This window comes from Ipomoea triloba, chromosome 13 (assembly GCF_003576645.1).
Source record: "Ipomoea triloba cultivar NCNSP0323 chromosome 13, ASM357664v1".
Lineage (NCBI taxonomy): Eukaryota > Viridiplantae > Streptophyta > Magnoliopsida > Solanales > Convolvulaceae > Ipomoea > Ipomoea triloba.
In genome coordinates, this window is record NC_044928.1 from 6414026 (window position 1) to 6486114 (window position 72089).

The window sequence follows — 72089 nt, forward strand, 5'->3', positions numbered from 1 at the left end:
TAGTTACTGTGTGCATTGGTCTATGTAACTGTGTGCAGTGCTAGGTTTTTTTTTTGTGGGTTTTTTTTTCTTAAAATTTCGGTTTATGTATTTATTTATTGTTGTGATTTGTCTATTTGTTTGTGTGGATGGTGGGCTCTTGATTTTTAGTGTTTTCTGTGTTTTAAGATATTTTTATTCTTTTAGGTGATTCACACGCATACAGGTTATTTTGTTGTGTGCATTTGTCACTACCAATGTGTGCATAAACCTGATATTTGTGTGAGTTTGGCTTATTTGTATTTGTGGGTGACTCATATTTTCTTGCGTGTTGTTTGTTTGTATCTTTGTACTAGTGTATATTTGCTTCAGATGGGTTTGTCATAAGTGGTTTTTGTCATTGTTGGTACATTAGTTTATTACTTCCGGTTTTTTGTGTTGTAGGTTTGATAGTTTCCATGGTATTAGCATTTTGCAAAAATGGGTTTTTTGTGCTGTGTGTGTTAAATATTTTTGCTCATCCTTGGACTTTAGTAGTTTCTGTGTGCATTGTTGGGTAGCAGTGTGTGCAGTCCAATTGGTGCAATTTGCAGTTCATTTTTTGGGTTATTTTTGTTAGAGTTATATATGTGATCTCGTGCTGGGTATGGTAATGTGTTGTGCATAACTGTGTGCACTTTGGTCTGTAATGTTCAATATTGGTTTACCTTTTATTATTGGTTGTTTTCTGTGTTTTCTTGGGTTTGAATTGTCTGTGTGCATGGTGGGATTTGTGTGTGTGCACTCTTTCTAAATGCTGACGTGCACACACCACTATATGCTTTGTTGTTTTCCTATTTTGTTGTTGGTTAGTACATGGCTTTATGTTCTATTTGGGCAGACATATTTATGTGTTTTTTTACGATTTTGTTTTGCAGCTTTTCTTCCCATTTATTCGTCATGAGCACTGTACTATTTTCTACTTTGTGTGGATTTCCTCCATTGTCGTTATTAGAGTATAGACAACACCTCTGCTCCAACGACCAAGAAGTTGAAGTATGGGGAAACACTGGAGGGTTTGGTATTTTTTTAGCCATATGTCGCTTCTGTTATGTTCAGTTATGCCCTCTCCCTTCTTTTATTTTATTTTTTGGTTTTTTAATTCCCATTACTTTTGTGTGTGTAGAATGACATGCTTGCTGAATTTTTTAGACTTATTAGTCTTGCAAAGTCAGTATTTTCTGCTGCTTTGGATGCTAAACGAATGCAAATATCTTGGTGGGATTCGAAGAATAAGACTGATTGTGGGGTGTTTCTTATGCGTCACATGGAGACGTATGTTGGCCAAAAAGGTGTTTCAAAGTGGGGCTGTGGCCTTGTCAAAGGAGACACTAGTAAGCTGAACAAACTTAGGCTTCAGTACATGAAAGATCCAACGGTCTTTAAATTCAATGTGCATAGATAGAGGAATCTATGCCAGGCGTACCAGTCTATTCGTACTCCACTCTCTTTTATGTAATGTCTCAATTTCCACTATGTTCTTCTGGAGGTCCTCACGTCTAGTTGACTTAATTTTTGGTGTTAGCAATAATTGCCCATGTACATTTTGTTTTTGGTGTTTGGCAGCGATATTTATTTCGTAATGCTATTATATTTATTTCTGTATAGTAATATAATCTGCTTCATAACATTTCTTTGGTCTCCAGTATTCGTGTAACAATGTGCACAAATGTATGGTTCAACTATTTCATTTATTAGGTTTGCACCAGCTGTTACTCAGTCGTGCACACTAGCTTTAATTGTGTCTACCCGTGTGCACATCAGCACACAGTTGTATGCATTGTTTTCTTTACCCTTTTTGTCCAACTGCTTAGATTTCAAGGCTTGCACACATGTGTGTAGGTGTGTGCTTCCCCTCCGGCTATCCACACATTTCTAAATTTATCATGTCAAGAACAATGTTACTACTATTTGCTTCTATATCTTTAGCACAACTTTACAAATAATGTTTCGTTTGTAATGAGTTTTAATATAAACTTGTGGACTTATTACCATTGTAATCATGTGTGCACCTACTGTAATATTCAAATTAATCAATTAACAAATTAAATACCAAAGACTAGCTTGTATATGCAAAGTAATCAGTGTTGATTAATTACTGCACACACATAGGCATTAGCATGCACACACTCCTATTTGGCAGTACCTATCACACAACATTTTAAAATCCATTATCCTATTACAGACCATATTGGCAAGCTGTGTGCACATGCGGCTAGAGTTGTGTGCACAAGCCATGTAAGTGGGATTTCAAACTACCATGTGTGTGCTCTCGGGTGTGTGCATCCATACACCATATTCATACACATATTCATCTAGTTTTGACACTGTCTGCATGTCTTAACCAACAAAAGTAACAAATTAACAAATCAACCACAACTTGCGTATATGTTTATTAAACTTTGCATAATTGTTTTCTTTATATATTGTAAATACTATGGCGTTTTAATATGACAAGACAGTTTTTTTGTCTAGACAATTTCGGCTGTCATGCCCCGCGCCGCCGCATGTAGCGCACGCCCTTCCGTTCTTTCTCTTTCTCGTCGATGCTTTTTCTTTGTTGCTCTTGAGTCTCTTCCCTCGACCTTTGTTGTTTGCAACTTGGGTGCTTTAATGCTCGGTAGAATTCGACTCTTTCTTCTACTATAGCGAATTTTTTGCCAACATATGGTGTTTTATCATCAATGGCAGTAGACAACCATTGTTTAGTCTCGTCTTGTAATATTTCAATCTCACATTCGGCTTCTTCATCTCCAGATTGCACGGTCCCTAACAAATAACAATCACCATATTGTTATTGCAATAATATTACATGCAATGGATCATAATGGTTTCAATCAGTTTGGATTTTCCTACGTTAAAATAAACCCAAGCAACCAGGTTTACACATTATATGTTTGTGTCATGCACTACCGCATACTGTGCACGCTCAGACATGACTGTGTGCAAGGGCATTGCAATGCAACTTCTCCCCTGCTCAGGTCGTCCGATTGTTTACAACTTAGTTTCTCATTCTGTTCTAATCGATTTCATTCAATCCCGCTACCAGTACAAACATCATCGAGTGTTTATGTTAATTATACAACTTAAGTAGTAAGCACGGTTCATCAAAATTTGTATAACGAACTATTCATGGAAATTTGTATGCTGTTCATGTTATGGACGAATTACTAACCTGAGTTTGTCACCTCCATACTACTTGCAGTTTCATCCATGGTTTCTCGGCATGATGGTGTGTGCGGCTTCCCCGGTCTGCGTTGGCTTTGCATTCACAAGAATGAAGACTAATCCTACCATACTTACACTACCATAATTCTAGCGTGAATATTATTCCAAATATAATTTGATTTTAATTTGGGATTGGTTTCCCATAATTGCCCTTCTAGCTTATAATTCAAAATCCTTAATTAATGTAGTCAGCTTCATCTAATCCGTCCGTCTGCGCACATCCAATGGCCAAATCTTATCCACATGTTTGAATTTTAAGTGTGTTTGCACTTGAATGCAACCTTATATATATATATATATATATATATATATATATATATATATATATATATATCATAAAAAAGTCATCTTGTGTACATTAATCTATTATATAGATCATAAAAAAGTCACTAAATAAGCTACAAGATTAAAACCACGGCTCAACTATCTTGTCTAGCTTGCTCTTTGTTTATTACATCTGTTTTCATATATTTATATCGAAAACATGTATATTCATACATATATACATACAAGGCTATATATTGGGTGGGGGTGGGGTGAGTGGGGGCAGGTGCCCCCACTGCCCCCAGGGTGGTTCCGTCTCTGGTCGTGCCTAAAGGGTCAATACAAGATATTGTTTCTGCAACAATAAACTCTTCGTACTTGTGGGAATCATGTAAAATCCTGAGGTTAACAAAGAATCTTCGTCTTAATACAAGCAAAGAAGGAGCTGACATGCAAGATATTCAACAATTTGCTTCCTGGTTGGCTGAGATCGGAGATGGCATTTTGGGAGGCCCTAATGATGGTTATGCAAAAGTTAAAATTCCTACTGAAATGTTGTTGCCATCTACTAGGGACCACATAGCAACAATTGTTGATAGTATTTTCCCAATGTTCAAGGAGGGTGGTTGTCAACAAGAGTACATGGAAAGTCGGGCAATTTTGGCTCTAGCGCTAGATGTGGTCAATGCAGTCAATGAATATATGACAGATTTGCATGTTGCTGATAGCAGGACGTACCTAAGTTGCGACATGGTATGTAAGGCTGATTCAAATAATGGTATCCTCTATGATATGCACAATCCAGAATTCCTTAATGGCTTGAAAGCATCTGGCACACCTAACCATGCTTTAACTTTAAAGGTGGGATCTCCAGTCATGTTGGTGAGAAACATAGATCACTCAATGGGACTATGCAATGGCACAAGACTTATCATTACTAGGTTATCAGATCATGTTGTTGAAGTTAAAATTGTGACCGGTAACAATACTGGACAAATTGTCTTGATACCAAGGATGTCAATGACCCCCACTAATACAAGATTGCCGTTTAAAATTCTAGTGCTGGCATATGCAATGACCATTAACAAAAGTTAGGGCCAAATGTTAAAGCATGTTGGATTACTCCTAAGGAAACCACTCTTTGTTCATGGCCAACTATATGTTGTTGCTTCAAGGATTAGCAACCCTAAAGGGTTAATAATAAAGTTAGGGTCAAACGTTAAAGCATGTTGGATTACTCCTAAGGAAATCACTCTTTGTTCATGGCCAACTATATGTTGTTGCTTCAAGGATTAGCAACCCTAAAGGGTTAATAATTTTCTTTTAACGAGGTTTTCTCCTCGCCATGTGACCCTAGCCGGCAAAGAACCACAAGGAGGTAAATCAGCTTAGGTTACCCATAGCTGACCGGCTCAAACCCAAGGGTTTGAGGATCGAACCTCCAACCTCTCGGTTGTAGTTAGAGCACTCTTACCACTTGGGCTGTCCTTACGGACAAAGGGTTAATAATTTTAATACCCCATGATGGTGGAGAGAGTAGTAATTATACTACGAATGTTGTGTACATGAAGTTTTTAATAATTTGTAAATGTGTAAACTTAAAGAATACATTTTTTTAATAAGCTTTTTGCATCATTTATTCCATTGCAATTGATTTAAAAAAAAAAAAAACTATTACATAATAACATTAAATACAGTCGTGCATCGCACGGGTACAATACTAGTATATACTATAATATTATAATTTGGGATTGGGGCGGGGAATGCCGCCTCGGTTCCAGTCTTAGGCGGTGATTGGAAAACTCTCCCTAGGTTGCCCCTATTTTTTAAAAAATTTCTTACCGATCCAAGTTCAATTGTCATCCCTATGTATAAATTGTGTGTAAAATAACTATGGGCCCCACAAAATTTTTAATTTGTAAACTTAATATTAAATTACTCAAATCTACTATCTATCTAATTTAATAATAAGAGCCAATAAAGTTAGGTCTATAATGTATAGAAAAAAATATTCCTCAAATGATTAAATGAAATGAATGATTCAGATTGTTCAGGTCTTAATTTTTACTTGAGATTTTTAAATTTACCGTTAATTATATGATTAACTTCCCTTAAATACCCACACACTATTAATTTTTCCATTAAAAATTATATTCTCCGTTATTAGATTTATAATTCTCCGTTAATTCTCTGTTAAATGAACAAAATTTCAAACTCCCATTACAACTCAATTGTCTGGCTAAATTATTAAGATTTAAATAAAAAATCCTTTAAAACATGCTTAATTCCCTTGTATATTCCGAAAATCACATAAAAGAAACCTAATTCCATACACACTGATAAACCCAGTTAAAATCAAACTCAATCTCCCAACTTCATGTTGTACTCAAACACTCTTAAATCACCTATATATACAGCCAAAAATCCAACACTCCATTACAAGGCTGAAATAGAAGACCGAGGAAGAGCAATTTGGAGCTTGGCTTTTCAATCAGGTAAAATTTATATTCTCACGTTTTTCTTTATAAGAAAAATAAGAAAAAGACTTATAGCTGCAATGAATAAGGAACCTGGGAACAACACGAAAGGAAAATTGCTCGGTTCATTAGAGTGGTATTTTTATCGTCCGATGGAAATCAACCATTCCTAAAGATTAACGCTCCATTCAGGAACCATACTGGTGGTAGCTTTATATCGTCAATTGTTGCCGGAGATTGTCCATCACTTCACCATTTCTCACTGTATTTTCATAAATTGAAAGAGAAAGGCAAAAATGAATGTTCAGAACAATTGATTCAATTGATTAAATCTTTGCTTCATGGAGTGTATGGTTGCATGTCCACCACGTGGTTAATTGTGCACTACCCACAACAAACATATACATACCTATTTATATATATATTCAACCCATTGTGGGGAGTGAACAATTTGACAACATATATAATAATATGCACATATGTTGTGAACGTCACTTCAACATGCATGTATACGTACATATCAGGATATATATGTATATATAGAGGGGGCGTTCAAGTGATAACCAACTATTCAGGAGAGAACTGAGAATTAATCACAATGGCATTTTTATAAGTAATTGAGCTTTGAAGTGCAAATAAATTGTGATAAAAATGCAAGTAACAACAGTTTCATATAGTGCACTTAAGTGCAAGTAAAATATATTGAAAGTGCAAGCAAAATGTATTAAAAGTGTAACAAATAATGTACATTGTACATCAATATTAAGTGCAACCACCGTCATCATTAGTTACACCAAACATTATCATTAAGTGCACCAATGTGTAAGACATTATCATTAGGTGCACCAATGTTAAAAAGGTAAATTACTTGCACTATTAAGTGAAAATGATTGCACTTTTAATTGATTTTACTTGCATACTTGCACCAGTTATTTGCACTTTTAACACATGTTACTTGCATCAAAGTTCGAGTTATTTATGAAAATACCACCGCGCCTTCTTTTAATCCATTAAATCTGGATACGTGGACGACTACGATTACTTCTCAGTTTTTCTTTGCGCATTGGTTCTCACCTGAGCGCACCCATATATATATATATATATATATATATATATATATATATATATATGATGTATATATATATATATATGATGACATTCATGTGCGTACAGGCCGTCCAGGAGAAAACTGTGGACGAATCCCAACACGCCACGTGTCCAGGATGTAGTTGCACCTAACGTTATAACTAGGTGCACCCAAGTGCATGAATATTAACAAGGTAAATTACTTGCATTTGTATGTGAAAATATTTGCGAAAATAGGTGCATGAATATTAACAAGGTAAATTATTTGCACTTGTAAGTGAAAATAGGTGCGAAAATATGTGCACTTATATCACAATTACTTGCACCAAAGTTCCAGTTATTTACGAAAATGCCACCGCGTCGTTTTTTTAAAATTGCATCTGATTCGTTGATCTGGACATGTGGACGGTTTTGATGCGTTCTCATTTCTTTTTTGGGCGAAAATTCGCACCGGAGTGTATATATATATGGGTGTGTGTGTGTGTGTGCGCGCGCGCACGCATGCATGTACAGAACGTAGAGAACTTGTGCACATACCTACAGTAGTGTGCACGTAAAGTGCAAATAATGTGCCATTTTATGTGACAGTGTGAGCACTCATTAATAATAATTTATGCTTTGAATTTTAAAAATGTGATTTTATTTTAGTAATGATTATTACGATTCTAATTCTTGAATTTGATGTAGATTATATCGTTGACGCTTTCTGCCCCTCTGATTCATTTGTTGATCCTGATTGATCTCATTGGTGGCGGCGCCGGTCGTAACCCTCGTCACAGGCATTACAAGATTTATTATCTCTAATGGCTGACTTCTACCACCCAAAGTGTTGGTTTACTATAAAAAATGAAAACGTTCATTAAATAATCCCCTAAACTCCTAGTAGGAAAAGTAGTATATAGTGAGATGTTTGGGAGAAGGATATAGTAAGATGTGCTTAAATAGTTGAATTTGACCTAGGAATTGTTACGGGATGGAGAATATGTGGGGTATATTCTCCATCCACGCTCCCGAATACCTTTTTTATTCCATATCCCTAAAGAGAAAATAATTTCCCTCCTCATCGATCCTTGTCCCCACTAGGAACAGTCGGAGCCGATTATAGAAAAGTTTTAAAAATTAATTAAAATTAAGGTATTTTACAAAAATAAAAAAACATGGATTACCCTTCTTTTATGAATACCAACTTAAGAGACTAAAATAATAATGTTTTATATATATAGGGGTGAGGCGGGCCCATCTCATTAGAGAACTTGTGCACATACCTACAGTAGTGTGCACGTAGAGTGCAAATCATGTGCCATTGTATGTGATAGTGTGAGCACTCATTAACGAAAAAAACATGCTTACTGCATTCATTTTGTTTATGCACTGAAACAGACGAACATGTCCATTGCACAGCAGAATGCGAGCTTGAAACATCTTTGGGAAAAATATATGACTTTAATCCGGAATGTGACGAAACAATAAAGCCCCTACCGTGGCCAACATTTTGAAACAATAGACCACATAGTTGAGTTTTACAAACGGTATGCAACCCTTGTGGGTTTCGATGTTAAATGTAGCACAATGAGAAATAATAGAGATGGAGACGTTGGCTTGAAGTATTTGTAACGTTCCAAAGAAGGGTGCACAACGACCACACATGAAGGGTCAAGAGCACAAGCGATGAAAAAAATACTATATGATTTTTAAATCCAATTACATCTCGCCATGAATAAACAATTGCATGTTACTGGTTTCACGTATTCATATATGCTGAAAACAGAAATCATATATGGAAAAAAAGTCAAATGCAACAACGGCTAACAAAAAGATTACTCGTGCACACATTGACCAGTAAAAGGCACACAACATACACAAGAGTGCACACAACCCAGACACGGGCACAAAACAGACACAAGCGTGCACACAAGCTGGACCATACGTGAACACAACTAAAGGATAATGACACATAAGATATAAAGGAATGTATGTTAATGCACACTACATAAACACAAAAAGTGCACGAAAAAGGAACATCACCAAGTGCACACAACTTATAACACACTTGCACCTAAAATATATAACATGTGCACACGAAATACTGGTTAATGGCACACAACATCTCTATACATACATACATGCATGCATGCATACATACATACATACATATATATATAAACAAGTGTCATTTTCCCGCTAGTTTTAGACAAAAAAAAAATTATTTTGAAATTTGAAATCAATCAACATAAGATTACAATACTTAACAAATAAAGTCATTACTTAGAAAATTATATATTATACATGTTGTCATAAAAGAAATTAGAACTTTGTTTTTCCAAAAAAAAATATGTTTAATTTTTCAAGCTAATTTTCATTAAGTTATAGAAAGTTTGTTATGACTAAAGTTTATTTGCAATGAAAAAATGTAAACTAAAAAATGAAGTTCTAAAATAACTATAATGAACTAATTGTGGTATTATATTAGTTTCTTAAATAAACGCTCTTTGATTGTTAATTTAAAATAGTAAACATGTCACCCGAGTTGGAATAGTTTTTGTAATCCAAAATAAATTGTAATGGTATTATTAATAAATATTAATATCACAAAACAAATTGTAATAATCTTATTAATAAATATTAATATCAATATTAAATGTGAATGAATATTTGGCACACTAAATTTTATTCAACAATGTTGGTTAAGATATCTTATTTAACTATTTCAAATTAAATGTTACTTTTTTTTATTGTTTTTTTAAATATCTATAATAATGCTAATTTTGTGTACAATTATTAATCAACTGAAGATTTTTTAGTAAAGACTGAAATTAACATATTTACATCATTTGTTAAATATTATATACTTTGAAATCATTCATTAACTTTAAAGGTTGGGTCATCTGCGTTGTTAATGAGAAATATTGACCACACTCTTGGCATTTGTAATGGTACTCCGTTGGTTGAAACAAAATTAGCTGATCATGTTATAGAAATACGCATATTGGCAAGGAAAAATGCTGACACCAATGTACTAATAGCTAGAATGATTATCACTCCATCAAACCTAAGACTGTCGTTCAAGCTTAACAGAAGACAATATATTTCCATTGATGTTTTCCTATGAGATAACCATCAATAAATATCAAGGTTAAACACTATCGATTGTTGGCTTGCTATTATAGAAAGTAGCTTTTGTTCATTGCCAATTATATGTGGGTATGTGGTTGCATCAAGAGTGAATAATTTAGACGAGCTCAAAATCTTAATTTGAGGTGAACCCGAAAGATTTTGTATTTCTACTACTAATTTAGTTTACACAGAGATTTTTAATCATTTATAATTTATATTTTCAATAATAACATAGAACCAAACATTAAGTTTTGTTAGTAATTACACATGTTTTCATAAACTATATTATATTATTATTCTTTTTCTTTTTTATTTTTTTGAAATGAAAAAAGGGGAAAGCCTCAACCACGACAAAGCCTAGCTTAATTAACAAGAAAGAACACACCAGCAGCGCCTCTATCATTCACAAGATCCCCTAGAATATGAACTTAAGACCGTACAAACTCAATTCAGTCATAACTGTGGTTGATCACTACTGTTGCTAAAGCATTAGTTGCCACATTATCCTCCCTTGGGCAGTAAGAGATACGCACCATCCAATTCTCTTTCTTTTATTATAAATGTTATAATAATACTTTAGAGTTAATTTCATTTTTGGTCCTAGATTTATATGTGGTAGTCCAGTTTTAGTCCCTTTTTATTAAAATATCCATATTTGGTCGTAGTATTATTGTGACATGACCATTTTTGGTCCTCTATCAACAAAACAGTTGTAATGGCGTTAAATACAAAGGCATTTCGGTCTTTAATTAAAGATTTTTTCAAAAAAATAAACATAAAAATATAGCGGGATCAACTTAATTTGTATAAAAATGATCAAAAAATCATTGTATTTAACGACATTTCAACAATTTTGTTGATGGAGGACAAAAAATGGTCATGCTACAATAATACTATGACCAAATGTGAATGTTTTTATAAAAAAGGATTAAAAGTGGAATGCCACCTATAAATCTAGGACCAAAAATGGAATTAACTCTAATACTTTATATTTAATTATATAAGTTTAGACTGTGCATCGCAAGGGACAATATCTAGTAAGAATAAAGCAAGCTGCAATACAAGTGGTACACAAAGGAATCGAAAGAAAATATATGGTGGATGCATGTGCATAGTAACAATAGTGGAAAAGATAACGGAAGTTATAACGGTAGGGGTATATTTGTCCAAAATATTATATAGTACAACTTTTATAGCATAATGTACAAAAAAACTTAACGAAAAAAAACAGACATAAATGAAGGGTAAAACCTTCATTCACATTTATTATGTTTTTAGATATATATATATATATATATATATATATATATATATATATATATATATATATATATATATATATATCCTACAATTCAATCCATCAAACAAACTAAAAAAAAATAATCAATTTATAACATTTATAAAATGATAAAATGACATCCAAAAATCATAATTAAAGAAATCCATACTAGTTTTAAAATAAAATTGAACACAATAAAAATTCAAATTTTAGATTGTTGAACATTAGTAATTGGTGTAAGATCTTGGTCTAATGTAGTAAATTCATCCTTAGTCATGTTTATGATATCTTTTGTAATCTCATTCATGACAATGGTTCTTACCTAAATGACAATGATTCTTAGCGGGTTATAAATAGGTTTGTGTAAACAGGTTCGTGTAAACAGATTAACACGATAATATTAACGGGTTCTTAATAGGTTTAACGGGTTGACCAGTTAAGACACGAAACATAACGGGTCAACCTTTTGACAATCCGGGACACATTAAGACTAAACACTAACCCGTTATTTTCGTGTTCGGGTTCATGTGGTGTCCATAATTGCCAGATCTAATCATTAGCGTTGATTGGTAGCCTTCTCCAGCGAAGGAGAAGGCAACCAAACAAGTTGCCTTCTCTAGTCGTCAGAAAAGGCAACCGTTTCGCCGGTATTTTTTGCTGGAAAATCACCGGAGGTTCGTTGAAATCTTAGTTACTTGTAATTACAAGTCACCAACCGATTTTTGGGTATATCTGCTTTAAAGTAATATGTTTAAGGGCTTAATTGTAATTTTTGCAAGTTTAAGTGCCTAATTAACTTTTTGAGTAATGTTCAAATGTTTATTTGATATTTTTATATTTTTAAAAGATAAATTATGAACATTTAATATTTAAATTATGAATATTCAAATTCGGGTCCACTTCCACCTTACAAGATGGACCTGATCCATGGAATAATTTGCCCTGCATGGCTCCATATTAGCTAAAAAACCTTCAAATATCCAAAAATAATCCCCAACAGAGTAAAACAGCCTCGAGCTCATCACCATCCATATGAAAATCACATAATCTAACGGTGCAAATTGAATGTTCGTGCCCCACCTTACATGTACGGCTCCTACAGTCCTACTCTCCAAAACCTAGTTGAACACAAAATTCCTCTCAACCTTCTTCCTCCGAGCAAGGCAGAAGAGCCCTAATTTCAAAATCAAAACTTTTCCAAAGCACTGTAATTCTCCTCCTGTCCTCTCCTCCCAATCGCCACCTGAACGATCAATTCTCTTAACCATGAGAGGAACGAAACGTCTCGCGGCATCCGATACGAACCTGTTCTCCAGCGATTCGGTGAGTTTGGGTTGTCAATTACTCTTTGTTTTTGTTTCTGCATCTGTCGTGTTCTGTATGGATAGTTATGTGCTCTTTTTGAGTTATTAATTCTGTGGTGTTTATGTGTGTGTGTGTTTCTATATACGGGGGAGAGGGAGAGGCTCGAGAGAGACTGTTTGAAATGCAATGTGATGTGCATCTACTATACAAAGAGCTTGAAACGGAACATACTTTGGTGGCTTAGGAGCTAGAGTGAAGCTTCTAATATCGAATCATAGTAGCTGTTTCATAATGCATATGTAATCATTATATTAGAAATTTATAGATTAAAAATCTACTTCTTAATTGTTTGGAAAGGATTACGGCTCTGCAATTTGAATGATTTTAGCTAGAATCGAGCTTTTAATAGGAAAATTTGAGTTTTTGAATGAATGTTTAATGACTACGATTTATTATTGTAACAATGGTTGTTTATGTGTGTCTTGGATGATCTCAGTTCTCATCATTTAAGATGTTTTAAGTAGAGCACAATTCTCAATTTCAATGTTTTAGTGTTTGAAGTGTGTGCATAATGAATAATTGCAATTCCATAAAACCATCGTATTATGCAACGGTTGAGTTTTATGTATAAATTTCGTGGGTGATAACCCAATTTGGAGGGTTTTAGCTATAACAGAGTTCATGGTCCTGGCAGTCTAGTTTTAATTTTGTATGTATTGATGAATAGACTTGTGTAAAATGAATTATGTGTGCCTATTTATCAATATTTTTTTTTCTCCATTTTTTATAACTGATCTTATTTGTAGTTATGCATGCCTGTTGTTTTATTTTTCTTATTATCAATTATTGTGCAGAATCAAATTAAGAGAGTTGTGGGAGGGTCACCTTTTGAAGCTCGACAAGCAGAAACATCTGATCAACTGTCAGTGACAGCTCCACAGTTGGATATGCAACGGGCTGGATCATCTAGACAGCATGTGAGAGCTCTCAATACCCAGTTTGCAAGGTCTATTAAAATTCTATTACAACTATGTCATCTGGTTACATCAATTACTTATTTTCTAGAGCAGTATTTTCTAATTTAATTTATCTGATAGGATGTGTTATTTTTGAGTCAGCAGGAACATAAGTGGGGAAGCAATTAGTATAATTTCCCCTTACATGGGCATACTTCATTCTACTGGGAAAACAATCTTCCTCCATCTCATTTTTTTTCCTCAAAATAGCTTCTCTTATATTTTCTATAATTAGTCTAAGAAATCTGGAGTTCAGAATCAAATTTCATAGCTGCAGTGAAGCTAGATATTCTTTCCCTTGAGTAACCAGTCCACAATGATATTTATCACTGATAACTCATTTTGTTGATTATGTGCAGTTGGGTGCAAACACAATTGCAGAACCACCCTGATGAACTTTGGGAGGATGGAGTCCAAGACTATTTAAGCCATGCTTCATCCATCATGGTAATTTTGTGCATGCTTTATATTGTTTTCGTGTATTACTGTTAGTATGGAGTTGTGCTTCACATTTAGTATGGAGTTTATTACCGAAATGGTGGGGGTGGGGGTGGGGGTTGCATTTGATGATATTAATTCTTTTGATACCTTGGTTGGGTGGGGGTTGCATTTGATGATTTCCTAGGGTATTTCATCTCTTCTCTTTTCCTAATCCTGTATGTTGACTAAATGCAGTAGGTTTCTATAATTTGAATCATCTAGTTTTTGTGGATCATTATTATTAGTCTATCATTATTTTATAATGTTAGAAATCCCATAGCTATAAAGTATGCCTTCTCAATGTGACATATAAATGTTATTGGAGTGTTTCTTAATGCACAAGCATTGATTTTCAGCCAAGATCTTCTAATTGCAGGAGAAATTTAGTGACGTTGTGAACTGGTTAAAAGCAAATGCTACCAAAGGACAGGGTATAACTTCACTAGAATTTCAGACTACTCAAAAGACAGTTGGATCTGAAAATAAAGAAAACAATGTCAAATTATCTATGGAGAAATCTGTTTTTCCTATGGCTAGTTCTTCTTCAAGCTTTGTGTCTTCCTGGAATTCTGGTCCACTCTTTAATAACAAAGCTCCATTCTCATTTGGTGGGTATTTTTCTTGAACCTTGATTATTGTTCCAGAGTATGAAAAATTTGAAGGCTTACTTGTTAAGTTTGAATATCTTAACATAAAATGTAAAATTTTCATTTTCAGAGTGTTACTTCACTATTCTAATACAGACATATACATTTTAGTGGTATAAGAAATCTGTACTAGTTATGTTCCTGTCGCTTCATGCATCTGTTGCAATTTTAACAATCCCTAGCCATACTTGTCCTTTAATGCTGTTTTATCCCTTGTTTTGGTAAACTTACTGAAATATAATAAAAAAATTGATGCAGCTTTGGAAGAGTTTAGAAGAAAAATTCATACATATTTGCCATATTGATGTTTGGTTTGATATGGAGGAGTTGAGTACATAACAAATGACTAGATAGTTGAAAAATAAGACCCAACATTCATTTCTTAAACTCCTGGTTATGTTTTGCATTGGCACATTGCTCCCTCGTTTTTCTTAAAAAAAAAAGAGGCACGATTGCTGAAGTGCTTTGTGTAGTACCACTTAAAATGCATGCATGTGTGTGTATCACCGTGAATTTTACTCTTCTTTTGTCTGACTGCATAAGCTGAATCAGTTATGTTACATCTATTTTGCACACAGCTTCTGGTATAAGAGTTGTTTACAAATAACAAGAACTGCTTTGTTTACTCATCTGCAGCTTATAGACTGGAAATAGGATTAGGGGTATAATATATGATTGCCATCAGAATAAATATCAGTTGTGATTGTTTTATACTTATTATGCCCTTCTCTTCCAGGACTTCAGACTTCCATTCCTCAAATTCAAACTACACTTCCTATGAACAATGACACTTCAAATGATGCTGATGCTGGTAAGAGATGGAAGTTGTTTTTAGTTTCTATCAAAGTTCACTGTCATTTCATTTGAGCTGTCTTTGATTACATATTTGCATGTTATACTTTTCATGTGAAACCATCATAGGTGCTCATTGTTCTGCATTAACGTGTTTGGCTTGAATGCCATGTTTTGTTCCTTCTTGCCTGGTGGGGATTAATTTTGTTTCTATTGTAGAAGATGATGAGAAGCAGCCTAGCAGTCCATCTGTGAAAAAGACTGAAGAAAAGGGAATTTCTGTAGTCCATGAAGTGAAATGCAAACTATATGTCAAGGTAATCTTTGTGCAAACATTTATATGATTCTTTTTTGTTGGAGAAAATTGCTCATGATGCATTTATAGATATAGATATGGACATCACTGTTTTTTAGTCACACAACATACATGGACGCAATAGAAAGTGATATGACAAGAAGTCAAGAATATATTGTCTTGCATGCGTTGTTGTTAAGGCGTTGCCTAGGCGTCCGGTCGGTGGAGACCGGTCACCTAACGAGCTCACCTTGCCTTACAAAAAAAACCCCTACTAACACGTAGCTGAGAGCCTGAGACGCTGGCTCCCCTCCTCCCAACCTCGCCTTAGTGGTCGTTTACATTGTTTTATGACAGGTTATGGCTGAGAATGAACATAACCCCAATTATGATCCATCAACGGATCCTAAAAGGAAGGCTAAATCTAAAGACCCATGCTGGAAATGCTAAATTATGAATTGATTATATATATATATATATCCTCATTGCCTAGGCGGTTGGTGGCACCTTGCCTTGAAAGTCCGCCTTAACAATATTGCTTGCATGCATTAAGTTTTTAGAAGACTATATTTTATATGTTTAAGTCATCAACAATGAACTTGTGGGATTGAAACACTTTAAAATATGAAGCATGCTGTTATGTTCTCCAGTCACGGGCAAAAATACACAAAGGAAAAGAACAAAGAATAGAAAAGGAAAAGAAAACATCAGGTTTGCTTGAGACCCAGAACTCCCCTAGTCCCTTCTTTGGGATTAAATTTCTGATTGTCCATTCGTCCAAATAAGACTCCCTTTTATAAAGCTGATTACAAGGATTCCTAAACTAAGAAATTTTTTTTATTTGGTAGTTTACAAATAGCAAAATTGGCTAAACTAATTTTAAGACTAAGATTGATAAACTAAATAATTATTTAGTAGCTTCTATTTTTTTTTTTTTTTTGAAAATAATTATTTATTTAGTAGCTTCTAAATAACTAGATTAAGTAATAAGCTAAAAATAACTATTTAGTACTTTCTTAATATCTAAACTATGTAGTGTAATTTTAATAAAATAAGACTTCTTTGATCATAACAACTTCCTAAATAATTATGGCCCCAACATATATCATGTGCTGCATATCTTGATTCTATGGCTGACCCTTGTCAAGTTTTTACATTTTGTATTGTCTAATTTATACACATGGGATGGATAGATATTTTAATTCATTGGCTCTGCCAGATTGACCATTGCCACTAAACGGGCTTTCTTCTATTTGCTCTCTATTTTTTTGTCCAGTCTACTGATCCAACAGAGAAAGATGCATGGAAGGATAGAGGCACAGGTCAGCTCTCTATTAAGTGCAAAGAAGGTGTTAGCAAGGGTACCCGAGAATCCAAACCAACCATTCTCATACGCAATGATGTATGCCTCTGTTCATGTATTTAAGCCTTCAGTTAAATAGTGTTTGTTGTAGCATTATTGCAATTTTTGAGCAGTTATGTGACGTTGTGAACATTTTGCAATGTTCATCAGTTCATTTTGAGCAGTCTATCTTTGGTTTTTCTTTTTCTTGCAGGTTGGTAAAGTGCTACTCAATGCACTACTATATCCAGGCATTAAAACAAATATGCAGAAGAATTCCATTGTCACAATATTCCATATAGCGGTAATACATCTCTAATCTAGACAAAAAGATAGACCTCTTTCTTTATGTCAAATATTTGTCAGCGGTTGTCAGTACCACAACAACTATTCTGTGCTTGGGATTCTATGTTAGTTTCAGTAATTTGCTGCATGATATTTTGCGGTCCACTTATTTCTAAGGTAGGAAGGATTGCAGAACAGAAGAGTTGGGGTTGCCTGTTTGATAAAAACTGAAAACAAATTTTGAACACTAGATGTTTTCCGTCTTTTATTACTATGGCCACAAAAGTTGCTAAAGTTAGAATTCTATCACTTGAATTCAATAACTGATATTAATCACTTCATTAAATATGCATATTAACTATGTGCATATAATTAATGTTGCCATTATGAACATTTTGCAATGTTCATCAGTTCATGACAAAGTCTGTATAACGTAAACTTTTATCCTAGGTGCATTTATGACTTGCATATTCTTGATTCTTTTTTCCTGTGCACTTATATTATTGGTGACACGATATGATGTGTAGGATGGAGAGAATAATGATAACGTGGTTGCACGGACCTGCTTGATAAGATTGAAATCCATGGAGGATCGAGATAAACTTGCGGAAGTCATTGAGGAGCATGCTCCCACTGCCTGAAAATCCAAATTCTGGTAGTATCGATTTTGTTGTATTACTACACTTATAACTCCAGGAGAAAAGCTGAGTGGAAAAAAACAATCATGCTTCCAAATGAAAATTTCCTGTGGATTCATAGTTATTGTGTCAGTTCAAAATCTGTTGCTAATTCATTTAGGATCTGTTGCAGTTGTATCAATAGGCTTACAGTGTATTATTATATTGGAGAAATAGTGTTCTCTAAATGGGAAAGTGCTTTATTGTTGTTTTATTTGCCGCATTTAGGGTGTGTTTGGAAAGTAGGAAAATGACTTCTGGAAAATGTTTTTTGGAAAATGAGTTCATTTCCAGTGTTTAGTTGCATTTGGAAAATTGTCTTTGTGTGTTTGGTTCATTTTTCGGAAAATGAGTAGAAATATATAATTATATATTTTATTTAAAATATAAAAATATAAACTAACACTATTTTTAATTTATATAAAACAAAAAAAAAATACCCCCCCCCCCCTTTCCCGCGGAACTTTGGTTTTCGTCGGAAACGATGCGGAAACCAGAGCAGGCGAGAAACCAGAGGCATTGTGGTTTCCGGAGGAAACCATGTTATGGTTTCCGTCGGAATTCCTTGGGCGGTGAAGGCGGAAAATGACTTCCGCCCAAATTTGGCGGAAGTCATTTTCCGCCATTTGGGCCTTGTTTTCCCCAGTCAATGGAAATCATTTTCCGTTGACTGGGTTTTTCGACTATAGCCAAACACTCAAAGCCTGGAAAATGATTTCCAGAAATCATTTTTTGGGCTTCCAAACACACCCTTACTTCAGTTCTTTTGTTTTGTATTTCTTTAGTTTTTCATTTTATTATAGAGAATGTGAGAAAGGTAAATTGCGGGATGTGATCTAGGGTAGGAGTGTTTTATTTATTTATTTTTAAATTCTAAGGCTGAGATCTTTTCCGTTGAGGATTTGAATCAGAGTATCTGTTGAGTCAGTACACTTACACTCAACTTTTTGACGACTTAGCTATGCATTGGGGATGTTTTTTTTTCGTTTATCTAGTTAGTACACACTATAATCATCTCTCGAGCTGGTAATCAGCTTTAGATAGTTTACTTTTAAGTTAGGTGGTATAGGCAAAATGTCTCAAGTATAAGGTATGCAGAAGGGCATATTTGTTATTTAGTTTCGAAGTTAGATTGACTTAATTTACCTCCCTATAGCCTCATAGTGCGTTCATAAGATCTAAAATATAGTTTGGCAAAATTGGAAAACTTGAGTTATAAAAAAAAAGCCAATACATAGAAACACACAATGTATCTATATAAAAGCCTAAACAAGTTTTTGGTCATGACAATCTATAAGGTATGAACATTCAATTCATGTAAGAGAGCTTAGAAACTCGAAAAATAATTTTCGGAAATCATTTTTTGAGTTTTCTGTGTTTGGAAACGCTTGGAAAATGCAGTGAACGAAAAACAATTTCCGTTAACCATGGAAAATCAAGCCATTTTTCTAAAAAATGACTTCCGCCAAATTTTGGTGGAAGTCATTTTTCGAAATTGATCAAATTGATGTTTCGGCCAAAATGGCCAAAGTTATTGTTTCCGACGGACTGGTTTCTACTTGAAACCATGTTTTTTTTTTTTAAATAAATAACATTATTATAAATATTTTATATTTAAATAAAATAATTAAAATATAAAGTTATATAATTTTACACATTTTTTATAAAATGAACCAAACACATCAAAACAGTTTTCCAGAATGCAAAACACTAGAAAAGAAAATGTTTTTTGAAAAATGACTCATTTTTCAAAAAAGTATTTTTCAGAAGTCATTTTCCTACTTTCCAAACACACCCTAAAGGAAGTTCAAGCTAATGTCTAGTAACAACACTTTGTTTTACTAAATTTCAAGAAGGTCCCAAAATGGCTTATGTAGTACAGTCAGTTGTTTCAGTTTCTCACTGAATCAAGAGCACAAGTACAATACCTATAGTCCCAGGTACTTGTTAAGGGAAACAAGTTTAGCATCTTCCTTCCCTATGTAACTGCTATACACTGCTGTCTTTTCCAAACCCTCAAGACTTTATATTCTTCACATTTTGCAGCTGCCCACTAACTTGTAGAGGTTCTAACATGGATAAGAACCAATCGTATTAGACAGTTGTCGTCTATCAAAGGGCAACTAAGATAAGCCTCATCGGTGTATATACTCTCTGCAGAAGTTGGAATCTCAGGCGATGAGATAAGCCTCATCCGTGTCTGGTAAGACAATATCAAGCCTCATCATTGGCAAGTATTTATTCGGTATTTTAGCACCGGCTTGCATGCAGAGTTCAACCACGGCTGGAGCTTTCCCATAGAACCTCTTGAGTGTGCTCTTGAGCGGATGCCCTTTGGGGTCCCTAACATGCCACACGTAATTCGGGGGGAAAACTTCATCCACCGTTGCATCTTGCCATCCATGTTTCCCGTCCCTCCATTGGTGCTTAAACGCACCACACAGCTTAACGTTGTGACCCCAGGGGCCGACATGAATCTCTGAACAATACCCACAAGCCTTCACAGTATACATCTTCATCAACTTGGTCACGCCCTTTTTCACTTTCTCGTATGCTTCCATGGTCTTCTGTGCAATCACGGGCACCTCAGATTCTTCAGGAGGACCGAACCTTTCAAAAGCACGATGAGTGTCAATGTCCACGATTGACGACCCTATTTCCACAGACTGACGTGGTCCAGGCTCCTCAACATATCCACCTATGTCAATTATTTTCTTACCAATCATACGGATGGGTTTAGTCCTCCTACGCGAAGGATACTCTGGTAATTCAACACCAGCCTGTATGCAAAGTTCTACAATAGCCGGAATTCTATCAAAATCAAACCGAGTCTCATGCTTAATGCGCTTACCAAAAGGATCATACATATGGTACGATTCAATAGGGATGAGTATGTCATTAATAGAACCTTTCACCCACGAGTGGCAGCCTTTGCGACTGGGACCGCTCGTCCCACGACAATCTTGAATCTCATGAGCCCTCTCAGCAATATGAACTTCTGAGCATTCACTGCAGGTGCATAACAAGAAACCGAGCTGTCAGTCAACAAAACCATAACTATAAACTATGCAACATCAAGCAGAAGAACGCCACAGTAAAACCACACTTTCTTAGCTTTCTTCCCGTTATAATCTAAGATAACCACACTAAAAGACTAAATCCACCTTTTATTTTTCCTGATATCATGTTATAATTTAAGATTGGACCAACAGTTTCACACAGCTGTGTGGACCATGGTCTAGAGTATAACAATTGAATGCATATAGGCCAAACCACACTAAAAGATTGAATCTTATCAATTAGCTAGTCTAATACATGACCTGATAAACCCATATGTTCTCTATGGGGACTCTAACACTTCCAAAGCTTACCAACAAGCATGAACCGGAACTACGTGCAGAAGCTGGGCCACTCCATTAATCAAAATCTTCCAAGCATCTAACACTTGATAAGCAACCGGAACTAATTCAGGCACCAAAACCCCATTCTTGGGAGGCTGAAGAGGCTTCTCCATTCCCATCTGTGCAAGCTTTTTATCAGCCCTTGCAGCCTGCAAAATTTTCTTGAGAGGTATGGGATATGGCTTCTTCTTGTTCTTTGGCTGAATTGGCGGAAAATCCACGTTTTGAGGAACTCCTTTTTTCTTAGTCTTACCATCTCGGGGACTGGGAGGTGTCCTATCAAGACTAAGGAAAACCCCAGCTCTTCTTGCCCCAATTGCAGCATAATACTTAGAAGAACCAATCTGCAAACAAACAAACAAAGACACAAACTTTACCCATCAAATAAACTATTGTTAAGGATTATCCATGAAAGAGAGAGATGTTGATGGAACCTGAGGCTTCAGATATTCGAATTTGTCAGAGCAAGAACCTGAGAATATCGAAACTGAATATAATTAACCCAAAAAAAAAAAGGAAAAGATAGTTTAATTAAATGATAAAACCCAAGAAATATCTCGAAACCAAAATGAAATTTAAAGGGTGAAATGAAGTAAGAACCGGGTAGAGTTTGGGTCCAGGGAGCGAAAGTGAGAGCTGGAAACCGATGGAGCATTTGCCGCTATTGTGCGCGTCCGTCCTCGATGAATTCGGTGCTTCCAAGATAAGTGGCTGAATCGATGAAGACAGGAATCCAATTCAAATAAATACAAACAAACACCCACGGCGGCGATGAAGGAGGTGGAGCGCGGACTGAATTGCTCAAGAGTGAGGGTGTAGTCACTTCACGGCGGCAACGTTAGATTTTATTTATTTATTATATGTTTCTTTATTTCCTCCCTTTTTTCTCTCCATAAAAAAACCCCTATTTTCATATGTATATACAAATTTATGAAAAAATTAATAATGTCAACTATATACCAAAGAATTTGTGGTCGAACAGTATGACTCTGACTCCCCTAAATAGGAGGTCATAAATATTGTATGAATAGATAGTACATTGTAATAGAGTCATTATTAGGGTGTGTTTAGATACCCGGAAAACGAATTCTGGAAATCATTTTCCGAGTTTCCAGTGTTTGGGAAGTAGGAAAATAGTAAAGTCAATGGAAAATAGAATCCGGTCAATGGAAAATACATGCATTTTAGGGTGTGTTTGGTAACCCGTAAAATGACTTCCGTAATATGTTTTCCGAGTTTTTTGTGTTTGGCAACTTCCGGAAAATGTGGTCAACGGAAAATGTTTTCCGTTGACCAAGGAAAATCAATTCATTTTTCCGGAAAATGACTTACGGAATTTTTTTCCGTAAGTCATTTTACGGAATCGCAAGAATAGTTGTTTCGCATGTTTTTGACCAAAACCAAGTCATATCACCCATGACTATGGACCAAGGAGGTGGGGAAACCACCGGAAACCTTTGCTACATTTTTTTAAAATTTTTTTATTTATTTTTATTTTTTTAATAAATTATATTCTTTTTATTAAATACCATTATTTCAATAACTATTATAATTTTTTATATTTTAAATAAAACAATTACAATGTGTAATTATACAATTCTATTCATTTTCCAGAAAATGAACCAAACACACAAAGACAGTTTTCCATAATACATCCAAACATTGGAAATGAAACTGTTTTCCGAAAAATGAGTCATTTTTCGGAAAACATTTTTCAGAAGTCATTTTCCTGCTTTCCAAACGGACCCTTAACGGAAAATGACTTCCCCTTTTTTTTGGGGAAGTCATTTTTCGCCTCTTCTTCTTCATCCCATACAGTGCTTCTTCTTCACTTCTTTGCAACTTCAACACCACAGGACATTGTTTCCGACCACCGAAAATTGTTTCCGGCTGTGGGTACAAAAACCCACAGACCTGGTTTTCCAAGTCGGAAACCAACGGGTTTCCAACTTGGAAAACCAGATTCTAGGTTCCAAAGCCACCGGTGATTGGTTTCCTTGTCGGAAACCAAACCAGTGCTCTGGTCTGGTTTCGGGCATGGGAAATCTTTTTTATTTTTAAATAAATTTATTGTTTTACTCATTTTCCTGCTTATTTCTGAAAAATGATCCAAACACAATTTGACAATTTTCTGTTGTGTAGCCAAACACGGGAAAGGAAAATGTTTTCTGAAAAATGACTCATTTTTCAGAAAACATTTTCTGGAAGTGATTTTCCTACCTTCCAAACACACCCTTAACGTAAGTATATATTGTAGTAGGGGCATCCATAATTGTTCTTTTCTTTTTTTTTAATTTTATTTTGTGGGTCCAACTCTTATTTCCCTCCTTTTAATCTCCTCTTTTATTTTCTTTTCCATCATTCTCTTCTTTTTTTTTTTTGTTCTTTTTTCTTTTTTCTTTTTTCTTTTTTAAGATCATACTCTTTCTTACTCCTACACATCAAATATTATTTTATTCACTTTTCTATAATTAATGATTTCAACTCTATAATTATGATTTCAATAAATAAAAATAAATTTAAATAACAAAATAAAAGTTTCAAAAATAAGTAATAAAGTATTAGTGATCGGGCTCGGGAACCTCTAACCCACTGTTATATTGACCGGCTACCTGTTAACATCATAAGTAATAAAGTATTTTTGACCGTACATTGACTACTACAGTCCGCATTTACTTCATCATGCATGATACCTAAAAATGAATTTATAATTTATTAAAAATTGAATGTGTACCACTGATATATCTTTTAAAGTGAATCATGGTTCACAGGATAATTTGCCCAAGTCTAAGGGCAAATTATCTCATGAAATATGGTCTACTTTATATCGTGGACTCGTAGTTTAAAAATAACCTTCAGATTTTGTATTTGCAGTTGACATATTTTGTATCTGTTAGAGAAATAGGGTGTTAGTTGAGAGAATGACTCTTAGCTCTAGGTTTTGGTGTTAGAAATATGTGGCTAGGGTTATTTCGTTTCTTGTATAAATAGCTCCACACTCTGTACATATGAGGAGAACACACAGAGAATATATACAAAATATTAGTTGAGTTTTCTAGTTAATAACATGGTATCAGAGTCTAATGGGTATTGATCTGCGAAGGAGGCGACACCGCCGGAGGAAGCAGAGCAGCCAACAGAGCCGCCACGTCTCGCTGCTGATCGGAGCTCCAGCGACCACGCGCCGGTGCGTGAAGGTGCGTGAGGCCTTTTCCGGCGACTTTTCAGCGAAAAATTGTTTCGTTCGACTCATTTTGTTCGTTTGGGTTGTGCAGAGGTCAAATATTGCTTCGAAAAATTGTTTCGTTCGACTCATTTTGTTCGTTTGGGTTGTGCAGAGGTCAAATATTGCTTCAAATGGGCTGTGCCACACTTGTTCGGAGGAGTTGGTTTGCCTTGGTGTTGACGAGGCCTGTGTAGCTTTGGAAGTGGTGCAAGGAGTGGACCTAAGGCAATAGGTTGTAGATGGTTATGGATGAAGCTAATAAGGGAATAATTGATCAGTAGATTAAGGGTGGTTTGTGGGTGGTTTGTAGCTTTGTGGAAGCTTTGTTTGTGCATTGAGGGGGGTGTTTTTTTTTTTATTTTTATTTTTTTTGAATACTATTAAAGTACAACGAGCCAATGCCCTCAACGGGGATTGAACCTGTGACCTCTCACTTGGGAGGGCCACAGCTATGCCGCTTGACTACAAGGCCTTTGGCACTTGAGGGGGGTGTTAGAGAAATATGGTGTTAGTTGAGAGAATGACTCTTAGCCCTAGGTTTTGGTGTTAGGAATTTGTGGCTAGGGTTAGTTCCTTTCTTGTATAAATAGCTCTACACTCTGTACATATGAGGAGAACACACAGAGAATATATACAAAATACTAGTTGAGTTTTTTAGTTAGTTTATTGTTTAACAATATCCAATCATTATTGCATGGACCATGGTCCACACAACTGTGTAGACTACAATCCAAAAACACATAAAATACATTATTCTAACACAAACAATATTATTCTAACTCATAAAATATATTATCTTAATCCAGAAATTTCATTATCTATCATATATAAAGTACATTATTCTAATATATAAATATTCTAACTCATAAAATACATTATCTTACCCCAAAATGTTCATTATTATAACATGCATGCGGAGCAAGAAAATTTTTCTTTTTAACATCAAAACAACGTCCCACAATCCACACAATAATTTGTCTTTTGTACCTGTAGTTAACCGATTCTGTACATGTAAACAAAAACACATGACATGGTAATTACATACACATGAACTGTCAACTGCAAGTATAGAATATGTTGCAAACACATAACATGTTAACTAATATCTTATGTGTATTCAATTAACAATTTATGTGTCTGTAATTATCATGTAAACAAGTACACAATTTGTTAATTGCATATACAAAATGTGTTAACTGCTGACACATAATTTTTTGATTAGATCATAATGCAATATGAACCCTGGTCATAGCGGTTGTTATACTGTGGACCATGGTCCACAGAGCTTTGTGGACGATGGTCCAAAAACGGTGCTATTCCTTAAGTAAAGAAACGGTTGCTACTACATTTTAACATATCTCGTATTTTGTGTGTGTTCATAACAAAATGAAACTATAGTGAATCTAAAATGGAACTGTCTCACATATTGTGTTTATATTATCAAATGAAACTGTAATTGAAATGATACTTTAGTTATGTTGAAATGAAATTGAATAATATATTTCACATATTGAGTGTATATTGTCCAATGAAACTGTAGTTATATCGAAATGATACTGTAGTTGTGTTGTAATGAAATTACAATGTATATAAAATGAAACTGAATAACAGTTTCACATATTTGAGTGTATATATTATCTAATGAAACTGTAGTTATATCGAAATTATACTGTAGTTGTGTTGTAATGAAAATACAACGCATATAAAATAAAACTGAATAACAATTTAACATATTTAAGTGTATATTGTCCACAATGAAACTATAGTTATATCAAAATGATACTGTGGTTGTGTTGTAATAAAACTACAGTGTATATAAAATAAACTGAAAAATAGTTTCACATATTTGGGTATATATTGTCTAATGAAATTGTAATTGAATTAGAATTACAATTTATTGGTGTTGTAATCATACTATAATGTGTATAAAATAAAATCTAATAGCATGTCTCACTATAATAAGACTATTGTATATATAATGTCGAATCAAAGGAATAAAATGAAATTATAATTGTGTAGAAATGAACTACAATGTATATGAAATGGAACTGAATATGTTATAAAAGTAGAGTTATTTACGGAAAACGGCACGGAACGAGTACCGTTTCTTTTAATGCCGTTTTTGTTGGGCCTGGTCATGGTGTAATGATTGAAGCCTAAGCATTTGGGCTTTTGTTAGGCTTCCGGTGATTAGGCCTGTAAATAAATTGAGTTATGACTGAATTGATGCCGCGACGAGCTCCGACGTTTCACTCGTCGGCGGCAACTACCTCGTTGGAACTCCGGCGATTCTCAAGCTGAAGCACTATTTACCCTTCTTCTCTTTTTTCATAGTTTTTCGGCCTGAAGTTAACAAAAAAGAGGAAAGAACATGAGCCAACGCGAAGCTTCTGCTCTCCTCTCCAAACTGCTGAAACTACCACCGCTCAAAGCTCTCTCACTCTTCGAATCATCTATCCAACAAGGACTCCAACACACTCACCAATCTGTATCTGCACTCGTTTCCCATCTTCTTTCCTTCGACAGCCTCGCCCAGACTCAATCTCTCATCCAACAATTGCTCGCCGGCAAAATTACCTCCCCACATTTCACAGTTTCTTCTCTTCTTCACTATTTGATCGCCCAAACTCGCTTCCATTCTGATGCTCTGTGCGAGACAATCATCAATGCTCATGTGCGGGCTCAGTTACCGGATCAAGCCATTTTCTTTTTCAACCATATGAAGGTACCCAATTCAAGCACTCTGAATAGTCTTCTTGATTTTCTTGTAAAGAATGGCAATTTTGCGAAAGCTTTGAGGGTTTTTGAGGAGTCAAAGAGAAAAGGCTTGGGCTTGGATGTGTATAGTTTTGGGATAGTGATTAAGGGTTGCTGTGAGAATGGAGACTTGAAGAGGGGTTTTGAGTTTTTGGGACAGTTGGAAGATATGGGTTGGTGTCCAAATGTTGTTATATATACCACTTTGATAGATGGGTGTTGTAAGAATGGTGATATTCAAAAGGCAAAGGAGTTGTTTCATAGAATGTCAGAGTTGGGGCTTGTTCCTAATCAGTTCACTTACACAGTTTTGATCAATGGGTTTTTTAAGAATGGGCTTGAAAGAGATGGTTTTGAGCTTTATGAGAGGATGAAAATTGATGGTGCATACCCTGATACACATACTTACAGCTCTATGATCAATGTGCATTGCAGTGAGTGTCAAATAGACACCGCTTTTCGATTGTTTGACGAAATGCGTGATAGAGGGGTTGTATGCAATGTTGTGACTTATAACACTTTAATTAGAGGGTTATGTCGGCAGACAAGAATGTCGGATGCAGAGAAATTGGTTGGTCGGATGAAGAGTGATGGGCTTACTCCTAATCTGATTACTTATAACATTCTGATCGATGGGTATAGCAAAGCTGGGAAAATCGAGAAAGCATTTAGCTTGTTCAATCAGTTGAAGTCTTGCGGTTTAACTCCATCGTTAATTACTTACAATGCTCTAATCGCAGGTTTCTCTAAAGCTGAAAATCCACTGAGAGTTCTTGATTTAGTTCGTGAGATGGAGGAGAGAGGCATTTCTCCTTCGAAAGTGACATACACAATTCTGATTCATGCTTTTGCTCGATCTAATAACATGGAGAAAGCACTCGAAGTGCTCTCTTGCATGGATAAAGCGGGTTTAGTGGCAGATATGCACACGTATGGTGTATTGATACACGGTTGGTGCAGTCAAGGCAATATGAAGGAAGCCTCAAAGCTATTTAGATCACTACAGCTGGAAGCCAATAGTGTTATATACAATACGATGATCTATGGGTACTGCAAAGAGGGTAGCTCCTACCGAGCTTTGAGGTTGCTCAAAGAGATGGTTGAGAATGGAATGGTTCCAAACGTTGCTAGCTATCATTTGACAATAGAGGTGCTCTGCAATGATGGGAAGTGGAATGATGCTGAAGTTGTTACAAATAGCATGATAAAGTCTGGTTTAAAGCCCACCACTTCTCTAAATGAAATGATTATTAAGGCCAGAAGCATTAATATGGAAGAATGCTTTTGAAGGAATTTATGTAATACGAGCGAGGCATGGGGCTATGTCAAGGAACTTGAGTTGAAAAGTGGAAACTCATTTGCTGGCACATCATTCACAACTGCCTTAAAAGGGAGTGGTTAGTTTTACTTTCCTATCCCAACATATTTAAATTTAAAAGGGTTTCCTTCACTAGGCTCAGTAGTTATTTAATCTCTCAGATATTATTTCTATCCTTTCACTCCTTACTATTGTCTATTCCAGAGTTTAGATTGCCATAGTGTATTGCCTCTCCTGTCACGGACTTGGGGTTTAAAACGGTGCTGTTTTAAAACGGATCTAGGGCAATATATGCACCGTTTTGAAAATTGAGGGGCAACACTTACACCACTAATAATTCAGGAGTCACATTGATAATTGGCATATTATGGAGGGGCATAAATTACAATTTTCCCAAAATTAAAATAATGTGTATCCTCAATCCTCATTAACAACTTTAATTAACCACATGGCATGAGAGGCAAAAGATGAATGATTTGACATTTGAATCTTCATTCTAATTGAATTTTTTTGATGAATTGAATGCTTTTAAGAGTTATTATTGTTTCTAGATATTTCATTTGCAATGTAAATTATTGTTCTTTTTTGAGTTTCGTGTTTTTTAGAGTTATAGTGACTTCTGATCTGATGAATAAGGAGAACCATATACAAAGCATTTCCTAATTTCATTCTGTTGGTGCATATAGTTTACAGTAGCAATATGTATATGTATGGCTTACAAAGTTACTTTTGGGGTTCCTTTCTTTGACTAAACTATTAATCTTTTGAAACATGAGAAAACATGGTAAGGTTCTGAAGTTTTCTCATCCACAAGTATAGTCAGATGTTGGGGTATTTTGATTTTTCATTCATTAGCAGATGCAAAGGTATTTATGTTGTTGTTTGCTTGAATATTCTGATCTGCAACACCTACAAAAGTTGCAAAGTTAGAGGAGCCAGGGATACCCCCAGCTCCAGTAAGTTTGGACTCCACATGGGTGGTTTCTCCAGGCTTTGGGCATGAAATTTCATTGTCTTTATATATATATATATATATATATATATATATATATATATATACATATATATATATATAGAGAGAGAGTGAGAGGAAACGGATCAAATGAGAACCCGTGCCCAGGAGAGAAATAGGAACCCATCGCATCTGTCCATCTGGATAGATCTAACAAATCTGAAACACTTTTAAAAATGCGGTCGTATTTTTGTAAATAATTCGAACTTTGAAGTGCAAGTAAATTGTGTTAAAAGTGCAAATAACAGTTTCATAGAATGCACCTAAGTGCAAGTAAAATACTAAAATGTACTAAAAGTGCAAGTAAAATGTATTAAAAGTGCAACAATATAATGTATACCGAGCAACAATATTAAGTGCATTTAATGTTATCATTAGTTGCACCAAACGTTATTATTAAGTGCATCAATGTGAAAAACATTATCATTAAGTGCACCAATGTGAAAAGGTAAATTACTTACACTATTAAGTGTAAATGGTTGCACTTTTAAGTGATTTTACTTGCACACTTGCATATGTTACTTTCACTTTTAACACATTTTGCTTGCACTGAAAGTTTGAGTTATTTACAAAGATGCCACCGCATTTTTAAAAAAAAATTATATCTGATCCGTTTATCTTTTCAAATGTTCAACTCAGATTAGTTTTTATTTCTCTCTTGGGCATCCCTTCTCACTAGAGTGCTTCCCAAACTATTCGATCAGACACTAGATCTGGGGAAATGCACTTGCAGCATTTTTTTCCTCCCAAACTTCTTGGAAGTAGAACAATTTATTATAGTGCTAGATTTATAAAATGAAGGATACTAAGCCCCTATTCCTAGTATGGCTGACTTGTGTAGACGATATGTATTGTTTCAGGTTGCAACGCCAGTGGTTCCTGCAATTCGAGCGCTGGTTACTTTCACAAAGTTTGAAGAATGGCAGCTATTGGATGAGTTTTCAACTCCTCCATCATGCCCTACTTCTGCTGGCATGGAAAGTCCAATGCTGCTGGCATGGAAAGTCCTTGTTCGTCTACCGGGAGTTCGAGCTGCAAGATAGAAAATAATCAAGTTCTCTTTGCAATCCCTTCAAATTACACAGGATCACAGCAGAAGCAAAGAAAAAGAAGCTGTAGGAGGAAAAGTTGAAGAAAGGGAAGAACAGGGAGAGAAGGTTGGTTCTCCTCCCTACCATGTTCTTTAGTCAAATTGCTGCATCTTTTCTTAGCAACATAACTATGGTAAATTATTGGGTGTATAATTCATCCAAATGTTTGAAGTTAATACTTTTTGTTAGATCACGAGGTGTTTTGAGTAGGTCTGAACTATAGAAGGTACCTTTAAGCTTGTACCATATTCAGACTAATCCATGTTCTCACCAAGCCGGCCCAATTAAGAGACAAAGTGCTGGCCATATTGGTTTTCCATACGAGAGGGGTTTTGAACTCCCGACTTCTTTAAGGGATGAGGGGGTTTTGAAATTTGATATTTAACGGCTATTCTTTAAGGGATGAGGGGGTTTTGAAATTTGATATTTAACGGCTATTCGACCATTATGTTGTAATTCATCATGTGTGCTTTTCTTTGAGATCAGTTGTATGACAGAGTAGCAGGTTTGTTGATGGATCACAGATGCAATGATGCAATCTTTTTAATTTAAATTTTAAATTTTAAATTTTACCACCATCATTTATAGCATATATAGCATATATAATGGGATTTTATGCAGTTGGAAAGTGATTTTTGTACAGCTAGGTTTGGAGATGATGGTTTTGAATTTTGATTGAACCCCCTGAGAGTACTATTGTTCAAGTTATGAGATTCTTAATTTAGTGGGAAGTTCACACTATGCAAGAATTTGGAAGGAATGAAATTCTTATATAACAAAAATAAACTTTACAACTATTTGGGTTAATATTTCTGAATTCTGACCTATCGAAACTGAATTAGCTTAGAGGTCCAAACAAATTTACTAGTCCAAGAAGGTTGGGCCAAAACGTTTGATTTTTTTTTTTGAAACCAAAAGATTCATTTAATTCTTTTTTGAAAACCAACAAAGCAAATATATATTTAATTGTTTAAGGTGTCTCAGTGTTGAAACTTAAGGTGGGTGGACATAAAGCTTAAAGTGCGTTGTTTTCCTTCTTACGGTGCGTGATTCATATGCTTAAGGTGCGTGAGTTGTTGAAACTTAAGATGCGTCATTTTAAAATCTTAGGTGCATGGTTTGTGTATAAGGTGCGTCTGCTTAAAGCTTTAGGGGCGCGTTGTTTGTGTTTTTTAATGTGCTTTGTTTGTGTGCTTTAGGTGTGTGGTTTATGTACATAAGGTGAGCCATTGTAATATTTAAGGTAGGTAACCGCACAACCGCACGAGAACCCTTTCCCACACCTGAACCCTTCCTTATATATATATATATATATATATATATATATATATATATATATAGAGTTAATACCTCCAATGGTCCTCCGAGTATTAGCGATATACTAGCGGTGGTCCTTCGTCTTTAAAACAACCAGGAGTAGTCCTCTATCTTTTTCAAAATAACCACCCATGGTCCTCCGTTAGGTTGAGTGTCAATTGAACGTTAATTGTTGAGGGCAAAATCGTCATTACAATTGTTTCATCCTTAAGCTATACTACGTTGATGAATTTCTCCCAAATTCATTGTTCCCATGGCGACAAGTAATGTAGATAAGGAGTATATATTAAGCAGCAACAACCTATCACCAATATAAACAACTTAACATTTATAGAGAGGGAATTGTGTATCAATTTTCATGGAGAAATATAAAAGAAACCAAACTTTTTTTTTTGAGCATAAGAAACCAAACTTGAAGAATCAAGAAAGCATGAAAAAGAAATACCTGTAAACCCAAAGACTTCATATGGTGCTCATTTTGAAGCTCCCGCAAACGCCCACTTACGGCTAGAAGAGCTTTAGAAGGAACACAACCCCTATTCACACAAGTTCCTCCAACTATATCACCTTCAACAATAGCAATTTTTAAGCCCTGTAAATGTACATGATAAACACTACATTTGATCATTTCATTAAAATTACTAAAAATCAAAGCATATTATATAGCTCATTACCCGGGGAAGACTAGCAAGCATATAAACAGAATAAAAACTGTTATCAAAAAGAAAAAACAGAATAAAAACATTAAACTCGAGTAACAAGTTCATTTTTACTTTTTTCTTATTGAGTGTTCAGAAATTAGAAGAAAGCTTAACCTTCTCAACAGATCGTAATCAAAACCGCCCTGAGACGGAGCTCCATTTCCCGCCAAGGCTGAAGTGATCCTTTTTTACTGCGAAAGCTTCTGCAAAGTAAATCGAGTCAAACACACTGAAGAATTCAACGATTTGGCTCCGAGTGCCTCTCTCCTGAGCCCGCAGAACCGCAACTATAGGAGCCAGGGCGCCGGAAGAATGGACGGCAGCGGGGGAGTCCCATCTGGCAACCGTCGTGGCCGAAGAAGAGTTGGAGAGAGAAATTAAAGATTGCATTTTCAGGGAGGAGGAGATAATGCGGGAAAAATGAAGGTAAGAGGCGGAGAGGGAGGGAGGAGAGAGTTTAGAGTATATGAAGGTGAGGAGCGCTTTGGTGTTGAGCTTTGAGAAGTCCGTCCGAATTCGGAAATGGCGAAAATAACCGGAAAACTTGAGCTTAGGGCTAAGAATTGGGCCAAAAACAACAGCCTTATACATGAAATGACAAGTTTGCCCTCATTTTTAACGTCAATTTGACACCGTTTCTACGAGAGGACCACGGGTGGTTATTTTGAAAAAGATAGAGGACGACTTCTGGTCGTTTTAAAAACGAGGGACCACCACTGGTATATCGCTAATACTCGGAGGACCAATGGAGGTATTAACTCTATATATATATATATATATATATGTATAACATAATTATATTGAATTAAGAAATGAGGAAAGCTCTCTAACACTTTCCAATACCGACATTACTTCCCTCTCTTTTTACAAGAGAGTATGGGGTGCATTTCTCGACCCATTACTTGCTCTCTGAATTCGTGCATGCTCGCTTCTTGTACATTATAACACTACATGGAGTGATGGAGATATTTTGTTAGTATGCAGACCATCAACACAAGAGTATTACTTTGTCCATCAAAATTCTTGTTCTTTCTATAGGGTTTGTTCTCTCTGTCTCTTTGAATGACTGCAATAAATTTTTACTGTTACGGAGTATATATTAAGCTTTTATCTTCTCTTCTCTTATAGGAGTATATATTAAGCTTTTATCGATGACCTGTTCAGCTTAGTATTTTTTGGGTCACACTTGTGTGAGACCGTCTCACGGATCCTTATTCATGAGACGGGTCGGATCGGGTCGAAGCACTATGCAAATGTCACACTTATATGTGCAAATGTCATACTTATATGCTCAAATATAACACTAATCAGGAATACAATTTTTGTTACTTATAAGAGAAAAAGTATTACATTTACCCGTATAAGTAACAAAATTTTTATTCCTGATTAGTATTACATTTGAGCATATAAGTATGACATTTGTGCGTATAAGTGTTACAATTACATCTTGACCCGACCCGACCCGTCGCACGGTGAGACGGTCTCACACAAGTTTTTGCCGTATTTTTTTGGTTTGATTTTTTTTTTTCCCCAAAAGATGACACTTCACTTTTGAGTTAATATCCAGTTTAAATCCTGGACGATAGCTATTTTTCTCGATTTAGCTAGTTATAAATTATTTTTTGTGCTTAATTAGGTGCTCAACTTTGATGGTTTTGCCCAATTGATTCTTTGGCAGTTAGAATCAATGATTAAATCGAGAAAAAATCACTATAGTCGATGATTAAATTGGATAAAATCACTATAGTCGAAGATTAACTTGGATAACACTATTATAGTCAAGGACTAAATTGAGTATTAATAGAGGTGAAATTACCAAGTTATCTTAACAGATGACTCAATTCGATAAAATGATCAAAGTTGAGGACCTAATTGAACACAAAAATTCATTTAGAACTAAATAAAAAAAAAAAAACTAGAGTCATTTCCATTTTTTGTCCTACTGTTATTGAGACATTGTCAATTTTAGTCAACTTTATTAATTTTTGCCACATTGCAGCCAGTCTTATTTAGTCCTTGTCACTTTTAGTATACCGTTATAATTTTCGTCAAATGACCGTCCAAAACATGGGTATTTTGGTCTTTTCATGCTTTGGTCATCTCCTTTACCCTATGTAGTAGTTTTCCTTACACATTTTCAACCGAATCAACAAATTAAACAAACACAAAATCCAAAAATGAATGAATTATGAGAAAATTAATATATGTCGTCAAATGGCCGGACCTCTTCATTGGATGAAAATGTGTAAGGAAAACCACTACGAAGGATAAAGGGAATGACCAAAGCATGAAAAGACCAAAATACCCCTGTTTTGAGACGGTCATTTGACAAAAATTTAACGGTGGACTAAAAAAGTCGCCAGAACTAAATAAAACTGGCCGCAATGTGACAAAAATTAATGAATTGGACTAAAATTGACAATGCCCCAATAACAGTAGAACCATAAAGGAAATGACTCAAAAAACTAGTATAGTCCAGAGCTAAATTGTGTATTAACTCCTCACTTTTCCTTTCCAAAAGATGATACCTTCACTTTTCTCAATTTATGGTTGCTCTCTCTCATTGTCAATATACGAGACTACCTCTCACGCCCTTGGTTTTCTCATTATCTACTGTTATATGTTATTATGTTAAGTTTTCATCGATGACCTATTTAGCTTGAGTTTTTTTTTTTTTTTTTTTTTAATTGTATTGTTCAATGAATTTGAATGCTTAGGGTTATTACCAATATCGTGGATTAGGATCCACTATGAATATTGTGAATCTTGGTTCAAATTATGTACATACATAATAACTGAATATATATAATCGATTAATTATATGTATATAATCTGGATCAGATTCACGATACGCATGATGAACATTGGTCTACAATACAATTTGCGGGGTCATTACAATTTTTTTCGAAAAGTAAATCAATTTTGTTGGTCAATCATACAATATTTTCATTTAGTATGATTTCCTATCCAAAAGATAACACCTTCATTGTCTAAATATACAGTTCAATTGGTTACCAGGTGGGTAAATTGTGGACAATAACATAGGAATGAGTCAAGACAATCATAGTGCGGAAGTTACACTCAAGCACTGGTCCTCCCACCTAAGAGGATGTTGAGTCACCGTAATTTACCATTCTATCATCTTGTAATGTCCCGTTGTTATACCATCGACTTCCTTCAATGCATTATTGACTCATTGAGTGACATTGCCTACACACTTCATTGTCACTTCTAAGATTAATTGCATTAATTTTTTATTTTTACATTTTTAAAACCTCTATACAGATTAATATAGAGTCATACATAACTAAACATCAATATTCATAATAATTCTATTTCTGCCTTACTATCAAACATACAAAATACTTTCACGAAAACTCATTCCAATTACTAAGTATTTTAATTTATATTCTGATTCCGATTTCCATGTTCGAACCAAACACACCAATTTCTAATACAATCTTACCCTTTAAGTTATTGTCTCAGCGTTAATCAACAAATGCAAGATGTTACTCTATATTATTGATACTAATACAAACCCCTTCATGCATATATGTAGAGAAGGAATACAAATAGGTTGAACACCTATGCTAGACTAGCAATTGCAACACACTTTGAGACTAATCATGTAACCTCAAGTTGTATTCCTGCTTAAACCCGATATCTGATCTCATGTTAAATTGGAAGAAATACTAAAGTATTTAGGGTGTGTTTGGTTGGGGGTTTAGGCATAGGGAATGTGTGTGAAAGTGATTGCTAGTGTTTGGTTGATAGGTTTTGAGAATGTTACTATGAGTTTGAAATACTCCATGAGAAAACACATACCCTTATTAAATAAGGGTTTCATTTCACTTCCTCATTTCTTCCCCAACTATAAATAATCATTCTCATTCCACCAAACTACCAAACATGCTAAATACTTTCATCAAAACCCATTACCCTTACCAAGTATTTGATATCCATTCCGATTCCGATTCCCATGTGCAAACCAAACACACTCTTAGTTTCTCATCTCATCTCATTGTATGCATTTGCCTTAGTTTCTCCTCATCTCATTGTATGCATTTGCCTTAGTTAATGCTCAAGAATTCAATTTGGGCCTTCATGCTCTGATGAAGATCAATTTCTCATGTCCAAATAACTTTTTGTTGACGTACGTTCTTGGACAGTTTTAAAACTCGTTCACAGCTCATTATTCACTTTTTCTGAGTGAGAATCCTCCATTTTTAGCGTCTGCAAAGCAAGGGCAATAGTAAAGCTGCAGCCACACTTTTATAGGAAATTCTCTCATTATATGCATGGCCTATTAATACAGGCATACCACACCCTAACTATCGATAATTTTGGCTAAAATAGCAATTTTGAGTTAGTTGCTATTTTGTGGTACAAACATACATGCCGGTTTTTAGATTTTGATGGCCCCGTTCTTGTAAATAAATATGGAAGGCAAGATTTGAACATGTGATCTCCAATATGAAATACTATAGGCACACATTTATACTATTTCTCCACTAGAGTCTTTTAAATTTAATTGTAAATTTTTTGTATTTTAATTTTTCTTAACTAGCTAGGTAAAAATTATAATTTCTTTTAATTTCTTTTAAAATTATATTTTCAAAAAAAAAAAAAAAAGCTAGGTAAAAATTAAATATTGGACCCTCTAAAATTTGAGGCCATGTGCTGTTGGGCAGCTTGCATATCCCAAAATCCAGCCCTGCAAATATATGTGGGGTCCACTTCTGATTTGGGTCACTTCAAAGTGGATTTAGATTCTTTGTAGTGAGACGAAGAAATTATATATTGCATGTTCAAAACGAATAATGGATAAATGACAAATTAATTCTCAAAGTACCAATTTAAGTTAGAAAATGGAGATGGAAAAGCTTAGAAGTAGCCTTTGTCTCACATTGAATTGTATAGCATTAAGACATGAGTGAGAATGAGCTTTTATATTATACAATTCATACTCTGCCACCTCTTCATGAGAAACCCTTACTCCATTTTTTGCTATTACTTGCACAATGTTTCAATTTTGATATCATGTATTGTTTACTTTGTTACCATATCAATATTCTGTTTCTTCCACTTTAATTATATCTTTGATTTGATGAGAAAAAGTAAATTAAACTTATTTTCATAAAAATGGTTATAGAGGCCCTCGAATTATATACGAAAAAAGTTATTAGCCTTCTAATGTTCGACATGTTGGAGGACGCTAAACAAAGCTGACAATAGTACCAAGGGTAGCTATGTACTTTTACCATTATAGAAGTTTGTTATACCTGCCACTTTCTCTTTATATTGTAATATCTTTCTTCCTTTGGCGGTAAGAATAATCAGAATCAATTTCGTCAGATCTTTTCTCTCTACTATCTTCGCCTCTATATGTAACTACTTCCATCATGTTATCAGAGCCCTCACGGCGGAGCACCTATGCCGCCACCGTCTCCGGAGAAGTGAATCAAGAAGCTCACACAACTTCTCCAGTCACGTGATCTCCTATCCACGCAGCATCTACATCAATTATGCGGAGGAATTCGAATCTACAGCAGTAGAGAAGACATAGCATGGAAGATGTGGAGAATCCACTCTTTCTCAGCTCGAATGAGAATCTTCCTCTAACAGGTAGCTCAAACTACTCTTCCTGGTGCATCTCAATTAGAATTGCTTTAGAAGTCAAGAATAAATGGGGCTTAGTCGATGGCACTATCACGGCTCCGAACAGGGATCATCCTTAGTTTGAGGCGTGGAGACGATGCAATTTAATTGTATGTTCCTAGTATAGTATTTCAAATCTGTACACTCTTCTATTGCTTAAAGTGTTATGCATCCAGATAGAGCAAATGACGTCTGGGAGGATTTGAGGTGAATGTTTTCGCAGCATGACGCACAGAGAGTCTCAACCCTACAAAATGAGATATACAGTTTGAGATAGAACAATCTATCGATGAGTGAGTACTACACCAAGTGAGTGACCCTGTGGGAAGAAATGAATACATTGAGACCTCTTCCTCAATGCAAATGTGATCCACGATGCTCGTGTGATCTCATTGATGAGATCAGAAAAGAACGAGATACATATCATGTTATACGATTTCTTCAAGGACTAAATGATGATTACAACAACTTGAAGTATAATATTCTTGTTCTTGATCCACAACCAAAAGTATACAAAGTCTTTGGAACGGCCAAGAAATTTGGAAAGACAAATCACACTAGCTAACTTGAACTTAGACAATCAGAAAATTTGTCAAGCCAATGCAGTTCAACACGACCTAGATTCTTCTAATGAGATTGTGCAGCCTTGACAATGGAAGGCGAAATGGCAGTATCAAAGGAGCTAAATGCACTTATTGTGGGATGAATGAGCACACAGTGGAAAAGTGCTACAAGAAGCACGACTACCCTCTGGGATGGATTCCGAGCTTCAAATCAAAGGGGAAACAACAACAACAACAAATAGTAGCCGTGACAGACAACTCGGGGGTTCTTGGAAACACATCCGAGCAGCTACAAAAACTCATATCACTTCTCCAAGTTCAAGTTGGACAATCATCAAACACAAGCACCACAACTGCAGTGTCTCTGGTTCCAAAGTTCAATTAAAATAAGCTCTGTAAGTGAAGGCAAGTTTCCTATTATGCACATTAATTCAATATCTTTGTCTGCTTCTAATTGTATATTAGATTCTGGGGCTACAGATCATATTGCTTGTTCTCTTAATCTCTTTGATAACTATCATGTTATACACGGAGCTGAAGTTAACACCACTGGAAAATGCATCACTATGAAACATAAAGAAAACATCAAGATCAATAATGGATTGTGGCTAAAGGATGTTCTCCATATCCCATCCTTTAAGTTCAACATTATATCTGTATATAAGCTTCTACAAGATACTTGCTGCAAACTAACATTCATGTCTGGGCAGTATCTTATCCAGGATGCTCATGGGAAGACGATTGGTTTAGCTAAACAAGAAAGTGGCTTATACCTACTATCGGAACCACAAACACCAAGTACATTCCATAGAAGTTTCGCTTTTCAATGTAATAATGGTGAGGTTTGGCACTAAAGATTGGGGCACTTTCCCATCAATAAACTTCATCTCTTGAGTGATATTAAGATTTATGTTGCCAAAGATATAGCTTGTGATGTTTGCCACATAGCTAAACATAAAGGATCTCCCTTCCCTTTGAGCACCACTTCTTCAACATCTTGCTTTGAATTAATTCACATGGACATATGGGGGCCCTTTCCGGTTTATTCATTACAAGGGGAATGATATTTTTAACCATTGGTGATGACTACTCTAGATTTACCTAGATACACCTATTAAAAAATAAGTCATAGACTAAGCAGATCATAAAACAGTTTCATACCATGGTTTTCACACAGTTTGGAACCTTGATCAAGACCATACGCACTAATAATGGTCTAGAGTTTAACATGGGTGAGTTCTTTACAGAAAAAAGGGAATTATCCACCAGAAGTCATGTGCGTACACACCGCAACAAAATGCAGTGGTTGAACGTAAACATCAACATGTACTTAATGTGGCCAGAGCACTTTGCTTCTAAGCCAGTCTTTCTCTTGAATTTTGGGGGCACTGCGTGATGCACGTCATGTTTATCATCAACAGATTGCTTTCCCCAATCATTGAATCGGCAAGTTCTCATTATAGATTATATGGGAAGGCCCCGGCAAGTTCTCATTATAGATTATATGGGAAGGCCCCTGATCTCACACATCTCCGTGTCTTTGGATGCCTCTGCTACGCATCCAATCTGTCTCCCGACGGGCACAAAATGGGTCCACGAAGCATGAAGTGCGTTCTTGTTGGTATACCGGCTCACACAAAAGGGTATTTACTATACAACTTACGTGATAAATCTATTTTCATATCACGAGATGTCGTTTTCTATGAGTCGCAGTTCCCTTTCTCAGAAGCATAGATGATGGACAATTTTAATAAGTCCTCGCAAGTGCAGGAATCACTGTAGTGATAGTGTGCTTTAGCAAGGGTCGATCCCACAGGGAATTTAAAACAGTGCAATAAAGATAACTTGCAAATAATTAAACCGAATGCAATAAAGCAAAGCCGAAACTGATAAAATAAGCTGGAGGAATAATTAAAACCAGAAAGAACGAGAAAGAAAGAAATTCAGTAATTAACTAACAGGAAAAACAAAGCTCTAGGAAATCATGTTTAAGAAATAACCTACCATTAACATGTGCTTAATTAAAGCTTCGGCACAATATTTCTATTTGAATTGAAACTGCAGAAGTAAAGTCCTAATTAACTTCCACTTTAAGTCAAACTCAAACTAATTAAAATATAAAAACCAAATACATTGATAAATTATGAAAAGGAAGCTTATCAAAGTGCTGCGAATGAAATTTGCCGCCGACTAGAGCTTGCTCACTGCCGTCCACCAAGGAGGAATTTTCGCCGTGTCAAGAATACGTCCGCCGTAGAGAAGCCTAGAATCGCTGTACCTGCGATTCTGACCTGCTCCCTCGGAGATTCTTCAGTCGCCCCTGGAAATAGTCCGGAGAAAAATTGATGATGATGAATGACGAACCTTGGCCTTCTTTTTATACTGTCCAGTCCGCTCAGAAATCTCTCACTCTTGGCACCGGCTTCCAAATGAGCGTGAACTAGGGACATCCATTGAAGACTCTTTCATTCTGACAAAACTTCCGCTATTCAATTGCCCTCCAAGAAGACCAAAGTCGTTAAAGATCCATGCTGTCCGGAGTTTCCTTAGTTGACGGAAAAAAAACTACGCCTATGATCACTCTCGTTTATTGGCTGCGATTGCCGAGCAGTAAATAATAATAATAATCTTATTAAATTAGGGTTAAGAACTTATTGTTATTGGGCTGACAAAATTTTAATAACAAACTTAATTTAATAACAAAAATAACCCAAAAATTAACAATATTATTAAAACTACTTATAATAATAAATAAATAAAAATAGATAAACATTAGTCAATTATTGCAAATTAAACATAAAAAGATTATTTAAAATAACAATAAAAATAATGTTTATCAATAGATTGATGTCGAAGTAGAAGAATCACAAACTATTAGGCCTCCCCTTCAAATCATTCCCATTACAACACCCATGCACTATGAGATAACTACTCATGACCGGGATGGCACTCCATCAGATGATGCATCGCCACAAGAAGTGCACTCAGACAAAGCTAACAACACTAGTGATGGCACTTAATTCTCAGGAAGCTGAACAACATAACTATGTCACACAAAATTCTAGTGACAAACCCTGCCAGTGCCGGGCAACCCAGGTGGTTTGATAAACAGCAAAGCGCCCCAAGCAAATACCAAGACTACTACTATGATACCATCATGGACAAAGGGTCATCGCCTCATTCCTTATCCAAGGTCATATCTCTTGACAGTCTTACTCCATCCCACAAAGCATTTCCCTTGGTAGTCACCGTGGTTGATGAACCAAAGACGTACAACAAAGTGATTCACCATGATTGCTGGAAATAAGCGATGAGCGCAGAAATTAAAGCGTTACAAGAAAATAACACACTGACTTGGCCACTGGTAAATCGCCCATAAGTTGCAAATGGGTGTACAAGACTAAACTCAAAGTGGTGGTTCCATGGAAAGATACAAAGCAATGCTTGTAGCCAAATGCTACACTCAACAATTAGGGATCGATTACATTGAAACATTTTTGTCGGTTGCAAGGATAAATACAATTTGAACCTTTTTTGTCGTTGCTTCATCTCGTGCTTGGCATATCGATCAGTTGGATATAAACAATGCCTTTCTCCATAGTGATTTGACATAAGAGGTTTACATGGCACTGCCACCTGGGTTCCAAAGTGAGAAACCAAAGCAAGTCTACAAGTTGCTTCATTCGTTATATGGCCTCAAGCAAGTGAGCCAATAACGGAATGTGAAGCTAAGCACCGCCCTATCACACATGGGTTTTTCGCAGTCCAAATTAGATTTGTCACTATTTACAAAAGGGTGTGATGTTGAATTCATAGTTTACGTCGATGACATACTAGTTGCCAGCTCGAACATGCAGCTAATTCAAGAACTAAAGGTTTTCCTTGATGGTGCCTTTAAAATCAAAGACCTGGGGGAGCTAGGGTATTTTTTTGGTGATCGAAGCAAAAATAACTGAAGCAAGTATGCTCTAGATATACTGGCAAGGTTCATCGAGTGCAAGGCAGTAAGCACCCCATGGTGCCCAACCAACATTTAATCCATGGTGATGGTGTTACCCTTGATGACACATGTAGCTACAGAAGGTTTGTTGGGCGTCTACTTAATCTCACGGCGACTAGACCTGAAATTGCATATGTTGTCTAGCAGCTAAGCCAGTTCATTGATGCCCCTAAACAAGCATATGAGCACTGCTCATCGAGTACTATGCTATATTAAGAAAGCTCCCGACAAAAGACTGTTTTATCCCAGGTACATTGATCTCCAACTCAATGTGTTCTCGAATTCTGACTGGGCATCTTGCTCAAAAACGCCAAGGTCTATCATGGGTTATTGTGTCTTTCTTGGCCCTATCTTGATTTCATGGAAATCAAAGAAACAAGCAACCATTTCCAGATCATCCTCTGAAGCCGAGTACCGTGCTCTTGCTGCCACAGTGTGTGAGGTGCAATGGATCACCTTCTTACTTGCTGATTTGCAGGTTCAAATGATGAAGCCAACAGTGGTGTTTTGCGACAACAAATCCGTCGTTGCCATTGTCAAGAATCATGTATTCCACGAGCGTGCTAAACATATAGAAATAAATTGCCCCCTTGTTCAAGAAAAGGTTTCTCAAGGATCCATAAAATTGCTGTCGATATCTTCATTGAACCAAATTGCTGACGGTTTTACCAAACCCCTTCCTGCTGCTATATTCTAGACCTTCATTTCTAAGCTGGGCATACAAGATTTGCATGTGCTAGCTTACGCGGGGGGTGTTTGAGGATGCCAAGAAAAGCTGACAGTAGTACCAAGGGTAGCTATGTACTTTCACCATATAGAAGTATGTTATACCTAGGGATGTCAATCGGGCCAACCCTATCTGTTTCGGGCTAGCCCTGTCGGGTTGTCGAGCTTATCGGATTCGGGTTGTCGGTTAATTATTATTTTAATCTCGGATTTGGGTTAGCCCTAACCCTAACCTTCGGGTTGTCGGGCTTATCGGGCCGGTTAGAGTGTTAGACTATTTGAACTAAAATCGAAAATGAATACTTACATTCGATAAAAACGGGTCAAGTCGTCAACCGGATCCGGATTCGTTAGAACGGGTCAACCGGATGAGCATTGAGCACATTAAAATTAAACAAATGCAATTGCAACGGTTCGATTTCGGTTCGAATTTTATTCGGTTCCATTTAAGACCCCCAAATTTTAACATTTCCTAGACGACAAGACGTTCAAGGGGTGTCACGACTTAACGGGGCATCGTAATAAACTAATAACTATGCATGAAACATCACATAACTCAAATCCAAAATCTAATATCTAAATATTAAATACCAACATAACAAATTAACAATTTATAGGTAAGTTCATCTTTAGTATTTTTTTTTTTTATCACTAGGTACATCTTTAAATAAAATTTTAATAAATATATAAATATAAATATATATTATATATAATAAATAAATAAATAAATAAATAAATAAATAAATAAATAAATATATATATATATATATATATATTATATATATATAAATCCTTGGAAATTCATTCCAGTGAACTCACTGGAATGAATTTCCAAGTTTGGATTTATATATATATATATATATATATATATATATATATATATATATATTTATTAATTATATGTAATATATATTTATATTTATATACTCCGTATTTATTAAAATTTTATTTAAAAATGTACCTAGTGATAAAAAAAATACTAAAGATGAACTCACCTATAAATCTCAAGTATGTTATGTTTTACATCACTTTTATAATAAAAAATATTTTTTAATTGTTCGGGCTATCGGGCTAGCCCTATCGGGCCATCGGGCTAATCGGTTTCGGGCTCGTCGGGCTAATTTTTTTATCGGGCTAACCCGTTCGGGCTATAGCCCTGTCGGTTTTGAGTTTTTTCAGGCTAGCCCATTGGGTTCGGGCCAGATTGACATCCCTAGTTATACCGGCCACTTTCTCTCTCTTTATATTGTAATATGTTTCCTCCTTTGGCTATAAGAATAATCAGAATCAATTCCATCATATCTTTTCTCTCAGCTCTCTTCGCCTCTGCATGTAACTGCTTCCATCACAACAAAGGCTAAAATTTCCAACACCAACTACCACCCTGTCCCCTTCATGGAAAATCCTAACTCAATTATTTGCTATTACTTGTACAGTTATACAATATTTCAATATTGATATCATGTATTGTTTACTTTGGTACCATATCAATATTATGTTTCTTCCATTCTATTTATATGTTTGATTTGATGAGCAAAAGTATATTAAATATGATGAAGATTCATTTTTAATATTAAGTACTTTTAGTTAATAAATCATGTATCTTTTTTTTTTTAGTACTAATGACTCTATTACAATTAATTAATAAATCATGTATCTATTACAATTAATCTATTATTTATTTTTAGTTTATCTACATATACATAATTTTTTTTTGGGTTCAAATATACATAATATGTTAATTGGAGATACATAATATGAATGTCTTTTTTGAACTAGGGTCTACAATACAAGGTGGACCCTGGTCCATGATATAATTTGCTCAATCATTATACCATGGAGTCATGGACCATTGTCTACCTTAAGAGGGTGGACTCAAACCGTAAGACGGACAGAAATATACGCGGAACACCTCATGGTTTCCACACAAAAAATGTCCACCTTAGAAGATTGATCATTGACATAATGTTCATTATTAATATGTTAAAAGTTCGTTTTTAATTCTCTGAATGTTCATTTTTTGTGTACTGAAGGTTCATTTTTAAGTATACTACCAATAATAAAGTTTCAGTACATTAAAAATGAATATTTAATATATTAAAAATGAATATTTAATATATTAAAAATGAACGTTCAGTGTACGAAGTACAAATAAATTTTCATTTTTAATATATTAAACTCAGTGTACTAAAATTAAAATTAAAAAAATAAATATTTAATACTCTAAAAATAAATTTTATGTCAATGATTTACCTTAGGTGAATGATGGATGGTATATCAAATTATGATTGCAATTAAGTATTGGGGGTTGCGCAACGCAGAAAATGCAGGCATGCAACAATGTTGATTCGCTTACTTGGGCTATCAAAATTAAATGTGGTACTCAATACCCATCTCCAACATTGGTTGGATATGTCATTATTCTCCTTGTCTAACATTGAAATTATACATCTCTTTGCTAGAATAATATGATTAAATGCCATACTCATTACTCAATATCCATCTCCACCATTGGTTGGATGTGTGTCATTATTCTCATTGTCTAACATTGAAAATATACATCCCTTTGTTATTAGAATAATATAATATTTTTTTTTTAACATATTGATCGATATTGGCGATTTTATTCAATATAGTTAAATATAATATATCCAATTATATTGAGTGCTATTGATATTTATTCTAATAGGACATTATACAATCAAATATAGTAAGAAAAAGGGGTTCACATGCCGGCTCAATTGATACTCAGGTGATAAATTGAATTTGAGAAATTAAGATCGAGTCATGACAGCTAGAGTGTGAGATTTTCACCCAATGTGATGCCTCCTTATGGGCAATATATAGACACGGGTCTTCCCAACTAAGAGAATGTTAAGTTACCAATTAATAGATATTAGTTAATTTCCATTTTATATTTTCTTACCAAATAAGCTTTATTAATTATTTGACCAATAAAATATTAATTAATTGACTACAAAAGTTTGGGTGGGAAACCGAAATAAGAGGATTTAACTTTTATATATAGTATAGATTATTGGAATTACAATATACGGAGTATATGAGATACAATTAAGAATAAATCAATTTAATTATGTAAATTTTGTTTATAAATTTTTCTAAATATGTACATGATTAAAGATTATATAAATCATATAAAATTTTAATTTTAATTTTGTATGCTATGAAAATACATATTTGACCAAATATATGTGAAGTCGAACTACATTATTATACGGTACATTTTAACATCTTTTTTTAATTTTTACGTAAGGAAGGGGGCAACCTAGGTAAAGCAATTACATCTAGTCCCAACCATGGGAGTTCCGCCAACAGGGCAGACCGACTATGTCGTTTTCTAATGGCTCTACAATATCATCCGATGGTTGTGCAAGAATGTGAGTGCCTTTTGCACAAGTCTTAGACAAAGCAGCTAACCTATCAGCTACGTGGTTCTGCTCTCTTGCTGCCCAAATTACTCGCCAATATTCAAATCTACTTAACTCGTTCCTACAGGCTTTCAATTGTTGCTTACGAATCCTCCTCTCCACTTCCCTTTATTGTCTCTCAGAACCCCTCCACAGCCAGCTTTGTTTGTAGCTAATTCAACCGAGCCATCCACATTCATTTTCATAGTGTCTCGGTGTGGTCTAACCCAACATAACTTCTTCTAATGCCATTGGTTATTTGGATTGGATTGGTTATTCGCCCTAGCAAAGGCACTATTGATCTCAGCCCATTGGGACCATAACCAATTTATCCTATGCTGCAAAGGATACATCTTGTTGTTGAAGATGGCGTCATTGCGCCACTTCCATAGCCACCATAATGTGATGGCAAATAAAGCACTATAGTCTCCAGGTGTGTTTCCTGTCTTCTTGTGGGAAATTCCTCTGTCTAACCACTCCAGGAAGGGGCGGGGTGCGTTTCCTGTTATCAGGTCTGGTAACACTGCTCGCCACACTTCCGCCGCTATTAGGCACTTTCGCAGGACGTGTTCCACGTTCTCAGCCTCATTAGAGCAGCACCAGCAGGAGTCGGTATCTGAAAGCCCTCTTCTTTGTCTGTTGCTATTGGTCAGTATCTTGTCATGTCTGACCAACCAAATGAATGTCTTAATCCAGTTAGGGACTTTAAGCCTCCAAATACTATTCCACTTAGCTGCTTCTACTGCTAAGCTCTCATTCGACGCAATAGCATAAGCTGAACTTACGACGAACCTCCCATTCGGATCTCCTTTCCACTCAACGGTATCCTCCTCATGAATGTCATCGGAGATCATGACTGTGGCTATCTTATTCAGGCATTCATCTGGGAGTAAATCGCTAAACATACCCCATTTCCAACCTGCTTCCCAGAAGTCTGCTACTGACTCATTAATCATTCCTGGGGGAATCGGGGACAAAACCAGATCATGGAGCGGTTCTTCCCGTATCCAGGTGTCGTTCCAGAATGATGTGCCTTTACCGTTCCTTACTGACTTCATTATTCCACACTGTAGGATCGGGACTACTTTCAGGATGCCACGCCACGCATTAGACATGTTATGTTTAGCCCTCCACTGTCCACAATCTATGGATTGTATCGCGTACTTTGCTTTGAAAAGTTGGACCCAAAGGCTGTCCTCGTTGGTCATGATGCGCCACCCCAGCTTTGCAAGAAAGGCTATGTTCATCTCTGCCAGCCTCTTGATACCCAGCCCTCCAGCCTCTTTTGTTCTGGTTACAATGTCCCATTTCACAAGGTGACATTTTCTCTTCCCTTCTATGCTGCCCCATAAGAAGTTCCTGATCAGCTTCTCAATATTCGCAATCACTCCCACAGGTATCAACGTGGTTTGCATGGTGTAGAAAGGTATTGATGTCAGAACTGATTGCGCCAACGTTTGTCTGCCTGCAAGTGAGAGGGTTCTTGCCTTCCACCCCGTCAGCTTGCTTCGCATTCTCTCAAGGATGCCCGAGAATGACTCCTTCTTCAATCTGCCATGTATCGATGGAATTCCCAGGTACTTTCCTAGGTCCGAAGCCCTCGGGATCCCAGTTAATGTCAATATCTCCTGTTGGACTGCTTCCGGGGTGTTCTTTGAGAAATATATGTTTGATTTGCTCAGGTTACTTTCTGTCCAGACCTCAAGCAGAAGGCATCCAGGCATTCTTTCATTACTGCAGCTTGTTTTGACGTAGCCTCCCCAAAAAGTACCATATCATCTGCAAACAGTAAGTGTGTTAGTATTGGTCCTTGCCTAGTGATTTTAATCCCTTTCCAATCACCATTCAATCTAGAGTCACATATAATATGGCTTAGTTTTTCAATGCAAAGTACAAATAACAAAGGTGATATAGGATCTCCCTATCGTATTCCTCGGCCCGGCTTGAACCATTCTGATTGCATCCCATTCCAGGTCACGGCCAGCCTTGATGATGTTATGCACGACATTATATTTCTTGTCCATTCTTCGTTGAAACCTGCATCAATTAAGACCTCATTGACATAATTCCACGATAACCTATCATATGCTTTTTCTAAATCTATCTTCATCACCATCCAACCTACTGCCCCTTGTTTAGACTTCATTGAGTTAAGAACTTCTTGAAAAATGAGAATATTGTCCGAGATCTGTCTTTCGGGGACAAAACTTGATTGGTATGGACCGATCAGTTTCTTCAGGGCCACCTTAATCCTTGCTGCCATTGCTTTAGTGAGGAGCTTGTATGTCACGTTACACAGGCCTATTGGTCTCAGTTGATTTACATTTTCCGGATTCCGGACTTTCGGTATGAGGCAGATTAGCGTGTCGTTACGTTCTTCCGACATTGTCCCATCTAAAGAAGCTTTGAACATCTTTTACTATCAATTTCCCTGTTATTCCCCATGTTTTCTAGAAAAAACAAGCACTAAACCCATCAGGGCCTGGTGCTTTGCACGGCTCCATCTCAAACAAAGCTTGCTTGACCTCCTCTGTCGTAATTGGTCGGTTTATTGCCTGCCACTCGACACTACTTAATTCAGGGAATCTGTATTGGACGAGTGTTACGCACAGAGTAAGAAAAGAGAGGGAAATGGATGCATTCTGAATATTATGGTGAAGTCTGTTGTATTACAGAGAGGTTGACAAACTTTATATACAGGAGGGAAAAAAGAAATTAGTTACAACTGATTAACATATAATGAATTTAATTTGTTTCCCTTCTCTCCTTTCTCTTCTTTATTCACGTTATCCTCCAATACCCCCCGGTAAGCTGGAGCGTGCAGATCTTGTACGCCCAGCTTAGAAACAAACAAGTTAAACATCGAGGTGGGGAGAGCTTTGGTAAAGCCATCGGCAACTTGGCTTGAAGATGGAATGGATAGTAACTTGATCAAGCCTTGAGTGACTTTCTCCCGAACAATATGGCAATCAATCTCGATATGCTTAGTTCTTTCGTGAAAGACGTGATTTTCAGCGATAGCCACAGCCGATTTATTGTCGCAAAAAACAGCTGCTGGTCTGCTTAAGTCTACTTGCAAATCTTTAAGAAGATAGGTGAGCCATTGTACCTCACAAACTGTGGCAGCAAGAGCGCGATACTCCGCTTCGGAGGACGACCGGGAGACTGTGGCCTGCTTCTTTGATCTCCACGAGATAAGGGCTGATCCTAAAAACACACAAAATCCAGTGATGGATTTGCGTGTTGTCGAGCAAGTAGCCCAGTCAGAATCGGAGAAAACTTTGAGCTGTAAGTGATCACCTTTTGGATAGAAAATACCCTGACCAGGCGCCTTATTGATGTAACGCAGAATACGGTGTGCAGCAGTGAAGTGTTCATTGGTAGGAGCATCAACAAATTGGCTAAGCTGCTGTACTACATAAGTGATTTCTGGCCGGGTTGCCGTAAGGTACAATAATCGCCCTACTAGCCTTTTGTAACTTCCAGCATCACTTAGGGGCGTACCATTATCTTTATCCAAATGATGGCCAGGAACCATAGGTGTACTGACCGGCTTGCAGTCGAGAAATCCGGAATCACTTAGAATGTCCAAGGTGTATTTACGTTGGCATAGGTTCAGACCTGAGCTATCCAAATGTGCTTCAATTCCCAGAAAGAAGCCTAGAGTGCCTAAGTCCTTGATTTTGAAGGCATTATCAAGGTGTGTTTTAAGCTCTTGAATTAAACTCAAGTTGGGGCTAGCAACCAATATGTCATCCACGTAAATGAGCAGAGCCAAGAATTCTGAGCCATATCCTTTTGTGAACAGAGAAGGGTCTGCTTTAGATTGATTAAATCCCATACGTAAAAGAACATTGCACAGTTTTGCATTCCACTGCCGACTTGCCTACTTGAGGCCATAGAGAGAACGCAAGAGTTTGCACACTTGGTTGGGTTTCTCCCCTTGGAAACCGGGTGGCAACACCATATATACCTCTTCATCCAAATCTCCATGTAAGAAGGCGTTGTTGATATCCAACTGATGGATATGCCAGGCTCGGGATGCAGCCACAGCCAAGAAAGTACGGATGGTGGTAAGTCTAGCTACTGGTGAGAACGTTTCAATGTAGTCAATCCCCAATTGTTGTGTGTAGCCTTTGGCTACTAGCCGCGCTTTGTAACGTTCAACGGAGCCATCTGCGTTAAGCTTAATTTTGTATACCCATTTGCACCCTATGGGTGTCTTCCCGGGAGGCAAATCAGTCAATTCCCATGTAGCATTGTCTTGGAGAGCTTTAATTTCAACATTCATAGCATCCTTCCAACAGTCATGTTGTATGGCTTCGTTATATGTCCTCGGTTCTTTGACAGAAGTAACGGCCATAGAGAAAACCTTATGTGACAGAGTAAGATGATTATATGAAATTACTCCAGATAAGGGATGTGGAGATGATACCTTCTGCAGTATTGAATCACAGTAATAGTCCTGCAACTTGCAAGGAGCACGCCTGTTCCTATCAGATCGTCGGGGCTGAGCCAGAGGAATATGTTCTGATGTCTCATCATGACTGCTACAAGATTCATTATTTGGAGTCTGTTGGAGACTAGGAACTACAGGTGACTCCAAAATAGGTTCATTACTTGGAGTGCTGCATGGTTCAACAGACTGTGGTTGACACTTTCTGGCTATTTGCTGCTAAGGTTCTTCATGTGGCATAGGAGTTGTGACAGGAATATTAGGAAGAGGAGGCTTAGGTGGCACTAATTCTGCTATGTTTGATACTTCAGCTTCTAAAAATGGGAATTGCCTCTCATAGAAGGTGACATCTCGTGAGATAAAAATAGACTTGGCATCCATGTCGTATAAGATATATCCCTTAACTCCTGCTGAACGAAAGCACACTTTCTACCTCTTGAATCCATTTTGTGCCTTGCATGTGGTAAAGTAGCTGCATAACAAAGGCAGCCAAAAACTCTGAAACTACTCATGTCAGGATCCTTCCCATATAACTTTTGAAAGGGACTAAAGCAATTAATCACCGGTGAAGGCAATCTGTTTATGATGAAGACCGCATGCATGACACATTGACCCCAAAATTCAATTGGGAGGTGGGCTTGAAATCTGAGGGCTCTGGCAACATTCAGAGTATGTTGGTGCTTTCGTTCAACTACCGCGTTTTGTTGCGGTGTGTTGACACATGATCTTTGGTGAACAATTCCTTTTTCGGCCAAGAAATCCTCCATATTAAACTCGGATCCATTGTCACTGCGAATGGTTTTAATCATTGCGCCAAACTGTGTAAAAACAAATGCATGAAACTTCTTTATGAACTGTCTTGTTTCTGACTTGCTCCTCATCAAGTGTAACCAGGTGAACCTGGAATAATCATCCACTATTGTTAAAAAATAGCGTTCCCCCTGTAATGCACAAATTGGAAAAGGTCCCCAGATATCTATATGAATAAGATCAAAGCAAGAATCCGATGTAGTGGTGCTTAACGGGAATGGGGATCGTTTATGCTTTGCACGGTGGCATACATCACAAGCCATACTTTTGGTAGTTGAGACATCAATACCATTCAAAAGATGAAGTTTATTTGTTGGAAAATGTCCTAGTCTTTGGTGCCAAATTTCAGAATTAATACATTGCATAGCATATTTTCTAGTAGGCATCTTTGGTGGTTCCATCAGCAGATAAAGTCCATGTTCTTGCTTAGCTATACTAGTTGTCAGCCCATGTGCTTCTCGGATCAGACACTGCTCAGACATGAAAACCAATTCACAAGAAGTATCTTGAACTAATTTGCTCACTGATATTATATTAAATTGGAATGAAGGAATGTGTAAAACTTCTTTGAGCCACAGACCATTACTAAGCTCAACATTCCCTATATGTGTGACAGCAATACACTGTCCATTAGGTAAGTGCACCTCAGCTCCATTAGCCAAACGATAATCAACAAGAAAATCCAAGGAACAGACTATGTGATTCGTTGCCCCTGAATCAAGAATCCAAGTATTTGAGCATAAATCGACAGTATTAACATGCGTTATGGGAGACTTGCCTTCATCTACTGGGTTGAACCTGGGGATCAAAGAGACTGTAGCTGTAGTGGTATTAGAATCAGATGGTTGTCCTATTTGTGGTTGAAGAACCGTTATGATTTTTCGCAGTTGTTCATCAATAATTCCAAGATCTCCTGCATTGTTCACTACTGCCGCTGTGGCCTGCTGCTGTCTTCCCTTAGGCTTGTAACTTCTTTGAGTTTGAGTAGGAAAGTTCCTCTGCGGAACCGTCGTAGAAGTGGTGCGAACTTGCGATCGGCAGATCGGAGATGCGGCTTGAGCTCCTTGGCTCGATTCTCCGACTGTGGAAAGTGCCGATCGGCAGATCGGTGATGCGGCTTGAGCTCCTTGGCTCGATTCTCCGACTGCGGAAAGTGCGGCGGCGTAAGAGTTCTTCCCACGCTCTGATACCATATTGGACGAGTGTTACGCACAGAGTAAGAAAAGAGAGGGAAATGGATGCATTCTGAATATTATGGTGAAGTCTGTTGTATTACAGAGAGGTTGACAAACTTTATATATAGGAGGGAAAAAAGAAATTAGTTACAACTGATTACCATATAATGAATTTAATTTGTTTCCCTTCTCTCCTTTCTCTTCTTTATTCACGTCATCCTCCAATAATCTGCCAACAGACTGGAGGTGTTGGTGAGGTTGGTGTTCTTCAGTGAACAGTTGTATGTAGTGGTCGCGAATAAAATCAATTACTTGCTGATCCTCTGTGAGCCATTCCCCATCTTTATTTCTGATTGATCGTGATTTAACAGAGGTCTTCCTCACTAGTGTAGCTATGTGGTAGAATCGAGTATTCCAGTCACCCGCTGTAATCCACTCCTCCCTTGATCTTTGGTACCACAGCAACTCTTCCTGGTAAAGTGTTTCCTCCAGCTCCATTCTAAGCTTTCTCTCCAGTTTCAAGAGGTCTGCTCTTACATGTTGAGTTAGTGCTCGCTGAATGCCTCCTATCCTAGCTAATAACCTATTTTTCCTTTGGAATATATTTCCAAAGATCTTTCTGTTCCACTCCGAAAGGGCACCCGCCATATGTTTAATATTCCATTCCAAATCCTTCTCCGGACTCCATGAGCTGTGCACCTGTTCGAAGAAGTTTTGGTGAGTGGTCCATGCCATGTTAAACATGAATCTTACCCGCCATACATTTTAACATCTTTTTATTTTATTTTATTTTTATTTAATTTCATGATAACATAATTTTTTTGGTACAATCCTACGCTTAAAACACTAGTATAAACAAAAGTATAAAATTTAACATAAACAAAAGTCTTATTACCATTTTTATAGTAAAGCTAATTAAGGAAGTATGAAAATAATTCATTTTCTAATTTTATATCAAAGTTTACGATGTATTGTTCAAATCTTAATTATTATATTTTGCCTCTTTTATACAAAATGATGTATTTGGTTAGCTATCGTAATCTCTATGATTAGAAATCACATGCATATTTAAGTTATAATATAATTTACAATATTTGATTATATATATATATATATATATATATATATATATTATATATATATACTAGTTTTTCACGCACATTGCGCGAATAAGATAATGTCAATGTTTATTTTTAAATAAAGTATGTCAAAATATATCAATGAAACATTATATAGGAGATGTTCATGCATATGTAATTGAATGTTGAATTTGTTTATTTAAATCGGTAATTCAAAATTTATGAATGCAAGAAAATATATGAGAGATTGATTATAATTGTCACTAAAATAAATATTTACAATTTTGTAAAAACGTTAATCTAAATACTTAGTCTAAAAATGATAGTATAAATAAATAATACTTTTTTCGTTTGAATTTCTCTAAGTTGTTTTAATTCTCTTTCGGTTAGTATTGTCATTGTCTTTATCTTCAGTACTTTTTAAAAAAAAATTATTTATTGAATTGGTATTGGTAATGTGTCATGTGCAATTGAGTTATTGTGGTAGTATAGAGGGCATCGTCATGCAATGATATTATGATGTAAGAAGCTGTTAATTTGTCTCGTTGTGTTTGTATATATGACTGAGATCTTAGTTGTAATATAAACTCTTGATCTTGCAAGCGCCTATTGATATTTGGTAGTGGTAGTTTTCCCCCTACATGTTTCATGTGTTGTGAGATGTGTGTCGTACATTCTCATGTGAAAGTATTGAACAAATATTAATATTTATTATATTTGTAGAAGGTTAATGAGTAGTACACTTTGTTCTAGTTTCATAACTTGTTTACTTGATAGTAACAACAATAACTTTGCAGGTAGTCCGAATACCGATGCTGCAATATGTCCAGTTTCATAAATAATTTATACATCTATTTTACACATGTTTATTTTGGAGTTCATATTTTTGGAATTAGTATGAATGAGTGTAGTACTTTATTTTTGTGTGTGTGTGTGTTTTTTTTTTTTTTTTGTAATTTTTTTGATTTGATACTAATCTTGGAGTAAACACTGCTGCCTTTTCATCACAATCCAATGAATCCATGTAGTTAAATAGTTTGTCACTTTGTGTATAAACATTTTTAAATAGTGACTACATGTTATATACTAATTATTTTTGTTGTCAAGACATTTTTAAATAGTGACTACATGCTATATACTAATTATTTTTGTTGTTAAGATTGATATTGATTTTGTCTTTAATCCAAGCAGGTCGATTGTAGAAAATGAAATGAATTGTAAATTTATATTAGTTCTAATATATTTAAAGAATACACAATAAGTATTTTACATACAAGATTAATGAATGCTGCAATAGTAGCTATTTTTGAAATTTCTTCATTTTCTGAATTTGAAAGATTCATTCCAGCAACGTTGTAGTCTCAGTATCTTTTCAATGCATCAAGTGTGTCATAATGTTTTATTGCCCTACATTGGCATTTTTAATAGTGAGTTTTAAATCAATTTATTATGTTATTAGAATGTTTTCTTTGTCAACAAATGCTCCCTAAGTAGTTAATATGAATGACTTCAAACTTTTTTTTAAAATTTTTTCCATGTTATTAACATAATACTTGGTAAATAAATATATAACACTATTTTGTAATATAACTTTGATATTTAATTACAAGATAGTGTAAAAAAAAAGAAAATAATGAACAATGTAGTGAATATAATTAATTAATAAATTTGAAGGTAAGAATCTTTGTATTGCCGAAAATATAGACAATATAACCTTTCGTTCTTCCCATTGTTATTTTCCCAGAAATATTATTTTCGTAGTAATATTTCTATTTTTTTCCCAACAATTTCCCAACAACAATTGCAAATTGTGCTTCATCGTAAGCTCTCGTAATTCACTCGTTCTCTTCGTACGTGAGTCTCATTAGGGGAGTCCCGAGTCCTTACTATTTTTCCTCTTTTTTTTTTCTCTCTCTCTTTAAAAAATGTCATTTAAAATTATCTTTGAGTTGTTTGACCCACATTTTGTCCCTTATTCATATTTTCCCTATTTTGCTTCCCCTGTGTTCATTTGTTGTTCTTGCATCGGGGATGATGCAACACTTTAAGTGTTGGGGAGGGGCAATTTGTGCAGCTGTAATTCTGCAATTTGTGCTCAATAAATTTTTGTTTAATTATTTTACTTTGACAATTTTTATATATACTTGTGTCTAATCATAGCATCTTTAGAATTTTATTTTGTCTTTTATCTATCCATGTGATTTAGTCGGTATATAATTTCCCTTTTTCCTTAAAAACTTTTAGGAAGTTAGCACTTAACAAATTTGAGAGCTTACCATCGCACTTTAGCACACACTCACACATGAGATTTTAGATTGATTAAGGTAATTAGTTACACTTTTACTTCACCCATATTCCATCCCATTAAGCCATTATTTACTGTTTAGGTGTAATCAAGTTAGTCATTGTCTTAATTTTTTCATATATAATCCTTAGCTAGCTCTATTTGAACTAAAATGATCTTTACTTTGTCCGACTCCATCATGTAAAAATCTTTTGGTTTGTGATTTGAATGGTTAACGGGTCCAAAAAGGTGAACAAGGGTGGCATAAGGCAAAAGATCAATTCTCTCTAAACCCCATCTCACGACCTTTTAAGTTCACTTACTAGAGTAGGAAATATTAAAGTTTAAGATTGCTTGATCCTATTGAGGGGAATTAGTAGCGTCACGAAAGTGGGATGACCCATGTATTTCGATTCGGCCTAACATTGGATCATGAGAGTGGCATGTTAGTACACCAAGTTGGTGTTGGAAATCTTTGAACCTGAGATTGAGTTTTATCTGATCTCCCTTAATCCTTGTCTTTGGCATAAAATCAATGTGTCCTCATTACAATCATTGCCTTTTTTATTTTTTTTTTTTTTATTTTTTTTTTCACATTTATCGTGCCCTTATCTCTATGAGTGCTTAGCTTCCAATGAATGCCTTTATTATTGTGCCTAGTTATTTGTAACACCCCAATTTTCGCATCTCGGATTTATTGCAAAATCCCTAATAATACATTGCGGAAGCATCTAACCAGCAGAAAACTGGGTGTTACCGTCACACTTAGGTATCTCTCCTATACCCAAACGCTAAGGCTAAACTTACAACATCAAATAACCACATCAATATTCCAACTTAATACATATGGAAATAATTCTTCCAGGGTGTCTATTCTAGGATAGAGTAGTCCTCAACCTCGACTTCCATCCTATTCAGAGCTCATCGGGCTTCAGGAGCCCACACTAGACAACATCTGTAAACACATCGAAGCGTAGTTAGCGCGACGGCTAAGTAAGGAAATCCATTGTCACTCAAAAGTAAACAAATGTTTCGAAAAAGTGATATTTAGGAAGCTGTAAGCTTTACCCAAAGGTTGAAAATCTACCTGCAACCAGATTATCAACAAAAGAAAGTATAGTAGAGTATATGAGTTACATCAACATATAATACTTTTCATTTCCGAGAATTTCCATCATTTAACTCAAAATAGAGAGTTCAACAACCCACACTATACTGTTCAAAAATTCGTGACATTTATTCTTCAACGTAGTTACGGAGTAACTAGATTTTCATAGTTAGAAAGATTTACTTAGTTTTCCCTTGGATAAGTGTAAGGCATACTTGGAATATTTTCAAGAACCTCGGGCCGTGGCACTCATGCCTCCCGCAGGTCAAACATCTCAATAACTTTGGGGCCACGGCTGATAAGCCTCCCGCAAAGTCAAACATCTCAATAACTTCCGGGCCCCGGCTCATAAGCCTCCCATGAAGTCAAACATTTCAATAACTTTCGGGCTACGGCTCCCGCAGGCCTCCCGTAAAGTCAAACATCTCAATAACTTTGGGGCCACGGCTAATAAGCCTCCCGCAAAGTCAAACATCTCAATAACTTCCGGGCCCCGGCTCGCAAGCCTCCCATGAAGTTAACATTTCAATAACTTTCGGGCCACGGCTCCCGCAGGCCTCCCGTAAAGTCAAACATCTCAATAACTTTGGGGCCACGTCTAATAAGCCTTCCGCAAAGTCAAACATCTCAATAACTTCCGGGCCCCGGCTCGCAAGCCTCCCATGAAGTTAACATTTCAATAACTTTGGGGCCACGGCTGATAAGCCTCCCGCAAAGTCAAACATCTCAATAACATTATCCAGAAACTAAAGTTTTCAAACCATTCTTTCTTTTCCTTGAGTTTAATTAGTATATTCACATGATGACTCAAAACAATTATACTTATTCAAATATGTTTCCAAAATACACACATTTGTCAATGGCTTTTCACCATGAAATTCCAAGTGACAAGGGTCACACTTGTTTCTTAAAAACACAATTTCTCCCAAATTAGTGAACATAATTTACAAAATAATATTTGAGCTTTCAAAAATTGACTTGGTTGCCCGTAGGCCTTCCAAACATCATAACATTTGGGAGCAAAAACATCGGAAGAAGGTTAGGTCGAAAACGGAACCGCGTCGCGCAAGCTCGCGGTTGTCCGCAGCGACGGACGCACGGCGGGCGCGTGCGTCCGGCCGCGTCCGCTCGTTCGGCATTGACGCCGAAATCTGGGCACCCACGGACGCGCAGCGGACGCGCGTCCGTGGTTGCGTCCGGCCTTTCGGCCGTGACCCCGAAAACTGGACGCCGATGGACGCGCGGTGGACGCGCGTCCAAGGCCGCGTCCATCCAAATTTTTGGTCAAACTTGTTTCTAACCATTCCTTTTCAGAAAATTTCAACTTGGCGCAGTCCGAAAGATTGAGCCGGTAAAAATAGTTCACAAACTCTTTTTCACTTGAAATTTTTATGGTAGAACCCCAACTTATAGTACTTGATGTCAATAAAAAGTTTTGGTCATTTTGATCCGCGAATAAACACAGAAAATTTCATTTTTGCCCTTGGCAGTGTGCTGTCCAGAATTTTTCTCTCTGGACCAGTTTTGGAAAAAAATTCGAAAACCATACTCATACTACTCCGATCATTACGAAATTTTATATGCAGGTTCTACACTTATTGAACTACATATCTGAAGAAAATGGAATCAAAATACCTTACCAAATTTTCCCAATATATCTCGGAAGTTACTGCCAGAAATCTATTTTGATTTTTTTTTCAATATTTTCACAAGTATAAGCCTATATGGACATAAATACAACATATACATGCATAAATTAACTATGAACATGCATACAAAAATTACCAAAAAATCAAGGTGTAGTCTTTTGAGCCAAATTGTAGATCCATAAACTTAACACATAATTTTCACATAAAATTCCTAGTCACATAATATACTAGCATTTGATCACCTTCAAGTGACTAAACCAACTTAAGGGATTCCTTACCTCCCAAGTAGATTTTTAAGACCGTAGAAAGATGGTGACCTTCTCCTCCAAAACTTTCACCGAAGATCCTAAACAAAATCACCATAATAACAACATTTTCATGAACCCTTAGCTTAAACTTAAGTTCTAGGAAGGATTTAACCGAACAAAACCAAAGTTTTACCTATTATGGAAGCACTTGTGTTGAAGAAAATAGCTATGGAGTTCTTGGATCTCAAAGATGAAGAAGATATTTTCCTTCCCCCTTTTTCCTTCTCTAATTTTCGAAAATGAGTGTGGGAGAGAGAGAGAGGAAGACTTGGAGATCAATCTTAGCTAGCTTATCCCATACTCTTCCCATTTAATTAATTATTTATTACCATGTGGTAAATAATGATGCCACTTGTCACAATCCCATGGTATGCCTTGTAGAGTAAGTTTGCTTTGCCGGTTAGGGATTAAATCAAATAAAAGTTCGGAGGAATATAACTTAATTCGGGAAAATTTTAATACCAAAATTATTCTAAAAATAATCCCGTCATTAACCACTAAAATTGAAAATTTTCCGGTATCTCGCGAAATACAGGTACGAAGGTCCGTAACAATTTCACTCTTACAGTCCGTTCAAATTTCTCTTGAACTAAGTAGGAAGTTCAGGCTTAATCGTATCGTACTTAATAATCCACTTTCTAGGAAAATTCGAACTGTATATAAATCCTTAAAAATTTTACGGTTCGTGACCGGTACGTAGATCGCAGCTTATTAATAACTAGTCTCACTTATAAAAATCCTTCTGAAGTACCGAGAGATCATCTCATAAATGTCATAGGCTAAAAAAAATATTTTTCGAATCATAAACTTATCGGAATAGACGAGGGGTTACATTATTTCATTGGTTATGCCTAAATTCAATCCTTGAAGATGACCTTAAACATTATTTGTTTCACAGCCTTATATTGCACTATGATCAAGGGGGAAACATGCAACCATTGGTGGGTACTTTGTTAACCTCGCTTTTGTGTAATAATCTTGCAATCCACATAGGAGTGATAAGACACTTTAGAAAGAACATGTGCAGCGGGTTTAACTCAAAGGGTGTTGACAAGTTTTTTGTTTCTTTTTAAATTTTTTTTTTTTTGGTGGAGAATATTGATGTGAGAGTTTTTTTTTTTTTTTTTTTTTTTNTTTTTTTTTTTTTTTTTTTTTGAAATAGTCTGACGGAAGCACTAATTGCCTAGCTATTGCTGTTCATCAACTATAATTTTGGCTTGGGTCACACCGATTCTGTCCTCAGGTAATCCAATTCACACTCACACACATTCTTCCATCTCCTCCCACCAGCTTGTGATGTGGGTTGCCCTCTTTGCCAAGAAATCAGCTGTTGCATTATATTCCATGTAAACATGTAGGAGTTTGGTGTTCCAATCTACTCCTTTCTTATATATTCTTGGGCTTTTGAGATCACAGTTGCTATTGGTCCCAAAGGCACGTTTTCACCCTCTAACATTCTCAAGAGATATTTTGAATTTTATGAATGTCGATTGAACTAAAAAAAATCTTTGAAAAATTAATGGATAAATGACTCCTTCAATCGTTGTAACACGCATGCATAGGTTGTTTGAAGAGAAAATGACATATCTAATCTCTGAGTTATATCATATTGATGACTCAATTCCTTAGTTATGACTGTATCCATTTTTACCCCTTAGTTATGAACAAGTGGCACATTTGGTCCTTGACGTTAGGCTTCTATCTGACGGAAACCCAAAAACCCTCCATTATTAAACAAGTACAAAAGGAAATTCACATCGTATTCTCCTTTTTATATTAAAACAACTTTCACAATATTATTTTCTACTTCTCATCAACCTTCTATTTAAAGGTTCTTCAACTTTAAAAGCATTCGAATAACCCTCTTATGACTTGTTAGGAACCTGAAACTCAGTACAAACGATGGAATACTTGATTATCATCTTCAGACATGTAAAATAAACTATTATAAAAGTTTCTGATTTCCCTTAGTAAGCAACACAGGTTATCAAACTAGAACTTTTGAGATACAAGAAGGTGTCAAACTTCTCACTTTGCTTTTATATATGATAATTCACCAAGGGAGTAACTTGAGATTTTTGGTATATAAAAATTCTTTCGTAAACTCTGTGGTAGCTTAGTCAATAATCATAGATCCAATCATATACACAAGAAAACCTTATGGATTGGTATGCTATAATTTTTAATGACTCTTCAACAACATCAATAAGCCTATTATAGTCATGTCACTTTTAACCAAAAAAAAAAAAACAAAAAGAAGAGTTAAATGACATATGGGATCCTCCGAGTATAGTGGTTTTGCCACGTTTAGTCCTAAACTTTCAACTTGACCACCCGTGGTCCTTCGACTTTCAAATTGTTACCATCCATTGTCCAAGTTAACCACCCATGGTTCTTTAACTTTCAAAATTTAACCTACCAAGATCCCCTAAAAGGACCACAACTAGTTAAAATTTGATAGTTAAAGGACCATGGGTGGTTAACATGGACCACTGATGGTAACAATTTGAAAGTTGAACGATCACGGGTGGTCAATTTGAAAGTTTAAGACTAAACGTCGAAAAATCACTATACTCGAAGGACCCTAGATGGTATTAACTCAAAAAATAAGTTAAGTTTTACTGACTCATCAATATCACATTAAGAAGACTTAATTTATTTTAGTATGAAAATTATTAGGGCATAATTTTTATTCCCGATTATAATTATCTACAACAATACTCATCTTTACTACTTTTATTACAAGTTGAAAATACTCATTTAATTTTCTACTCATTTTTATTATATTGAAAATAATTATTTTTATTTTATATTAATTAACTTTGATATTTAAAAGTTATACTAAGTATTTACTTATTTTAATTTTTGTGTTGGGCATTACTTCAATCACGCAATACACGCATTATAACTAGTAGTAACTTATAATATAATTGTGAGTCTTATTTCTATAACTTGTATTGCATTATTCATTATAGCTTCAAAGACAATAATGCACCTTCATGATATTACACCAAAAGAAATATTATATCACATTAAAAAGAGAGAGATGATAATGATAGTGTTATTCTTCGTGTGTGTGTGTGTGTATATATATATATATATATATAAAATAGGAATAAGGTTCAAATTGGTCATTGAACGTAACCTGAAAGTGAATTATGCCACTGAATGAAATAAAAGTGCAATCCATTACATTCCAAATGCATGCAATTTCACCTGATAGCAGGTTACATTCCATTTCATCAAGTTGTCTGCTTACATGGATGGTGAGTTGGCATTTTAAAATATTTTTTAATAATAAACTTTAAAAATAAAAATAAAATAAATAAAAAATAAAAAATTATTAAAGAGTTTTAGTTTCAAGGTATTGTAGATAGAATTTATGAGTCCTTTCTGCTGGTTGGAGACGAAGGATGAGGGGATGGGGGATGGGTGTCCACCATTTTTTTTAAATAATTAATTTTTAATTTTAATTTTTATTGTTTATTATTAAAAAATTATTTTAAAATGCCCACTCACCATCCATATAAGCAGGCAACCTGATGAAATGGAAGGTAACCTGCTATCATGTGAAATTGCATGTATTTGGAGTGTTCCTAATTGCACATTTTTTTCGTTCAGTGGCCTAATTGTATTTTCAATGACTAATTTGAACCTTATTCCTAAAAAAAATTACTTGATGAAACATGTTCTGATTGATTAATTATTAAATCACTATATTTCTTGATTAGACAATTAACTAATCATAATGCATAATGTTAATCAATATTTTTATTGGTAAATGCTAACTTTCCTCCTAAGTTTACATCATAATGTTTCACATCGTGACATGGTAATAACATTTTTTTACTGTTCATGATGAATTGATCGATCGTACAATGCCTTTTTTGTTTTGTTTTGTTTTTGTATTTCTTTTAAAAGAATCTATCTAATAATCATAATCAAATACAAAAATGAGATAATCAAGAGGTCAAATATACCATTTTTTTTCTTTATTTCATCTTCGAATGAGCATATATTTCAAGTTTGACATGAAAATTTACTAGATTAGGCTTGTTTTTCAAAGATCAATTAGGTTTAAGATAAATCAATTTAAACTTGTTTCAAACCAATCATATGTGCCCTTAATTTGATTTTGGTTTTGGACACAAGGATCTATTATTGAATCTGATCGAGACCTAAATAGTCCTTATATAAAGCGCCATTTGCAACTAGAATTTCCACTTTCAATTCCACCGTCTTTCCCTAATTCGCGCTTTAGATGTTCTGCTTCACCCTCTCACAAATCTCAAATCTAATATCTCATCAATCCTCGTTAGCTATCTTCCATGACCCTTTCTTTCGTTTTGCATATTTGAGATATTTCTTGAAAATCTTTAGCTTTGTTTACGATTGGTAAAAACATCTATATATCACTCTTAGAGGGGGTGTCCTGACCAAGACAAATGTGATATCTTTTTCTTCCTTCTTCTCTATATGTTTATCACATTTATAGATGTATATATGTTTTGAAGTCTAGTTTCACTTGCCTATGTTTTTTTTTTTTTGTTCTTCTTTTTTGGATTGAATATGGATATTGGTGACTTGATGGTATTTAACTTGCTCTAAACTATAAAGTTTATAGATCTAAAATTTGATGATTACACAAGTTTACATTAGTTAATTAGAAACAAAATGATTGAATGTAGCATTATTTATTAATAATTTTAATAATTGTGAAGTATGATGAGTTACTTGATAAATGAATCAAATGTATAGTTTCAAGAAGAATATTATCTTTACTACTTTTATTACAAGTTGAAAATACCCATAATGATTATATTCAAAATAATTATTTTTATTTTATATTAATTAATTCTGATATGTTGTCTTAAAAAAAAAAACTCTGATATTTAAAAATTATACTAAGTATTTACTTATTTTAATTTTCGTGTTAGAAATTATTTCAATCACGCATTATAACTAGTAAGAACTTATAATTGTGAGTATATATTGTCTCTATAACTTGTATTGCATTATTCGTTATAGCTGGAAAGACAATTATGCACCTTAACTTCATGGTATAACAACAAAAGAAATATTTTATAACATTTTTTTTAAAAAAAAGAGATGATAATGATATAGTTATTCTCCGTGTGTGTGTGTGTGTGTGTGTGTGTGTGTGTGTGTGTGTGTGTGTGTGTGTGTGTGTGTGTGTGTATATATATTACTTGACGAAACATGTTGTGATTGATTGATTATTAAATCACTATATTTCTTGGTTAGAAAATTAACGTATCATAGTGCATCATGTTAATTAATAAATATTTTTATTGAAAAATGTTAATTTTTCTCGTAAGTTTACATCATAATAGTTCACATCTTGACATGGTAATAAAAAATTTTATTTACTCTTCATATGAATTGGTTGACCGTGCAATGACTTTTTTGTTTTGCTTTGTTTTTGTGTTTTTATTTTTTAATTTTAAGAATCTATCTAATAATCATAATCGAATACATAAATGAGATAATCAAGAGGTCAAATATAACAAAAAATAGTTTTTTTTTTTTATCTTTATTTCATCTTTAAATGAGCATATATTTCAAGTTTGACATGAAAATTTAATTTACTAGATTTGGCTTGCTTTTAAAAGATCAAATTAGGTTTAAGATAAATTAATTTAAACTCGTTTCAAACCAATCATATGTGCACTTAGTTTGATTTTGGTCTTGGGCACAAGGACATGTTTTGAATCTGACAGAGACCTAAATAGTCGCTATAAAGCGCCCTTTACAACTAGAATTTCCACTTTTTGTCGTCTTTTCCGTTTTCACTCTTTAGCTATTCTACTTCACCCTCTCACAGATCTCAAATCTAATATCTCATCAATCCTCGTTAGCTATCTTCCATTAAGACCCTTTCGTTCTTCTTGCAGATCTGGAATATTTCTTGAAAATCTATAGCTTCATTTACGATTGGTGGAAGAAGCATCTCCATTTCACTCTTGGATGGGGTTTCCTGACCAAGATAGATGTGGTATCGTTTTTCTGCCTTCTTCTCTATATGTTTACCATGTTTATAGATGTATATATGTTTTGAAGTCTAGTTTCACGTACTTGCCTATGTATGTTCTTTTGTGGATTGAGTATGGATATTGGGGATTTGATGATATTGAATTTGTTCTGAACTGTAAAGTTTATGGATCTAAAATTTGATAGTTAAACAATTTTACATTAGTTAATTAGAAATAAAATGATTGGATGCAACATTATTTATTAATAATTGAGAAGTATGATGAGTTACTTGATAATAAATGAATCAAAGGTATCCTTCCAACATATAAGTTAAACCTATCTATTTTTTATATTTTGGTTTATATGAGAACTACTCTTCTTCGGAGAATTGTGGTCAAATTTAACAATTGAAAGTAAGGTAAAAAAGGAGTCAAAGTCAGCTTCGTGAATATTTCAAACTTTAAAATTTATAATATTTATAAAATTGACCATATTTTTTTTTCATTTTTCAACCGTTAGATTTATTAGATAGACCACCCATATTAATATATACGGAGTAGTTCTCAAAGGAGAGTGGTTCTGATTCCGCGCGCACACACACACAAGTTTAAAATGTTGTACATTATATTTTAACATGATAAAATTGATTTCATTCCGTTATATCACGATTAAAACTAATTAAGAAATATTTTATTAAGAACACTAAAATAATTAAAGAAAATAGTCAAATTGGCCCCTGAGCGTAACCTGAAAGTGCAATTAGGCCACTGAACGAAAAAAAAAAGTGCAATTAGGCCACTGAACACTTCAAATACATGCAATTTCACCAGATAGTATGTTACCTTTCATTTCATCAGGTTATGTGGATGGTGAATTGACATTTTGAAATAATTTTTTAATAATAATAACATTAAAAATAAAAAATAAAAAATTAAATGCCTGCTTCCTTGTTTTTAATTTTTTTTTAATAATAATAACATTAAAAATAAAAATAAAAAATTAAATGACTGCTTCCTTGTTTTTTTTTTAAAAAAATTAATTAAAAAATTAAAAATACAATGCGCTTGTTTGTTTGTTTTTTTTTTAAATTAAATTTTTAAATTTTTTATTTATTTCATTTTTGTTTTTAAATTTTAGTATTAAAAAATATTTTATTTTTAATAACATTAAAAGTAAAAAATAAAAAATTAAACGCCTGCTTCCTTGTTTTTTTTTTAAACAAAAGTAATTAAAAAAATTAAAAATACAGTGCACTTGTTTGTTTGTTTGTTTTTTTTTTTAAATTAAATTTTTAAATTTTTTATTTATTTTATATTTATTTTTAAAGTTTAGTATTAAAATTTTTTTTTAAAATGCCAACTTACCATCCATGTAAGCAGCAACCTGATGAAATGGAAGGTAACCTGCTATCAGGTAAAATTGTATGCATTTGTGGAGTGTTCAGTGGCCTAATTACACTTTTTTTTTTCTTTCAATGGCCTATTTGCATTTTGAGGTTACGCTCAATGGTTAATTTGAAACTTATTCCAAGAAAATATTATAATAATATTATTAACCATACCTATTTATTAATCATTATATTAATTTCATCCCATAATAATTGGCTCACATATTTAAATTACTTTCCTTTTTTTATATAAACAAAAATGCCTAGTGTGTACACACACACACATTTATAATGGAAAAAAAGGAAATTAATTTAAATATGTGAGCCAATATAATTTGATAAATATAATAAATTATTAATTAATTAGTATAATATCAATTTTGTTTATAATGGAAAAAATGATAGTAATTCAAATATGCGAGCCAATAAATTTGATATAGAATTAATATAATGACTAATAAATATTGTATGATTAATTATTTTGTTATAATATTCGCTTTATTTATTTTTAATTTTCTTAATAAAATGTTTCTTAATTAGTCTTAACCGAAGTTAACAGAGTCATAATGAAATGAGGGCAATTTTGTTAGGTTAAAATATAATGTACAACATTTTAAATTTGATATACAAATCTATTAGCACTACAAATATGAACAAAAACTAATGATATAATTTGGATTCAAACATATAATATTTTAAAGATATATTGGAAGGGTCATATGTGAATACATCAGCCATGTAAAAAGTGTGAATTAATCTCATTTAATTTATTCATTTTTGTTGATTAATAAAGTCTAGAAATTAGAAAAAAAAAATGTATTGAGTGCTTGCTTTTTGCCCAAAGTTAGGAGTATAAGTCATCTAGTCTCATAATCATGATAAAGGTATAAAAAGATTGTTATAATATTACAATGTTAATTTAATCCTAATGCTAGTCATACAGAAAAAAATTACAGTATCAATTTAACATCTAAGTGAACTTCTTCTTTTCATTTAGGTGTGAAGTTGTTAACAATTCTTTCGAATATAATTGTTTACCAACAATAATAATTTTTTTTAGCTTAGTTTGAATGATTATATATATATATAGAGGATCAATGAGAACAAGTCATTAGGAGAAAATTAAGAATCAATCTCATCTTTACATTTTGAAAAATGGAATACACCATATCAAATTTTTTAAAAAATACGGCGATATTTTCGTAATTATTACCAACTTTACTATGAAAACTTGAACACTAAAATCTGTAATTTTAAAACCTTTCTAGGTTTGCACATTTAATATTAACATTTTGCACATTTAGTATTAATATTTTGCATATTTAGTATTAAAATATTGCACTTGCAAAAATGTGAAAGTACATTGCACTTAGGATTTCGGTTTTAGAGTTTATGACTGAGTTTTTGGTTTCATTTGGTTTAGTACTTCACTTTTTACTACTTATGGTCTAACATTTACGGTTTAGATTTAAAATTTAACTTTTTCATTGATTTTATAAGATTTACCAAGTTTGCATATTCAGTTTTAAAGATTGCATATTTAAGTGTTTGCATGATGAAATTGATGGTAATTACGAAAATGACATCGAGTCTTTTTTTAAAATATGATCTCAAATTTGTATATATGTAAAGCTGAAATTTATTCTTAGTTTTCTTCCAAGGATGTGTTCCCATGACTATATATATATATATATAAATCTGTTCAAATGTGGTCGCGCCTTCTCGTGCGGTCGGTGCGGTTCGCACCACTCAATGTTAGAAAATGCATCACTCAATGTTAGAAAACGCACCACAATAAAAATACACAAAAACACCAAAAAACACACCACATACCCAAAATAATGCACCATACCTCTTTTGCCCCTAATGCACTTTGGTAACACTGTGTGGTGTATATTTGCATATCTAGTGGTGTGTTTTTTGGTGATGCATACCTAATGATGCATATTTGTGTGGTGCATTTTTTAACATTGAGTGGTGTATATTTGTATACATAATGGTGAGACCACACTGACCGCACATTAAGGGGCGGCCACACCTGATTATGACCATATATATATAATTTGAACTATTATCATCGTAGTGATTGTGTAAACTAAGTTATTGCTGTTAAAAGATTATATTTGAATGAATTGTTACGCATAAATGAAAAGATGAAGTTGACTTAGACGTTGAATAAATATTGTACTTCATAATTTCATGCAATTTTTTTTTTAAAAAAAAAAAACTTTATATGAGGGACGTTAGGATTAATTTTTTTTTTTTAAAAAAAAAACTTTATATGAGGGACGTTAGGATTAAATTAAATTAACATTGTAATATTATAACAATTATATTTTTTATTATACGTTTATTACGGTGATTATATTACGTATAATACTCTCGGAGTTTCCGGCTTATTATACAAAGTTATTACTAGGAGTAGTAAATACTTTATGCCCCCCCTGCAAGAAGTTTGAATTGGACTTTATAAGGAAAAAGAAAAACAGGGTTTGGTGTTGGTGTTTGTTGTAGCGTTGACAAAAGCGGACCGCTGTTTTGCCTTCGATTCTTGATTATAGCGCCTGGTTTAGTGGGTTAATATTATAAATACTGCATTAACCCAACGCATATATACAGGGAAAAAATATGCACTAGCATTCTAGCAATCTAGCATAGGAACATAAATAAACTCGCCGCCCATTTCACTACTCAGCGAAGCCGGGCCAAACGACAGAGCAACAATGGAACGTAAGTGGAGTTGTGTGGTGAATTTCTTTTTTTGCTCATTCCCGTGTTGAATTGCTTGTATGCAACTCACTGTTCTTGTTTTGCTCTGCCTGTCTGATCATGCATCCCTTTGGTTCGGATATGGGTTTAATCTGTGTTTTTTTTTCGTTTAGACTGATATGCATATAGAGTAAATGCAGCTTTTTTGTTGTTGTTGTTTTTGTGTGTTGGGGTGTTGCTTTTCGTTGAAAAGATCAAAAGAGGTGGCGGGATTGAGAAGGCTTGGAATAATTCGAGTTTTTTGGTTTTTGTTATTTCGATTGGAGAAATATGAATGTGGGCTCTCTGTTGTGTATATGTTCAACCCGTATAATCTGTTCTCTGTGTGTTGCTTTTCGGTGAAAAGAAGAACGTAAGAGGTGGTGGTGTTGGTTCCGTGATGGGATTGAGAATGGGGGTTTTTATGTGTGGCTTTTTTGTGTTTAAAATAATTCCGACTATTTTTGTTATATCAATTGGAGAAATATGAATGTGGGCTCTCTGTTGTATATATGTTCAACCCATATAATCTGTTGAGTGCTGTTCTCTGTGTGTTGCTTTTCGGTGAAAGGAAGAACATAAGAGGTGGTGGTGTTTGGTTCTGTGATGGGATTGAGAATGGGGTTTTTTGTGTGTGGCTTTTTGTGTTTAAAATAATTTCGAGTATTTTTGTTATTTCGATTGGAGAAATATGAATGTGGGCTTCAGTGGGCTCTCTGTTGTATATATGTTCAACCCATATAATATGTTTCAGTTCTGCTCTCTGTGTGTGTTGGTGAGTGTTGCTTTTCAATGAAAAGAAGAACATAAGAGGTGGGGGTGTTTGGTTCTGTGGTGGGATTGAGAATTGGGTTTGATATGTGTAGCTTTTTTGTGTTTAAAATAATTTGAGTTTTTTTTGGTTTTGCTATTTTGATTGGAGAAATATGAATGTGGGCTCCGGTGGGCTCTCTGTTGTGTATATGTTCAACCCATATAATATGTTCAGTTCTTTCTGTTCTCTGTGTGTTGGGGTGTTGCCTTTCTATGAAAAGAAGAACATAAGAGGTCGCGGTGTTTGGTTTTGTGTTGGGATTGAGAATGGGGTTTGTTTTGTGTAGCTTTTTGTGTTTAAAATAATTCGAGTTTTTTGGTTTTGTTATTTCTATTGGAGAAATATGAATGTGGGCTCCGGTGGGCTCTCTGTTGTGTATATGTTGAACCCATATAATATGTTCAGTTCTTTCTGTTCTGTGTGTGTGTTGGGGTGTTGCCTTTCTATGAAAAAGAAGAACATAAGAGGTGGCGGTGTTTGGTTCTGTGGTGGGATTGAGAATTGGGTTTGTTTTGTGTAGCTTTTTGTGTTTAAAATAATTCGAGTTATTTCTATTGGAGCAAAATGAATGTGGGCTCCGGTGGCTCTCTGTTGTGTATAAGTTCAACTCATAATATGTTGAGTTCTGTTCTGTGTGTGTGTTTTAGGGTGTTGCTTTTCGATGAAAAGAAGAACATAAGAGGTGGCGGTGATTGGTTCTATGATGGGATTGAGAATGGGGTTTGTTTTGTGTAGCTTTTTGTGTTTAAAATAACCACTGGGTCTCTGTTGTTT

General features: G+C 35.0%; 6 protein-coding genes across 8 annotated transcripts in view; 4 read left to right on the forward strand and 2 right to left on the reverse strand.

Annotated features, from left to right (window-relative positions):
* The first annotated feature begins 3960 nt into the window (after positions 1-3960).
* LOC116001108 lies at positions 3961-4605 on the forward strand. The gene has a single exon (XM_031241006.1). The coding sequence runs from the start codon at positions 3961-3963 to the stop codon at positions 4603-4605; it is 645 nt and encodes a 214-aa protein (XP_031096866.1).
* Positions 4606-12582: 7977 nt separating this feature from the next.
* On the forward strand, positions 12583-18519 carry LOC116001045. 2 transcript variants are annotated; one of them, XM_031240951.1, is made up of 9 exons: positions 12583-12789; positions 13626-13777; positions 14147-14234; positions 14644-14875; positions 15651-15725; positions 15929-16023; positions 17278-17403; positions 17558-17647; positions 18156-18519. In XM_031240951.1, exons 1-9 carry the CDS (start codon positions 12733-12735, stop codon positions 18267-18269), a joined length of 1029 nt encoding a protein of 342 aa, XP_031096811.1. In that variant the 5' UTR covers positions 12583-12732; the 3' UTR covers positions 18270-18519. The 2 variants fall into 2 exon arrangements, with proteins under 2 accessions (XP_031096811.1, XP_031096810.1); XM_031240950.1 differs by having other exon boundaries at positions 12584-12789; positions 15926-16023.
* A 1568-nt stretch (positions 18520-20087) lies between these two features.
* On the reverse strand, positions 20088-22544 carry LOC116002995 (APO protein 1, chloroplastic-like). 2 transcript variants are annotated; one of them, XM_031243180.1, is made up of 4 exons: positions 22307-22544; positions 22141-22178; positions 21677-22050; positions 20088-21314 (listed from the first exon to the last, which is right to left on the reverse strand). In XM_031243180.1, exons 1-4 carry the CDS (start codon positions 22359-22361, stop codon positions 20477-20479), a joined length of 1305 nt encoding a protein of 434 aa, XP_031099040.1. In that variant the 5' UTR covers positions 22362-22544; the 3' UTR covers positions 20088-20476. The 2 variants fall into 2 exon arrangements, with proteins under 2 accessions (XP_031099040.1, XP_031099039.1); XM_031243179.1 differs by having other exon boundaries at positions 22141-22193.
* A 4613-nt stretch (positions 22545-27157) lies between these two features.
* Positions 27158-31536, forward strand: LOC116003109 (pentatricopeptide repeat-containing protein At4g11690). Its single transcript, XM_031243280.1, has 2 exons — positions 27158-29086; positions 30880-31536. The coding sequence occupies exon 1, from the start codon at positions 27304-27306 to the stop codon at positions 28975-28977; it is 1674 nt and encodes a 557-aa protein (XP_031099140.1). The 5' UTR covers positions 27158-27303; the 3' UTR covers positions 28978-29086; positions 30880-31536.
* An 18686-nt stretch (positions 31537-50222) lies between these two features.
* Positions 50223-51344, reverse strand: LOC116001110 (uncharacterized mitochondrial protein AtMg00810-like). The gene has a single exon (XM_031241007.1). It carries the CDS (start codon positions 51342-51344, stop codon positions 50223-50225), a length of 1122 nt encoding a protein of 373 aa, XP_031096867.1.
* A 20237-nt stretch (positions 51345-71581) lies between these two features.
* LOC116001111 (DNA-directed RNA polymerase IV subunit 1-like) overlaps positions 71582-72089 on the forward strand; it is an 8462-nt gene continuing 7954 nt past the window's right edge. The window contains exons 1-2 of the mRNA XM_031241008.1: positions 71582-71586; positions 71963-72039. Coding sequence (XP_031096868.1) covers positions 71582-71586; positions 71963-72039 — 82 coding nt within the window. The remainder of the gene's footprint in view (positions 71587-71962; positions 72040-72089) is intronic.

What these genes read in the sequence shown, in the direction of transcription:
- LOC116003109 (XM_031243280.1), top strand. Translation starts at nt 27,304, where the DNA reads ATGAGCCAACGCGAAGCTTCTGCTCTCCTCTCCAAACTGCTGAAACTA.
- LOC116001045 (XM_031240950.1), top strand. Translation starts at nt 12,733, where the DNA reads ATGAGAGGAACGAAACGTCTCGCGGCATCCGATACGAACCTGTTCTCC. An exon ending in CTCAATACCCAGTTTGCAAG is followed by an intron (nt 13,778 to 14,146) that starts GTCTATTAAAAT and finishes GATTATGTGCAG; the next exon opens with TTGGGTGCAAACACAATTGC. An exon ending in TCACAATATTCCATATAGCG is followed by an intron (nt 17,648 to 18,155) that starts GTAATACATCTC and finishes TATGATGTGTAG; the next exon opens with GATGGAGAGAATAATGATAA.
- LOC116001108 (XM_031241006.1), top strand. Translation starts at nt 3,961, where the DNA reads ATGCAAGATATTCAACAATTTGCTTCCTGGTTGGCTGAGATCGGAGAT.
- LOC116001110 (XM_031241007.1), bottom strand. Translation starts at nt 51,344, where the DNA reads ATGGGATTTAATCAATCTAAAGCAGACCCTTCTCTGTTCACAAAAGGA.
- LOC116002995 (XM_031243179.1), bottom strand. Translation starts at nt 22,361, where the DNA reads ATGCTCCATCGGTTTCCAGCTCTCACTTTCGCTCCCTGGACCCAAACT. An exon ending in CTGGACCCAAACTCTACCCG is followed by an intron (nt 22,194 to 22,306) that starts GTTCTTACTTCA and finishes AATTATATTCAG; the next exon opens with TTTCGATATTCTCAGGTTCT. An exon ending in TCGAATATCTGAAGCCTCAG is followed by an intron (nt 22,051 to 22,140) that starts GTTCCATCAACA and finishes GTTTGTTTGCAG; the next exon opens with ATTGGTTCTTCTAAGTATTA.